At 57.9% G+C, this 65,129-nt stretch overlaps 4 protein-coding genes across 5 annotated transcripts in view; 1 reads left to right on the forward strand and 3 right to left on the reverse strand.

The window, feature by feature from the left end:
- The window catches only part of LOC141734924 (EH domain-containing protein 2-like), a 15,082-nt gene extending 14,575 nt beyond the window's left edge, over positions 1-507 (reverse strand). Inside the window, 1 exon segment of the mRNA XM_074567240.1 lies at positions 423-507. Coding sequence (XP_074423341.1) covers positions 423-507 — 85 coding nt within the window.
- A 4,891-nt stretch (positions 508-5,398) lies between these two features.
- BICRA (BRD4 interacting chromatin remodeling complex associated protein) lies at positions 5,399-34,381 on the reverse strand. Its single transcript, XM_074567311.1, is given in 15 exon segments — positions 5,399-5,595; positions 5,598-5,642; positions 5,645-6,732; positions 7,193-7,295; positions 8,447-8,541; positions 8,850-8,998; positions 9,120-9,178; positions 10,765-10,878; positions 11,392-11,519; positions 14,916-15,108; positions 19,328-21,298; positions 22,488-22,553; positions 22,942-22,984; positions 23,667-23,712; positions 34,163-34,381. Coding segments are annotated over 15 exon segments (4,266 nt in total). The 5' UTR covers positions 34,251-34,381; the 3' UTR covers positions 5,399-5,517.
- An 11,709-nt stretch (positions 34,382-46,090) lies between these two features.
- LOC141734931 (E3 SUMO-protein ligase ZBED1-like) lies at positions 46,091-52,848 on the reverse strand. 2 transcript variants are annotated; one of them, XR_012584617.1, is made up of 4 exons: positions 51,388-52,848; positions 51,100-51,229; positions 47,725-50,960; positions 46,091-46,198 (listed from the first exon to the last, which is right to left on the reverse strand). XR_012584617.1 is itself a non-coding variant. In XM_074567255.1 (3 exons), the coding sequence occupies exons 2-3, from the start codon at positions 51,221-51,223 to the stop codon at positions 48,910-48,912; spliced, it is 2,175 nt and encodes a 724-aa protein (XP_074423356.1). In that variant the 5' UTR covers positions 51,224-51,229; positions 51,388-52,848; the 3' UTR covers positions 47,663-48,909. The 2 variants fall into 2 exon arrangements, 1 of the variants encoding a protein (XP_074423356.1); XM_074567255.1 differs by lacking the exon at positions 46,091-46,198 and having other exon boundaries at positions 47,663-50,960.
- A 69-nt stretch (positions 52,849-52,917) lies between these two features.
- Positions 52,918-65,129, forward strand: part of NAPA (NSF attachment protein alpha) — a 12,616-nt gene continuing 404 nt past the window's right edge. The window contains 9 exon segments of the mRNA XM_074567242.1: positions 52,918-53,090; positions 55,067-55,146; positions 55,279-55,395; positions 58,616-58,662; positions 58,778-58,855; positions 60,368-60,423; positions 62,530-62,570; positions 62,573-62,613; positions 64,606-64,712. Coding sequence (XP_074423343.1) covers positions 52,993-53,090; positions 55,067-55,146; positions 55,279-55,395; positions 58,616-58,662; positions 58,778-58,855; positions 60,368-60,423; positions 62,530-62,570; positions 62,573-62,613; positions 64,606-64,712 — 665 coding nt within the window. The 5' untranslated portion in view covers positions 52,918-52,992.

A 65,129-nucleotide genomic window follows, 5' to 3' on the forward strand; every position in this document is an offset into this window, starting at 1 on the left:
GAAAACGGAGCCCAAAAGTCCCAAAATTGAGGGAAAAACCTAAAAAAAAAAAAAAGAAGCGGCAAAAGCGACAAAAACCGGAGGCAAAAATGAAAAACGACAAAAAACCGGAGCGAAAAATTATAAAAAAAAGAGGCAAAAAATGCAAAATTTAAGGCAAAAAAAAAAAAAAAAAAAAAAAAAAAGTTGTTTTGGGTTTTTTCCGCCGTCCCGGGGCAGCGCCGGGGGGGGGGTTGTGTGTGGATTTTTGCCCCTTTTTCAGCCTTTTTCGCCCCAAAAAAAGAGCGGGGGGGGCCGGGGGGGGGGTCGCCGCCGGCGGCCGAAGCCGTTTGTTGCGGTTTTTTTCTTCCTTTTTCCCCCTTTTTTCGGGTGTTTTTCCGGGAGGGGAAAAAAAAAAAAATAATAATAAAAAAAAATCAAACCCGGCCCGTCCCGGGGCGGTGGCCGGGGGGGCGGGGCGTGGTCCTCATTAGCATTAATTAGCATAAAATTAGCATAACGCCGCATAAATTATCGGCGGGGCGGGGGCTCGGAGCCCTAAAGGCTGAATTTAATTAATTAAAACGTTAATGAAGGGGTTGGGGGGGGCGGTTCTGTGCGTGTGTGTGTCCGTCCCCCCCCCCCCCGCCCCCCCCCCCGATGCCCCACTTGTGGGGCAGGATGTGGGTCGTCCCGTTCCCCGCCCCCCCGATGCCCCCACTTGTGGGGCAGGGACCCCCCAACCCCACTTGTGGGTCGGGATCCGGGTCCCGCGGCTCCTCCCCGAGACCCCCAACCGCCCTTGTGGGGCAGGATGTGTGGGGCAGGTCCTGAGACCCCCCAACCCCACTTGTGGGTCACAGCAGGGTCCCAGGTCACCTCCCCGAGACCCCCCAACCCCACTTGTGGGTCAGGCTCTGTGTCCCCTATCCCCCCCAAACCCCACTTGTGGGTCACAGCAGGGTCCCAGGTCATGGTCCTCCAGACCCCCAACCCCACTTGTGGGTCGGGATGTGGGTCCCATGGCCTCCCTGAGCCTCCCAGCCCCACTTGTGGGTCAGGATGTGGGTCCCGTGTCCTCTATCCCCCTCCAACCCCACTTGTGGGTCAGGCTCCGTGCCCCCTATCCCCCCCCAGCCCCACTTGTGGGTCGGGATGTGGGTCCCGTGGCCCCCCTGAGCCTCCCAGCCCCACTTGTGGGTCAGGATGTGGGTCCCGTGTCCTCTATCCCCCTCCAACCCCACTTGTGGGTCAGGCTCCGTGCCCCCTATCCCCCCTCAGCCCCACTTGTGGGTCGGGATGTGGGTCCCGTGGCCCCCCTGAGCCTCCCAGCCCCACTTGTGGTCAGGATGTGGGTCCCGTGTCCTCTATCCCCCTCCAACCCCACTTGTGGGTCAGGCTCCGTGCCCCCTATCCCCCCTCAGCCCCACTTGTGGGTCGGGATGTGGGTCCCGTGGCCCCCCTGAGCCTCCCAGCCCCACTTGTGGGTCAGGATGTGGGTCCCGTGTCCTCTATCCCCCTCCAACCCCACTTGTGGGTCAGGCTCCGTGCCCCCTATCCCCCCCCAGCCCCACTTGTGGGTCGGGATGTGGGTCCTGTGGCCTCCCTGAGCCTCCCAGCCCCACTTGTGGGTCAGGACGTGGCTCCCGTGTCCTCTATCCCCCCCCAGCCCCACTTGTGGGTCGGGATGTGGGTCCTGTGGCCTCCCTGAGCCTCCCCAGCCCCACTTGTGGGTCAGGACGTGGCTCTGTGTCCTCTATCCCCCCCCAGCCCCACTTGTGGGTCAGGATGTGGGTCCCGTGGCCTCCCTGAGCCTCCCAGCCCCACTTGTGGGTCGGGATGTGGGTCCCGTGGCCCCCCTGAGCCTCCCAGCCCCACTTGTGGGTCGGGATGTGGGTCCCGTGGCCCCCCTGAGCCTCCCAGCCCCACTTGTGGGTCAGGCTCCGTGCCCCCTATCCCCCGCCCCCCCCAGCCCCACCTGTGGGTCGGGCCGTGGGTCCCGGCCCCCCCAGCCCCCACTCACCGGCCGCGCCGTGGGTCCCGGTGCCGGGTGCCGGGGGGGGGGGGCAGGCGGCGGTTGGTTTTTTTTGGCGGTTTTTCCTGCCCCGCGGAATCACGGAAATTACAGAATTCCTGGTTTTTGGTCATTTTTTTTTCTTTTTTTTTTCTTAAAAAATCCGTTATACACAATAAAATACAGTACAAAATTATTTTATAGTACTATATTTCCAACGGCGGGGGGCGAGGGGGGGGGGGAGGAGGGGGGGGGGCAATTTTTTTGGGGGGGGGGCCACCCATATTTTACCTTCCCCCCCCCCCCCCCCCGCCCGCAAAAAATCCAGGATTTAACCAATTTTAACCAATTCCCCCCCAATTCCCCCCCCAAAATACGTACGAAAACGGGGCAGAAAGGGTTAAAAACCCTCCCGCTGGCCAAATCGGGGGGGTTCACCCCAAAATTGGCGGGGGGGGGGGGAGGTGTGTGGAGAACTGACACCCCCCCCCCATCATCATCACTTCCCCCACCCCCCCACCCCCCCCAAGGCCTTTTTTGGGGTGAAAAATTGGGTTTTTGGGAAAAACAAGGAGGGGGGGAAAAGCCCCCGACCGGGCGCTGCTTTTTGTTTTGTTTTTTTTTCCGGGGGGGGAGGGGGGGGTGTGTGTGTTTAAAAACGGCAAAACCCCCCCCAAAAAATCGCTGGTAAATGAAAAAATAAAGTAATAAAAATCCCGACAATTCCGTATCCATTTTTTTTTTTTTTAATATATATTTATATAAACCCCCCCCCCCCCCCGCCCCACCCCCCCCCAAAAAAAAAGGCCCAGGATTTGAGGCCGGGCTTCGCCGTCCCTTCTCGCGCCCCCCCATACCCCCCCCCAAAAAAAAAGGAAATAAAAATCACTGTAAAAATAATAATAATAAAAATAATAATAATAATAATAAAAATAATAATAATAACCCCCCCCGCCATTTTTTGGGGGGGGGCCCCAAAATTGCTCCGTTTGGGAGCAAAAGGGGACTGGGGGGGGGGGGAGGGAGGGGGGGGTTGTGCTATCTTTCCCCCCTTCCTGAAATAAAGAGGGATTTGGGGGGTTTTGGGTTGAAAAAAGCGGGATTTTGGGGGGGGGGGGGGGTGAGGGGGGGGTGTTCCCAGGCCCCCCCCCCCCCAAAAAAACACCCCAAAAAAAAAGGTTTTTCTTGGCAAACCGCTGGCAGCGACGGGGGGGGGGAACTAACGCCAGCGAGTGCCGGGGGGGGGCGGCCAGCCCCGCCCGCCCGATTTGCCCTTTTCCCAAGTTTTTTCACCCAAAAAAAGTCCCAACAGAATAAATCCCACCGGGGGGGGGAGGGGGGGGGGGGGGGGCCTCTGCCTGGCAATGTCAATTTTGCGGCGGTTTTTTTGGGGGGGTTCGGGGGGGTTCGGGGGTTCCCGTCCCTGTTTCTCCTCCCCCTCTCTCAGGCGGCGCTTCCGAAACGGGGGAAAAAAGAGCGAAATGGGGCAAAAGGGGCCAAAATGAGGGTTTTTGGGGCGTCGCGCGGTCCCTGCCCCCCATCGGCGGCGTTTGGCCCCAAAATCGGGGGGGCGGGGGGACGGGGACACCCGCGGGGGAAAAAATGAGTAAAACTAATGAAAAAAAGGGAAAAATAAAAAAAGGAGGGGGGGCAAAAAAGGGGGGAAAAAACCAAAAGAGGGAAAAAAAAAAAACAAAAAAAAGGGAGGAAAAGGGGGAATAAAAAACGGGGGGGGGGTAAAAAAAAGGGGGAATAAAGAAAAAGGGGGAAAAATAAAAAAAAGGAAAAAAAAAAAACCAAAAAGGGGGAAAGGGGGAAAAACTAAAAAAAAAAAGGGGGGAAAAGGGATAAAAAAAGGGGGAAAAAACCAAAAGGGGGTAAAAAACCACCAAAAAGGGAAAAATAAAAGAAGGGGGGAAATAAAAAAAAAAGGAGGAAAATAAAAAAAATGGGGAAAAATAATAAAAAAGAGGGAAAATAAAAAAAAGGGGGGGGGGACAAAAAAGGGGGAAACTAAAAAAAGCGGAAACTAAAAAAAAGGGAAAATAAATAAAAGGGAAAAATAAAAAAGGGGGGGAATAAAAAAGGGGGGGATAAAAAAAGGGGGGGATAAAAAAAGGGGGGGATAAAAAAAGGGGGGGGATAAAAAAAGGGGGGGGATAAAAAAAGGGGGGGGATAAAAAAAGGGGGGGAAAACGGGAAAAGGGGGGGGACAAAAAAGGGGGAAAACACAAAAAAGGGAGGAAAAAACCCCAAGAAAAAGGGGGGAAATAAAAAAAAAGGGGGAAGGGAAAATCCACAAAAAAAAGTGGAGAAAACCAAAAAAAGGGAAAAAAAAGGAGGGAAAAACCGAAAAAAGGGAAGCAAAAAAAGGGGAAAAAATAAAAAAAGGGGAAAAAATAAAAAAAAGGGGAAAAAATAAAAAAAGGGGAAAAAAATTTAAAAAAGGGAAAACATTAAAAAAAAGGAAAAAAAAAAACAACCCAAAAAGGGAAAAACCGCCCCAAAATCCTGATTTCTGGCTTTTTCGGAAGCAAACGCCCCCCCCCCCTTCCCTGCCCCCCCCCCGCCGCCCCCCCTCGGCCCTTTTTACCCTTTTCTTTTGCCTTGCTCTAATTTGGGGTTTTTTTCCCCCGTTTTCGCCGCGGGGGGTGGGGGGGGTGGGGGTGGGGTCTCAATCTGAAATAACTTAAAAAAAAAGCCAAAGATTAATTAAAAAATCCCGGTTTTTTTTGTGGGTTTTTTTCTTTTTTTGGGGGGGTGGAACCGGTGCCTTATAATTTGGGGGGGGGGGGATTTGGGGGGGGGAAGGAGCCAATAACCCAAATATTCGTGTTCTTTGTTACAGAATCGGAACTCACAGGGATGAGAACAGCCTGGGGGGGGGGCCCTCCCCCCCCCCCACCCCCCCCGCGGGGTTTGGGGACACCCCCCCCGCCAACAATTTGGGGACACCCCGCCCCCCCCCCCCCCAGTTGAGGGACAACCCCCCCCCGGGGGTTCAGGGACTGTTTCCCCCCCCCCCCAATTTGGGGACCGCCCCCGGGGGTTTGGGGACAGCCCCCCCCCAATTTGGGGACCCCCCCCGGGGGTTTGGGGACTGCCCCCCCCCCGGATTTGGGGACACACCCCCCCCCGCACAACTCGGGGACTTTCCCTCCTTCGTGGTTCAGGGACCACCCCCCCCAATTTGGGGACACCCCCCCCACACACACAATTTGGGGACAGCCCCCCCCCCCCCCCCCCATTCAGGGTGTGTGTCGGGGGCGGGGGGGGAAGGGGGGGGCACGCGCGTCAAATCCGTCCTCACCGTTCGCCGCTTTTTTCACCCCAAAACCTCTCCGGAATCGACCTCTTTGGGGAAAAGGAAGAGAAGTGGGGGGCGGGGGGGGGGGGAATAAAACCCCCCCTCCCCCTCCCCCCCCGATTTTTCGATACCGCGGTGTGGGGGGGGGGGGGTGGAGGGGAGGGGGGGGGGACACGCACACGCACGCGCAGGGTCTCTGGCGAGCGCGGCGTCGGCGTTATCTGTTCAACGTCCTGGCGCCGAGGCCGCCGTTGTGGTTGGGTCGGCAGGGTTCCGTGGGGGGGGGGGGGGAGGAGGAGGAGGAGGAGGGAAAGGGGAGGAAGAAGAAGAAGATGATGAAGAGGAAGGTGGGGGGGGGGGCGGGGGTTGCCGGGGGAGGCCGGGGGGCCCCCCGGGGGTTGCTGGAGGTTGAGGATGCTGTCGATGGCGCTCTGGAGGTGCTCGGTGAGGGAGTCGTCCTGGGGGCTGTCGCTGGAGAAGCTGGCGTTGTCCATGGCCTCCGAAGATTCCGAGCGCCGACGTTTGGCGGGGGGCAAAGGTACAACCCCCCAAGTCAGTTCCGGCCCCGAGCTTACGTCGGGGGGGTCGGGTTTGATCACCCCCCCGTAAAACTCATCCTCCGCCTCCGCCAGCTCCTTCATCAACCCGCCGGCGGAGTCTTCCTCGGCTTTGGCGGCGAAGAAGAGGAGTTTGGAACCTTCCTCCGGTCGGTTCTTCTCGGCGCCGGGCGCCGGAGGCTCCTCCTGGCCCTTGGGGGCGGCCGCGCCGCCCCGCGCCCCCTCCTCCCCCTTGGCGTTGGGGGGTCTGTCGCACTTGGGGGGGGGGTTTCCCTTGGCTGGGGCGTTTTTCTCCCCCGCCGTCGAGGCCTCCACGTTCTCCCGGTAGGTTTTCCTCAGGGGGAGGCGGCAGTAGGTGACGGGGGGTTTCTTCTCGGGGGGGACGTGGTCGACGGTGCCGTTCATGGTGGCGGCGGCGGCGTGGGGGTCGGAGGCCTTGGGGAGGCGGGAGACGGGGGGCGGCGGGGGGTGGTGGACGGGATCCAGCGCCGTGTTGTGGACCACCTTGCTCAGCCCCGCCTCCTGTTTGATCTTCAGCTTGAGGCCGATGCGGCTCCGGGCCTCGTAGGTCTTGATGGGGGGTTTGCTGCGGGAGGGCAGAGCGTCCTCGTCCCCCTCGGGGACGGGGGGCGCCGCCGCCGCCGTCGTCGTCGTCGCCGCCGCCGCCGCCTTGGCCCAGGTGACCGAGGGGGACCCCCCGCTGTGCTTGATCACCAGCTTGGTGGGGTGGAGGGGGGGAAGCGGAGGAACCGGGGGCGACTTCAGGCTCTCGGGGGCCGGCGGGACGGCCGGGGCCGCCGAGGAGGAGGAGGAGGAGGCGGAGGAGGAAGAGGAGGAGAGGTTCTGCGAGCGGGAGGAAGAGGAGACGTACTCGTCTGGAAGGGAAAGACGGCAGCGTGAGCGCCCAAACCCTCCTTCTTTTGCCCAATTTCACTCCCGTTTCTTCCTCCTCGTCTTCTCGTTACCATCATCGTAACCACCTCAGCTCAAAATAGCTATTTTTCAAAGTTGCCCGTTTGGAGGGAATTTCTCCCTTTATTACCTGCCCCCCTGGGAAAACGCCCCCCTTTCCCTGCCCCCCCCCCCCGCCCCCACCAAGGCCAAACCCCGCCCGCCTTTCGCCAGAAATCCAAGATTTTGGGCCCCCGAGCTCCCCAACGTCAACCTTCGCTCCGATTTTCAACGGGGTTTCCCCCCCCCCGCCCCCGGCAAAATCCCCGCCGGAAGGAGCCGCCCAGGGCAGGGCAGGGTACGGAGAGCTCTAAAACCCTCCAAAAACCCCCAGGACGCGGGTGCAAAAAGGGAGATAAAAAATAGCGATAACTGGTCTCCCACCTGGTTTCTCCTTGGCCAGCTGCTTGTCGAGCGCCAACATGGTCTTCTCCTCCTGGATGAACATGCGGTCGATCATCACCATCTCCGCGGAGGGGCTGACTCGCTGCGGAGGAGGAGGAGGAGGAGGGGGAGGGGGGATGAGGAGGAAGAGCAGCTGCCGTTACACGTCCCCATGGGATTTCTCCCCTCCCCGTCCCTAACGAGCAACTCAACGAGGATTGGAGATGGCTAAACACAAGGAAGACTGAAGATTTCCAACTCAACCCAACCCAACTCGACCCAACTTGACCCAACCCAACCTAACTTGACCCAACCCAACCCAACTCGACCCAACTCGACCCAACCCGACCCAACTCGACCCGACCCATCTCAATGTGACCCAACTGAACATGACCCAACTGAACATGACCCAACTCAACTCAACCCAACCCAACTCAACTGAACATGACCCAACTCGACTCAACCCAACGCAACTCAACGTGACCCAACTTGACTCAACCCAACTCAACGTGACCCAACTTGACTCAACCCAACTCAATGTGACCCAACTTGACTCAACCCAACTCAACTCGACCCAACCTGACCCAACCCAACTCAACCTGACCCAACTGAACATGACCCAACTCGACCTGACCCAACTCAACTCAACCCAACTTGACCTGACTCAACTCAACTGGACCCAACTCAACCCAACTCATCCCAACTCAACCCATCCCATCCCAACTCAACCCCATCCCATCCCAACTCATCCCATCCCATCCCATCCCAACCCATACCAATTCCTCCCAACTCATCCCAACCCAACTCAACCCATCCCAACTCAACCCCATCCCATCCCAACCCAACCCATCCCATCCCAACTCAACCCCTCCCAACCCATCCCGTCCCAACTCAACCCCTCCCAACCCAACCCATCCCATCCCAACCCAACCCAACCCAACCCATCCCATCCCAATCCATCCCATCCCAACTCAACCCCTCCCAACTCATCCCATCCCAACCCAACCCATCCCATCCCAATCCATCCCAACTCAACCCATCCCATCCCAACCCAACCCATCCCATCCCAACCCATCCCATCCCATCCCATCCCATCCCATCCCATCCCATCCCAACCCAACCCAACTCATCCCATCCCATCCCATCCTACCCCAACCCCCAGCCGAGGGCAGGGAGAGAAAAACATCCCCATCTCCACTGACCCCAGGACGGACCCTCGGAGACGGAACCGGGATTGCAGCCCCCGCGACTCACCCGCGACTCCTCCAAGAGCAGCAGCCGGTATTTGTTGAGCATCGCTTGGGTGCGCTTGAGGAGCTGGGTGGACACCGCCTCGAACTCTTCATCCACTGCGAGGAAGAGGAGGGAGAAGAGAAGAGTTTCCGGCTCTTTATTAGGAATTTTGTCAGCCGGGGCGGGGGGAGCCCCTCTTGGGGGGTCATTTTTAAGCGTTGGGATCGTTAGGAACCCGCTAAGGTTCGTTTTAAGCATTTCTCAAAGCTTCGACGGGACTTCGGCCCATCCCGGCAGAAAACCTCCGACAATACGTTGTCTCGGGGCTGATGGGTTTTTTTTTTTGTTTTTTTTTTTTTTTTTTAAAGCGCTAAAAAGCCACTTTTTTTGGTTGAAAAGGCGCCGGCGGGGCGGGAGGACTCACCCTTGCGGTAGTCCTGGGCGGAGGGGAGCACGCCCTGGTAGACGTGGTAGGGCAGGAGGCGCTGCAGGGCGTCGTCGAAGGAGCGGAAGGCGGTTTTGTAGTCGGGGTGCAGCACGGCGCCCTGCTGCTTGTGCAGCTGCTCCAGGAAACTGCACGGAAAGAGGAAAAACGCCGGGAAAAACATCAAGGAAAATAAAACCTGCCCGTTTCCAGCGGGAAACGGGAGCCGGGGGGGCAGGGGGGGGGTTGGGATTTCGGCGCGGGACTCACCAGGCTTCCTTGCTGGGCTGGAGCTGGGGGGCCTTCTTCAGCCCCAGTTTGCCGTCGTACTGGGGGGAGAGGAGAGGAGAGGGGGGGTGAGGGGGGAGGCCGGCCCGCGCCGGGGGGATCCCCCCTCTTTTCAGGGGGATTCCTCCTCTTTTTGGGGGGGGGATGCCTGCTTTTGGGGGGGGATTCCTTCTCTTTTCAGGGGTATTCCTCCTCTTTTGGGGGGAGTCCTCCTCTTTTGGGTGGGATTCCTCCCCTTTTGGGTGCAACTGCTCTTTCAGGGGGGGATTCCTCCTCTTTTGGGGGCGATTTCTCCTCTTTTGGGGGCATTCCTCCTCTTTTGGGGGGGATTCCTCCTCTTTTGGGGGCAATTCTTCCCCTTTTGGGGGGATTCCTCCTCTTTTGGGGGCGATTCCTCCTCTTTCGGGGGGTGATTCCTCCTCTTTTGGGATGATTCCTCCCCTTCTGGGGGCATTCCTCCTCTTTTGGGTGCAACTCCTCCTCTTTTGGGGCGATTCCTCCTCTTTTGGGGGCGATTCTTCCCCCTTTGGGGGGATTCCTCCTCTTTTGGGGGCATTCCTCCTCTTTTGGGTGCAACTCCTCCTTTTTTGGGGCGATTCCTCTTTCGGGGGGGGATTCCTCATCTTTTGGGTGGGATTCTTCCTCTTTTGGGGGGGATTCCTCCTCTTTTGGGGGGGATTCCTCCTCTTTTGGGGGCGATTCTTCCCCTTTTGGGGGGATTCCTCCTCTTTTGGGGGCGATTCCTCCTCTTTCGGGGGGTGATTCCTCCTCTTTTGGGGTGATTCCTCCTCTTTTGGGGGCGATTCTTCCCCTTTTGGGGGGATTCCTCCTCTTTTGGGGGGGATTCCTCCTCTTTTGGGGGCGATTCCTCCCCTTTTGGGGGCGATTCCTCCCCCTTTGGGGGGATTCCTCCCCTTTTGGGGGGATTCCTCCTCTTTTGGGTGGGATTCCTCCTCTTTTGGGGGCGATTCTTCCCCTTTTGGGGGGATTCCTCCTCTTTTGGGGGGGATTCCTCCTCTTTTGGGGGCGATTCTTCCCCTTTTGGGGGGATTCCTCCTCTTTTGGGGGGGATTCCTCCTCTTTTGGGGGGGATTCTTCCCCTTTTGGGGGGATTCCTCCTCTTTTGGGGGTGATTCCTCCTCTTTTGGGGGTGGGGAAGCGGGGAGGCCCAGGGCAGGAGGCAAATGGATCAAACTGGTTTAGAATTGGGGGGGAAAAGGAGAAAGCGGGGACAGCCACGGGCTGTCACCCCGGAGGAAGAGCTCTGCCCGGACAAAGGCGTATTCGAAATCCCCGTCTAGTTCGCCACCATCTATAAATTGACCGATACACACCAGAATCCCCCGTATTTTTCACTTTTCCACACAAATCTCCCAATTAACGTTTAAATTTCGGTGTATTTCGAGTTCCCGCGCGCCAACGAAGGAGGCGGGGGAATCTCGTTTCCTTCACCGGCCGAACCCGACGGCCTCTGGCCCTCGCGCCGTCCCCACGAGACGCTTCCTCCGCCGGGAAAAAATACGCCCCAAAAACCTGGAAAAGCTCCGGGAGGAGGGGGGAAAAAAAAAAAAAGGCATGTTCCCCCCCGGCTTTTTCCCCCCCCTCCCGGGGACGGGGACGAACTCACCAGCTGCTGGCCTTGGCCCGGGAGCGAGGGCACGAGCTGCGGCAGCCCCTTCCCCACCACCTGGATCTGCAGCGGCCCCTTGCCCAGGACGGAACTGATCACACCCGGCTTCGTCTGCGGGAAAAACAAAACCCCCCCGCCCCAAAAAAAATCACAAAACCGGCATTATTTAGTATTCCCGAGCGATTTTATCAAATAACCATGAATCGCCCCGAAAAAGCCGGCCAAGACAACGGCGGTTGAGGGCGGAAAGAGCACGGGGGCGGCTTCCTCGTCGCCCAATTTGAAGGTTTTTTTGCATAAAATTGAAATTGTTCCGGTTTTTACTTCCCGAAATCCCCACGGAATCCCGTTAAATCATCGCTGAGGGATCGATTCTCCGAAAGAGGTGGAAGAAGCGCCCCCCCCCCCCCAAATCATTAATTTTGGTGGGAATGGGTCGTTTTCTACCAGCTTTAGTTTTGCAGCACTTTAAAAATGTGGAAAAAAAACCCCTTTTGGACATTAATTCTTCCTTTTGGATAAAAAAAAGCGGAACGTGGACAGTTTTTTTTCCTCCCAAGGTGGAAAATTTTGGAATAAAATGGGAAACTGGGGGCGGGGGGGGTGGGGAAATGCCTTCCTCACCTGAACGGGCTGCTGTATGGCGAGCGGCGTTCCCGCCTTCCCCGGGGCTGCGGCCCCTTTCCCGGCGGGAATCGGTGTGGAGACACCGGAGAAGGTTTTTGTCTCGGCGGGAACGGGGGCGGTAATACCTGGAAAATGCCAAAACCGACGGGATTTATCCTGAAATTGGAGGCTAAATGAGGAATAACGACTCCCTGGGTTCCCCCAGCACTTCTCAGCCCGAGGGACGGGCTTTAGCCGGAAAAAACGAGTGCACCAGGATCCTTGTGGTTTGGGATCCCCGTGTGCCGGGATCCCCGTGTGCCAGGATCCCTGTGGTTTGGGATCCTCGTGGTTTGGGATCCTCGTGGTTTAGGATGCCTGTGTGCCGGGATCCTCGTGGTTTGGGATCCCCGTGTGCTGGGATCCCCGTGTGCCAGGATCCCTGTGGTTTGGGATCCTCGTGGTTTGGGATCCTCGTGGTTTGGGATCCTCGTGGTTTGGGAGCCCTGTGGTTTGGGAGCCCTGTGTGCTGGGATCCTTGTGGTTTAGGATCCTTGTGGTTTGGGAGCCCTGTGTGCTGGGATCCCTGTGGTTTGGGATCCCCATGTGCCAGGATCCCCGTGGTTTGGGATCCTCGTGGTTTGGGATCCCGGTGTGCCGGGACCTCGTGGTTTGGGATGCCCATGTGCCGGGATCCCCATGGTTTGGGATCCCTGCGTACTGGGATCCCCGTGTGCTGAAGTCCCCGTGGTTTGGGACACCCGTGGCCCGGCATCCCCATGGTTTGGGATCCACATGTACCAGATCTTCCTGGTTTGGGACACCCGTGTTCCAGATCCCCGCAGTTTGGGATCCCTGTGGGTTCAGGATCCCCATGTCCCCGTTCCCTGCGGTTTGGGATCCCTGTGGTTTGGGACACCCGTGTACCAGACCCCCGGGGGTTTGGGGTGCCCATGTACCTGATCCCTGTGCTTCAGGATCCCCGTGTGCCAGATCCCCGCGGGTTTGGGATCCCCGCGGTTTGGGACACCCGTGTACCTGATCCCCACCATTTGGGATCCCCATGGACCAGATCCGTGCGGTTTGGGATCCCCGTGTACCCAATTCCCACGGTTTGGGATCCCTGTGGACCAGATCCCTGCGGTTCGGGATCCCCGTAGTTTGGGATCCCCATGGACCAGATCCCTGTGGGTTTGGGACACCCACGGACCAGATTCCCGTAGGTTTTGATCCCCGTTTACCTGATCCCCACAGTTCGGGATCCCTGTGTACCCAATCCCCGCGGTTCGGGATCCCTGTGTACCCGATCCCCATGGGTTCAGGGATCCCCGTGTACCTGATCCCCATGGGTTTGGGATCCCTGTGGGTTCGGGATCCCCATGTACCCAATCCCCGCGGTTCGGGATCCCTCTGTACCCGATCCCCATGGTCCAGGATCCCTGCGGTCTGGGATCCCCATGTCCCCAGGATCCCCGTGTCCTCGATCCCCGTGTCCCTGATCCCCGCGGTCCAGGATCCCCATATACCCGATCCCCATGAGTTTGGGATCCCCATGTACCTGATCCCTGCAGTCTGGGATCCTCGTGTTCCCGATCCCCGCGGTCCGGGATCCCCATGTCCCCGATCCCCACAGATCAGGATCCCCATGTACCCGATCCCCATGGTCTGGGATCTCCGTGTACCCAATCCCGATGGTCTGGGATCCCCATGTCCCCGATCCCCACGGTTCAGGATCCCCGTGTTCCCAATCCCCGCGGTCCGGGATCCGCATGTATCCAATCCCCGTTGGTTTGGGATCCCCGTGTTCCCGATCCCCACGGTCCGGGATCCCCACGTATCCAATCCCTGTTGGTTTGGGATCCCCATGTCCCCAATCCCCGCGGTCCAGGATCCCCATGTATCCAATCCCCGTTGGTTCGGGATCCCCGGGATCCCCGATCCCTGCGGTCCGGGATCCCCGTGTCCCCGATCCCTGCATCCCCGGGATCCCCGATCCCTGCGGTCCGGGATCCCCGTGTCCCCGATCCCCGATCCCTGCGGTCCAGGATCCCCGTGTCCCCGATCCCTGCATCCCCGGGATCCCCGTGTCCCCGATCCCTGTGGTCTGGGATCCCTCTGTCCCCGATCCCTGCATCCCCGGGATCCCCGTGTCCCCGATCCCTGCGGTCCAGGATCCCTGTGTCCCCGATCCCTGCATCCCCAGGATCCCCGATCCCTGCATCCCCGGGATCCCTGTGTCCCCGATCCCTGCATCCCCAGGATTCCCGATCCCTGCGGTCCGGGATCCCCGTGTCCCCGATCCCTGCATCCCCGGGATCCCAGTGTCCCCAATCCCTGTGGTCCGGGATCCCTATGTCCCCGATCCCTGCATCCCCAGGATCCCCGATCCCTGCAGTCCGGGATCCCCGTGTCCCCGATCCCTGCATCCCCGGGATCCCCGATCCCTGCAGTCCGGGATCCCCGTGTCCCCGATCCCTGCATCCCTGGGATCCCCGATCCCTGCGGTCCAGGATCCCCGTGTCCCCGATCCCTGCATCCCCGGGATCCCCGTGTCCCCGATCCCTGTGGTCTGGGATCCCTCTGTCCCCGATCCCTGCATCCCCGGGATCCCTGTGTCCCCGATCCCTGCGGTCCAGGATCCCTGTGTCCCCGATCCCTGCATCCCCAGGATCCCCGATCCCTGCATCCCCGGGATCCCTGTGTCCCCGATCCCTGCATCCCCAGGATTCCCGATCCCTGCGGTCCGGGATCCCCGTGTCCCCGATCCCTGCATCCCCGGGATCCCCGTGTCCCCAATCCCTGCGGTCTGGGATCCCTCTGTCCCCGATCCCTGCATCCCCGGGATCCCCGTGTCCCCGATCCCTGTGGTCCGGGATCCCCGTGTCCCCGATCCCTGCATCCCCGGGATCCCCGTGTCCCCGATCCCTGCGGTCCAGGATCCCTGTGTCCCCAATCCCTGCATCCCCAGGATCCCCGATCCCTGCGGTCCGGGATCCCCGTGTCCCCGATCCCTGCATCCCCAGGATCCCTGTGTCCCCGATCCCTGCATCCCCAGGATCCCCAATCCCTGCGGTCTGGGATCCCCGTGTCCCCGATCCCTGCATCCCCGGGATCCCAGTGTCCCCCATCCCTGTGGTCCGGGATCCCTATGTCCCCGATCCCTGTGGTCCGGGATCCCCGATCCCTGCGGTCCGGGATCCCCGTGTCCCCGATCCCTGCATCCCCGGGATCCCCGTGTCCCCGATCCCCGCGGTCTGGGATCCCCGTGTCCCCGATCCCTGCATCCCCGGGATCCCCGTGTCCCCAATCCCTGCGGTCTGGGATCCCTCTGTCCCCGATCCCTGCATCCCCGGGATCCCCGTGTCCCCGATCCCTGTGGTCCGGGATCCCCGTGTCCCCGATCCCTGCATACCCAGGATCCCTGTGTCCCCGATCCCTGCGGTCCGGGATCCCCGTGTCCCCGATCCCTGCATCCCCGGGATCCCCGTGTCCCTGGATCCCCGCGGTCCGGGATCCCCTGCCGGGGCTCGGTGGGCACCAACCTGCGGTGGAGGGCGGGATGGCGGCAGGCGCGTGTCCGGGGGCGGCCGTCACCGTCGCCGCCGTCGCCGCCGTCGCCTGCCCGCTGAGCAGGCCGGGGGGGGCCGTGCTGCCGAAGGGGGCGAGGGCGGGGGAGGCCTGGCTGCTGGGGGGGGGCGGCTGCTGCTTGGGCTGCAGGATGATCCCCTGCGGCACCTGCAGGAGAAAGAGAAATAACCCAAAAGGTGAAAACGGGCCCTAAAAGCGTCAGTTTTTCACCCGCGAGCGGCGCCGGTCGGGGAGGGGGGAAGGAAGCGCTCGCTCCACCGCTTCCAGCCTGTCCCAACCCCCCCAGCACCGGGAAAGGGACGCGGGGCCCGGAAAATAGGAGCCCGCCGAGCGCCCCCATCCACCCCCCCGTCCACCCCCCACCTCCGAACCCCGGGAAAGGGCCCCCACGCTCAGGAAAAAAGGCAAATTGTGTCTTTCGTGGGAGTTTGCTTCGAATTAAGACGCAGCGAAATAAACCCAGCGCCTTTTTCACATCCCCCCCCCCCAAAGTGAACAGAAAAGAAATAATTACAGATTAATTTTAGAAATTAATTTTAGTTGGTCGTCGCCCCCCCCCCCCCCCCGAAGTGAAAAGAAGTAATTACAGATTAATTTTAGAAATTAATGTTAGCTGGTCCCCCCCCCTCCCCCCCCCCCCCGTTCTGTTAACGAGCGATTCCGGCAGGATCCCACCCCTTCCCCGGGCAGGATGGGTCCTGGGATGGGGGGGGACACATGTCACAGTGTGGGGGGGCCACGTTTTTATTCCTGTCGCCGCAAACGCTTTCTGATCTTATTATTTCCAAACCGAGATAGAAACGGCGCCGGTGGGAGACGCGACCCCCCCGCTCCACCCCACCGGCAACACCATACTTTAAAGTACGAAACAGGCGGCAAAAACGGACTCTAAACCGTGCCCCCCCCCCGCGGGAAAAAAACCCAAGGGGGCTGCGGGGAGGGAGCGGCACCACAACCCCCCCCATCGTTGCCGGGGGGGGGGGACACGACACACCAGCTGCATTTCGCTTCCCGTTTGGACTTTAATCCCCACGTCGGGAGGTCGGGGGCCGGGGAGGGCTGTGTTTTCCCATGCAAACCCCCCCTCTTTCTTTTTTGTTGTCCCCCCCTCCTCCGCCCCCCCCGGTGAAAACCCTTAACGGTCCTTAAAATTTTACCTGCTGGAACCTGTCCAGTATTTGCTTCTGCTGAGGAGCGGGGCTGGGGAGGGCCGGGGGGGTCGGGAACTGGTTGGGGGCGAGGGGGAAGCCGCGGGGGGGCTCCCCTGTCAGGTGGAGGGCGTGGGTGGGGGTGGGGGGTTTGATCTGCCCTTGAGGGGGGCCAAACTGGAGCTGGAAATGGGGGGACTGGGAATGCTGGACCTCCGCCGGAGCCGGGAGCTGGACCTGAAGCTGGGAGGGGGGGGCGGCTTCGGCCTGTTGGAAAGGCGTTTGGGGCTGGGAGGGGGGGCGCAGGGGGTGCTGCCCCCCCCCGAGAGGGGAGGAAGCCAACTGGTTGGGGACGACGTACAAACCGGGCCCGGGGGGGGCCTGGGGGGTGCAGGAGCGGGAGAGGGGTTCGGAAGGGGGTCGGGAGAGGGTCTGGGGCTGGGAAGGGGGTCGGGAATGGGGCCGGGAAGGGGGTCGGGAGAGGGGCTGGGGTTGGGAAGGGGGGCGGGAAGGGTGCGGGGACTGGATTTGGGAGAGGTGGGCGGCCGGGAGCTGCGGGGCGTCCCCCGGGGCGGGGGGGGGCAGCGAAGGGGACGGGGAGGCTCCAGGGAGCTTCTGCTGCCCCGCGGGTAACTGCAACAGAGAAGGAAAGAGGAAGAAGGTTAGTCCGAGCTCAGGAAGGAAGGGGGGGTTAATTACTACCGATTCATCGATTAATTGATTATTTATCGATCAGCGGCTTCATCCAGCCCTCGGGGAGCTCCTCCGCTAACGAAGCGCCCCCCCTCCCCCCCCCCCCAAAACCATCCGCTGCTCCCCAGGACCCTCCTTCCGGCAGCTCCTGTCCCCAGGGTCGCTTTTAAAAGCATTTTTTTTTGGAGGGGGGGGGAAGAAGGTAAGACTGCGGGGAGGGGGGGAACGGGGCTTCCAAAAGCGGCTCCGGGCCGTGGCCACCTCAGCCGAGGCCGGGTAGCCACAGGCAGAGGGACGGCGAGCCCACGGGAGCCGGGGGAAGAAGCGTTTTCTAGTTTTCTTCCCGAAAAAACGCTGCCTGGAGCGGTGCTGGGACACCCCCTGCCGGTTCCGCTCCCCCCCCCCCCCCCCCCCCCCCCCCCCCCCCGTCCCTCGGGCAGGGGGTCAGTGGCCATCGGCCTCGGGGGGGGGGCTTAATGAGGATGGCCCTAACGAAGCGTCCCCCGTTAATTAAACAGCCGGGGAGAGCTTCACCCGGGGAGCTGCGCTCTCCACATCCCTCGATTATCGGAATTAGGGAAATATAAAGAATTTGGGGGGGCGGGGGGGGGGGACGCAAACGAAGTAGCGAGTGCGAAGGGCGAGGAAGAGGAAGAGGAGGAGGGGGAGGAAGAGGAGGAGGAGGAAGAGGAGGCAGCAGCTCCGGGGGTTAGTGAGCGGGAAGCGAGCGGGAGCAGCCGGAGCTCGGAGCTGGGAGGGACGGATGGAGGAAGGGGCGGTGGGGGGGGTTGTGGTTTTTGGGGCGTAAAGGGCTGAAAATCCACTGGAATTAAAAGCGGGATGAAAATCCAGCCCGGCAGATGGTGCGACGGCCGCCCAGGCCGCTCCGGAGCGGGGTTTTTCCGCCGGCGGATCGGGTTTTTTTCCCCATGAAAACCCCGTTTTCCACCGTTGGGAGAGACGGGGACGGGCCAAGAGCTCTCTCTGGAGGTGGGAAAAGGACTTTGCACCGGGCCCCCCCCTCATCCCGCTAACGAAACCGCGGTACTAATTAGCGCAAAGGCGGATCGAGGGACAATCTGGTGGAAAAGCACCGTTTCGACGCGGATTTAACACCCTCCCCGGCACCAAAACCCGCGAGAAATGGGAAATGGAGAGAAAAAACGACGGAGCTGGGGCGCGTTGCCTTCCCCCGAGGGCCGGAGGGGGGTTCCCGAATTCCAGGAAGGCTTTTCCCTAGTGCCAGGAGGGTTTTCTCATTTCCAGGAAGTTTTCCCCATTTCCAAGAGAGTTTTCCCTGTTTCCAGTAAGCTTTCCCCTATTTCCAGGAGCCTTTCCCCATTTCCAGGAAGGGTTTTCCCCATTTCCAGAAGGATCTTCCCCATTTCCAGGAAGCTCTTCCCTATTTCCAGGAGCCTTTCCCCATTTCCAGGAGGCTTTTCCCCATTTCCAGAAGGATCTTCCCCCTTTCCAGGAAGCTTTTCCCTATTTCCAGGAGCCTTTCTCCATTTCCAGGAAGGGTCTTCCCCATTTCCAGGAGGCTTTTGCCCACTTCCAGGAGGGTTTTCCCCATTTCCAGGAAGGGTTTTCCCTATTTCCAGGGTTTTCCCCATTTCCAGGAGGGTTTTCCCTGTTTCCAGGAAGGTTTTCCCTATTTCCAGGAGCCTTTCTCCATTTCCAGGAAGGGTCTTCCCCATTTCCAGGAAGGGTCTTCCCCATTTCCAGGGTTTTCCCCATTTCCAGGAGGGTTTTCCCCATTTCCAGGAGCCTTTCCCTATTTCCAGGAAGGGTTTTCCCTATTTCCAGGGTTTTCCCCATTTCCAGGAAGGGTTTTCCCCATTTCCAGGAGGCTTTTACCCATTTCCAGGACGGGTTTTCCCTATTTCCAGGATGGCTTTTCCCCACTTCCAGGTGGCTTTTCTCACCTTTCCCTGCTAATTCCGGGACTTTTTGGCTGACGGACCAGTATCCGCCTCCACGAATAGGAATTTCGGAAGGAAGGAAACCCGCCGCACTTCCAAGCCGGCATCCGAAAACGTCACCAAACCCTTTTCCGCCCTAATTCGGAGCGGAAGAGTCGCCCGCAGCCCCCGCCTCCCCCTCCTCGCGCCACCCGGCCCCCGACGCGGACACCCTACAGCCGCCCGATTAATTTTCCAGCCCTAATGAAGGTGGAAAAACCCCGAGTGGGAAAAGACAAGGTCCAACCCAAGCCGTCGCCGAGGAGGTGGCCGCGGTGGTGGCTTTGGTGGCCCAGCTGGACCCGCCACCAGCTTCTTCCAAACCCAAGGTGGTGGCACCCGATCGCGCGCCATCGGCTCGTTGCTCCGGGCAACTTGGAGTTTAAATGTCTACAAGGAATCGCCCCGCGGCGGGGAAAAGAAGGAATTACGGCTCCGCAGGAGCGATTCCAGCGGATACGGGGTGTAGAGCGAGCCCAAAAGCGGCTCTTGGTAGCCCACCGGCCTCCAAACACCCGACGGGCTGCAAAGACAGGGGCCACCAGCCACCGGGGCTCTACTTACCTGCTGGAGGAACATCTGCATGGAGTCCTGGTTGATGACGGCTCCGGCGGCGGCCGCTTGCCCCAGGATGATCTTTTCCGGGCTGGAAGCCAAACTGGGACTGGGCTGGGAAGCGACGGGCTGCTGGGAGGAGGGCGGGGGCGGGACGTTGAGCTGGAGCGGAGCCGGGGGCTGGGAGGCGGTTTGGACGGTGAGGATGGAGGACTGGTCCGTACTGGGCAGCAGGTTGGCCCCCGAGGCGGGCTGGGGCTGGACGAGGCCGGGGCTTTGGCTACTGGTGGCGGCGGAGGCCTGGATGCTGACGGCCTGGCCCAGGTTCTCGGTGGCGTTGAGCATGGCCACCTGGTTAGGCAACGTCACCCCCTGGATGACCGTTTGGCCCGTTTGGCCTAACGAAGCGGCCACGGAAGGTTGGCTCTGGGTGGTCAAGCTGCCGGCTAGCGAAACGGGCATCTGGAAAAGAGCCGGTTGCCCCACTTGGCCGGGTTGGAGCTGGATGGGAGCCGAGAGGATGTGAGCGGTGCCGTGGGCGTTCTGCGAGGTGAGGACCTGGCCCAGGTTCAACTGGCCGGCGATGTTCTGGTTGGTGAGGATCTGGGCCGGCAAAGCTTGGTTGGTTATCAACTGTCCGCCCGGCCCTTGGCTAGTTATGATATGGGCTTGGCCAGCGGGGTGGGAGGTGGTCAAGATCTGCCCTCCCATGTTGGCCTGCAAGGCCGAGAGCTGTTGGGGTATCTGGACGGCGGAGGCGCCGGCCAGTTGCCCGGGGAGGAGGAACTGGTTTTGGCCCTGCAGCATGGCCTGGGGGACGTGCTGAGCGGGGATGACGATGCTGCTGCCCTGGTTGAGCAAGTGGACGCTCATGGGCTTGCTGAGGGCCTGCTGCTGCGGCGGCGGCTGCTTGAAGACGTTGGCCGGGAGGCCCTGGGGGAAGCCCGAGAGGACCACGTTCTGCCCGGGTTTGCCGGCCATGAAGGTGAGGTTCTGCTGGGCCTTCTGCTGCTGCAGGGCGGCTTCGTTCTGGATGGTGAGGGTGGCGTTGTTGGAGGCGAAGGGTTTGGGGGTGATCTGGTAGAGCTTCTGCTGGAGGACGCCGGCGGGTTTGGGTTGGATGGGGGTGGGCGTGCGGTGGATGATGACGTTCTGGGCCTGCACCAAAGGGCTGCTCAAGTTGGAGGTGACGGTGAGGGGTTGGGAGCCTTGAGTGCCGGCCACGCTGCCGAACATGGAGTTGCCGTTGAGCGTGGTGGTGGCCACGGCGGGCAAGTTCTTTTGGATGACGAGACCGGCACTTTGCGGAGAGACCCCCGTGGAGGCCAGGGTGACCTGCTGTTGCTCAGGCGCCGACTGGGTGATGTAGCTGCCGACGGGCATGGTGGCCACCTGGGAGGGCTGAACCTGCTTGGCAATGATCTGCTGCGCCGACTGGTTGATGGCCATCACTTGTTGCCCCACCACCTGGATGGGCCCAATCCCCAGCGTCCCGCCGGGGCTCCCGTTGGGCAAACCCTGCAGGTTGGAGATGGGCTGGATGGTGACGTTCCCCAGCCCGACCTGCTGGAGGAAAGGCTGGACGCTGATGGCCTTGTTGACCACGTCGGCTCCCACCGGCTGCTGCACCAAGGCCTGGTGGGTGAGGACGGCGGGTTGCTGCAGCCCGATGAGGTCGGCCCCGCCGGAGAAGATCTGCGGGGTGCCGTCGGACGCCGTCTGCACCACCGGCTGGAGGGTGGGAAGCTGGAAGGAGCCCAGGTCCAGCTCGGCCTCGGCCTCCAACGTCTGCTCGGTGATGTTGGCCTCCTGCAGGCTCTGCTGGAGGATGTCGCAGGGTTGGTCCGAGTTGGGCAGGTTGGGCCCGCCGCCGGCGGGGGAGCCCAAAATGTCATCTTCTAAAAAGTCCAGGTCCACGCTGGCGGTGGGCTGGCTCTGCTCGCTGCTCAGGTGGTTGCCGGAGGACTCCTGGACGTGCAGCTGGGAGGGAAGGGGGAGGAGAAAGAAGACGACATTGAGCTCCGGTGCGGCGCGGGGTTGGGGGGGACGGGAAAAAGAGCTTCCACTCAACCCCTCCACCGCTTTGGCTAGCCGCTGCCCAGATGTGGTGGCCCAACGCCTCCGCTCCTCCAGCGGCGAGAGGGTTGCGGCGCCTTAACGAAGGCGCGGCGGCGTTTGAGAGCAGGCGGTGCCACCAAACGAGCGGCGGAGCCAATTAACGGTGCCTTGGGCCACCCTGGGCGCCACCGAAGGGAAGAATCCTGAGCACGTCTGACTCCTAAAAGTCGGGATCGGAAGCCTTTTTTTTTTTTTTTTTCTCCTACAAAAAAGCCTAAAAATGCCAGGAAAACCCAGCCCTTTTCTCGCAGGAGCCGCCCCACTGCCCTACAGCGAGGGCAACGCTGCGCCGGGCACAGAATTGGGGAAATAAAGGGAAAAAGCAACGTGCAGCCGAACCTGGGACATTCTCCCTCCCTCCCCCAGCCCCGGCGCTTCTGTAAAACACAAGAAGTTAAAAAATAAACTAATAATTTAAAAAAAAAAAAACCAACCACCAAACTATAAAAGAAGTAAATCTCAAAGCATCAGTGGCTTTACCCGAAGTTTGGGTAAAAAGAATAAAGCGCAACGGAGGGGAAAAAAAATGAAAAAAAAATGAAAAAAAAAAAAAAAAGAAGATTCTTACCACAACGCAACTGGAAATGGCGAAAAAAAAATAATATAATTCATGCTTGAACGTTACCCATGCAGAATAACTCATGCTTTTGGGGGAAAAACCAAAAAAAAAGAAAAAAAAAAGAGGATTTTTTTGACAATCTACTTGGCAATATTTCACCTTCGCTGCGGCAGCGAGGGGAGGGCGCGCTCCGGTCCAAGGAGAGGGAGGGGGGCGGCGGGACGGAAAGGGGTTGGTTTTTTTCCTTCTCACCACCTTTTTTTTTTTTTTTTCAACTTTTCGCCAAATAATTCCCCAAATTCCCCCCCCGCCCCCCCCCCCCCCCCAACCCGTTTTCCGGCCTCAAAGGTTAAAAAGCGGATTTTTTCCATCCGCACGGGAAAAAAAGAAGCAAAAAAAAAAAAAAAAAAAAAAAAAGGGCAAAAAAATAATAAAAAGGGAAGGTTTCTAAGCTGGAATTCCCCGATTATAAATGAAAAATAAAATACCTACCCCAGCACCTTCAAAAAAGGCACTGGCTGCATCTCCTGTGTTGTCCAGGAGATCATCACTGTCAATCTGTAATTAAAAAGATTTTCATTTACTTTCTTTAGATATAATATGGCAAAAAAAAAAAAAAAAGGGAAAATATATATATATATATAAAAAAAAAAAAAGAGCGGTGACGGGCAGCCCCTTGGCCGAGGTCCCTCCCCGTCCCCGTTTCGGCTCAAAACGCCCCAAAACCCCCAGAAATTGTCCCGGTTGCGCTTGGCCGGGGAGGTGAAAAAAAAAATCCTTAAAAACTCAAAATATTCCAAATTTGGGGGTGGGGCTGGGGGTGTGTCTTTGGAAAAACCGGAAAAAAAACCCACCCAAAAAACCCCACTCCACCACCCCCACCCCCCACCGCCTCCCGGAAGTTTGGGTGGAAGTTTTTGGGGAATAAAAAGAAGCCGTCGCTCACCTTTTCGGATCCATGTAAAAAATCGTTCAAGGCCTGAGGGTCGCTGCAAAACAAGAGAGGGAAGCGTTTAGGGCCGGCTGTTAATTAGTCCCGTTCTAATTAACGCGTTGACGCCCCCTTCCAATCGGGCGGGGACCGGTTGATATTCCCACGGTTGCGTTTTAGTAGGGATATAAATTAAGGCGGGGGCGCTCCGAGAAGGTCGATATTCTTCTCCGCCACCTTATTCCCCCCCTTCCCCTCTGAATTCCGCAAAACCCCAATTACCAGCCGTTTCCTAATTGGGATTTTACTGGAAAAGGAGCCTGCTTCGGCTGTGGAAAAAAAAAAATCATCATTTGGGCCACCGGCTAAGGAACATCCCCAGCCCGCTGACGGGTCACAAAACCCCCCCAAAATGCGAGATTTTGGGCAAAAACGGGGAGGGATGGGATTTATCGGCGTTACGGGTGCGAGGAGGACGGTTTTCCTCGTGTAAAATGGTGTAAAATTCCGCCCCAGAGCGCTCCGAGCCGCACGGGAGGAAGCAAAAGCCCACGCGGGGAAGGATTTTGGAGTTCGGAGACCCTCCGGGATGGGTTTTGGCTCTGGGAAGAGCCGGCCCGGCCAGCGGAGAAGCTGCGGTGAATCCACGGGGACGCGGTGACGGATCCAGGGTGGCCCGAAGTCCCTTCCCGTCCCTCCGCTCTTTCCCGGAAAAGGAGGAACCCTCCGGCTTCACTCACCAAATTACATCTAGCAGGCACCGGCCGTCTTCATCATCCATGTCAACTGCAAAGAGCGGAGAGACACCACGTTACCCTCCGGAGCTTCTCCTCCTCCTTCCCTCCATCCCCACCACCGCGCTCCGTTTCGCCTCCCCATCCCCAAGCGAGGAGGAGGAGGAGGAGGAGGAGGAGGAGGAGGAGGAGGAGGAGGAGGAGGAGGAGGAGCAGGGGGAGGATGCCCCGACAGCAAGGGACAGGAGCGGAGGGCAGCCCCCAGAGGAGCGTCCGCCACTCCTGAAGCCCCGTTGTGGTGGTTTTGGCCAAGCTCAAGGTCAAGATTGGGTTGATCCCAACTGGGGCTACCAGCCTAAGCAGCGCCCCAGCTCGATGTTGGCCAACTGAGGCCAGAGGAAGGTGGCCCAGACGGCCTGGAGCGTGGCGCGAGGTTCACGGCCAGCAGTAGGAACACCAGCCCCTCCACCAATATCACCCTGCGCTGGACAAGCCGATGGTGGCCACCCATCACCACTGCTCCTTGAGTGGTGGCTACGGGTGAGACAACTGGGAAGCCAAAAGTGTGGCCAAATGAGCCCGTGACCAGTGGCCGAGGGATCTGCTTGTCCTTCCACCACGCTCATCCCTCCATCGTGGTTGCCCATCCCTCCATCATGGTCACTCGTCCCTCCACCGCAGTCAACCCTCCATCATGGTTGCCCATCCCTCCATCATGGTTGCCCATTCCTCCATCATGCTCATCCTTCCAACACGGTCGCTCAACCCTCCATCGTGGTTGCCCATCCCTCTACCACACTCAACTCTCCATCATGGTTGCCCATCCCTCCATCATGCTCATCCCTCCAACGTGGCCGCTCAACCCTCCATCGTGGTTGCCCACTCCTCCATCACGGTCGCTCGTCCCTCCACTACACTCAACCCTCCATCACGGTTGCCTGTCCCACGCTCATCCCTCCATCGTGGTTACCCATCCCTCCATCGCGGTTGCCCGTCCGTCCACCATGCTCATCTCTCCACCGCGCTCAACCCTCCATCGTGGTTGCCCATCCCTCCACCATGGTTGCCCATCCCTCCACGACACTCAACCCTCCATCATGGTTGCCCATCCCTCCATCGTGGTCACTCATCTCACCACCACACTCAACCCTCCATCGTGGTTGCCCGTCCATCCATCATGCTCATCCCTCCATCGTGGTCCCTCCACCATGGTCAACCCTCCATCATGGTTGCCCATCCCTCCACCATGGTCAACCCTCCATCGTGGTTGCCCATCCCTCCATCGTGGTCACTCATCCCTCCACCACACTCAACCCTCCACCATGGTTGCCTGTCCCTCCACCACACTCATCCCTCCATCGTGGTTGCCCATCCCTCCATTGTGGTTGCCCACCCCTCCGCCACCTCCCCAGGGCGGCGCTCTGAATTCTCACCCCAAATATATGATATTTCTTAAAGATACGCAAGAAACCTCCTGATTTTTATCAGCAGAGGCCAAGCAAAGGGCGCCAGGGAGGAGCTGCGGGCGACGCTCTCAGGGGGAGAACGAGGGTGATGTCACGCCCGGTGAGTGACATCATCACAGCAGGGCTGGGAAGTTGTGATGTCAGCCCATGAAACGTGGGCGAAGCCAACCAAAAGAGAGGACTAACAGATTTCCGAAAGGATGCATTTTGCTGCCGGATTTGTGGCATCTTCCTTATCGTTGGGGTAGAACACCACCAAAAAATGACAGTAACACCGATCGGGGACCCGAAACGACCCGTTTTCCCCCTTTTTAACCCAGAAAACAACACGCCTGGGTTGGTTTCGCTCCTCAGGCGCGGAGCACTGCCCAGCCGCAAACCTGCAAGCCCAGAGAAGCCCTGAAGACTTTAAAAATTAGAAATAAATGTCGCCGTAAGAACTCACGGAGGTTATTTTGCGCCCAAGTCACACTCGTAACGCTACCGTCGGGGCGGGAAGTCGATTCCCGCCACCATGAAACGCGCATAAAACACCCTGGCGCCGTTTTCACTCATCTGAAAACGGCCATCGCCGGAGTTTTTCCCAGTGTTTTCCCAGACCTCGCGCTCCTCTTCCCGAGCCGCCAAACTCCGCCGCGATTCTCTTCCCACATTTGCATCTCCGACGTTCAAAATGACGCCGGCCCCGAAATTAAGGACAGACGGAGACGGATGAGGGGGGGGAAGGCAGCCAGGAATCGGCGCTTTTTGCGGGACGCCGCTGCCAAAAAAGCGGAAAAACCCCAGGGAAAGGCAACGAGGAAAGTTTCTGCTGCCCGGAGATCTTTTACAGCCCTGTTTTGCTTCTGCCTCGATTTTATTCGCCGACGAGGCTCCATCTCAGCCTATTTTTAGCTCGCAACGCCGGGAACGGTGGCGCGATGGAAGGAAAAGCCTTTGGCCGGGAAGGGAAACACCGAACTTTACATCCTGAGCTCTCGAAAAAGAGGGAGAAAAAACCCACTTTGGAGAGTTTAGAAGCAATTAAGAGGGAACAAACCCCTATCCCAAATTCCCAGATTATCCCGGCGAGGAAAAGAAACCCAACCCTTATTGAACACGGAAGAGACGACAGCGCAGCCAAAAAGAGGAAGAGGGTTTAGTTATTTCCCGCCCGCGGGAAAGAAAAAGAACCTCCCTCGTCCCGAAAGCGCAATTTCCTCCTCGGATGTGCCCAAAATTTAGGGTTTTGGTGGTAAAAACCACCCCTGGAGCCGGGTTTCGCTTTCGGTTTGACCAGTAGCCCCAGTTGGGCCGGCTGCTTTCGGAGCGTTACCTGCAGCCTGCTCCTTAATTGTTAATTATTCTTTGTTTTATCATATTTAAGCCGCTCCAATCGTTAGCCCTCGGTGGTTTAAGCTTCCCTTTGCAATTAGAGATAACGATGAGAATATATTTTGGGTTAGGGCAGGAAGGTTTGGGGATAACTCTCCGGACACCCCCCATGGCCCCAAGATGATGATCCAAAGGAAGAGCCGGTAAAACACCGGAGCTGGCACCAAACCCACCTTCCAGCCCCAAATTGCTTCCATAAAAAGTGGGGAAAAGGGGTTTTTCGGCTCAGAAGTGGGTGAGAAAAGGGCTCATCCTCCAGACGAGAAGTTTCTAGAAGCGCATAGAAAGAAGCCTCAAAAGCAGCCGGACACGCGGCGTTTCTCCCGCGAAACGAGTCGAGGGCAGAGTTGTCCAAAGCTGGTCGCTTTTCCCCCAAGGGAAATGTCACTTTGTCCCCAGCGTCGCGGTGTCTGGGGGGAGCAGGGGGCGCCAAGGAGGGGTGGAACCCCCAAACGGGTACGGAATCGCGTTTTATTAATTACCGAGAGTCCTACCAACGCTCCGCTCACGCACCGTCGCCTTGCGGGGCGTTTTACCCTGCCCGCGCTCTTAAACCAAAATAAACAGAATTTTAAAAATACGTGTATTATGACTTAAAAGCCTTAAAAAACGGCTTGCGACAGGGGAGCCGAGAAATCCAATTTTCAGCAGCCGCGGAAAAGCCGCGCGGTCCCTTCGGAAAGTTTTCCTCCCGTCGAGCAAACACTTCTCCCTTCCGGAAAAGAAAAATAAAATCAAATAAATCCCTTTTATTTCAGTTGCGGCGACCGCAGAGCGAGCTCCGGTTACACCTCGACCCCAATTCCCTGTTTTCTTTTGGGGTTTGGAGGTTTTTTTTCTCCGCCGTTTCCTTTTCTCCCTGCGATTTCCCTCAGGTTTCCTCTTCCCGAGGTCATCGATCCAATGGCTCTGCTAAAAACATCAGCCACGCTTGAAAAAAACCTGAAGTTTTTTTCGAGGGAGGAAACCCAAATTTTGCGCAGAATCTATCAAAAAAGCAAAGGTGGGGAAGGAAGTCCCAAATATTCCCTCTTTCACGGCAGCAAGAGTTTATTTATCAGCCTGGATTTATCACCCCGGGCAAGAAAGTGAGCGGGAAAACTTGGGAAAAGCGAGTTTTTCAGTCCCAAAATGGGTTGTTTTGTAAGGTTTTGTGGCCAAATTATCCCCGGGACCCTCGGAAAACCCCTCCGATAATCACCGTTAATTCCAATGGTTCCTGCCGCCGAGGGACGACAGACTCGACTGAACCAAAATCGAGGGATTTCCATTTCTATCAACCCAAAAGGCAAAAGCCGGCAACGACAAAAGCATCTTCCGGAGGGGGAAAAAGCTGGAAATTCTCATTTCCCCCCCCGGGATTTGGGGAGCATCGAGGAAATGTCCGTGTCCACGCGCCGCAGGAACGCGGCGTCCCTCTCCCGACGGCATTTCCCTGGGATTTAAGGAAAGGATTCCTGCAGAAATCCCGTTTCTAAGCAAACAAACCCCCAAAACAGCAACTAAAAACAAGAAAACAAGCATTTTATTTTGGCCGTACTAATAAATATTTGAAATATAAACACTTACGGGTGCGGGGTTTTTTTTTTTCTAGGAGAAACATAAAAGGAAACAGCCCAAATTCCGAACATACCAATGATAAATGTCTATTTTTAACGGAGAAACTCGGAATTAGACACAATTTGCCATTCTCCCGTAGCGTTTCTTCGTTTTATTTTCACCGTTTGGGACAAATCTTCCAGTCGACGCCATAAATCTCATAATTCTGAGGCAGCCGGCACGGCGTTAGAGGAGAAATTAATACCTCAAAATAAGAAAAACTCTTCGGAATCGTTTCGGAGCCGATGCCTAACGAGCAGCTCCAAGGAACGAGGGCAATACTCAACATACACCCCAGCCCAATCAGCGTAATTAGGGCCGGAGACGTAATTACAACACCCTTTTGACCCACTGCGGAAAGAAAATCCACCGCTCCGGGTCGAGATTTTTTTTTATTGTTCCCCAAAATACCAATATCCCAAAAAAACGAACCCCAAATATGCCCCAAACACGGGGCTTTTCGGAGTGATTTTAAGGGCTAAAGAGCACGTTTGAAAAACCAAGATGGAATTTGAGCAGAAATCCCGGCATTCCAGCCAGCGCCGCCGTCCTCAAAACCAACCCGCAAAAACCGAGCATTCCCACATTCGGGAATTCCTTAAAAAAACCCGCATTTCTTTAAATTCCATTTTGCGAGAGGCACGAGTGGATTTTCGCAACACAAATCTTTAAAAAGCACCAAATTCCATGGAAATTTAAAGCATTAAAGGGCCGGTGGCGTTTGAGGTGAATTAAACCCAAATTCCTCCGTACAGCGGGAATATTATGCCCATTTTACAGCTTATAGTACTTTCCCAATTCCAGCTGGAAGGAATTTACGTTCCCCATTTTCACTGAAAACAGGCAAAAACCCCAATTTTTATCACATAAAGGGCGACTCCGGTATTTTTGAACCAGCTCCTGGAGTTCCAATCTCACGGATTTCCAGTAGATACGTCAAATTTAAGGTCATTGAGGTTGAATTTTTTTTTAACGGAAGGAATTCCGGAGACGCTTCCCACCCAAGGAGCGGCGAAATGAGGAGAAAAACGCCCGATTTTGGGTCCCTGGAGGCGGCAGCCACAGGTGGGGGCTGCTCGAGAACAACCTTGGACGTTTTCCTACTGGTAAAAACAACGTAAAACCACTTTTGTACCGTTTCTAGCTTAAATACGGCTCCAAAAACCAATTAAATCCACCAAAAGAAGTTCTCCTCCTATCTCGCCTCGCCATAATTCATTCACTCTTGATTTTCATTTATAATTTTTTTTCCCCAACTCTTCCCTCCGCTGCCCCCTTTTTTGAGGTAAAACGTCCCGTTTTTGGGTTTCCTGGCGGGGACTCACCCTCCCCTCCCCCTGCGCAGGATCGACTGGGAGCTTTTCTCGGGTTGGGTTTGTTTTTTTTTTTTTTTGGCTCAAAATCATTTCCAGACTCACATTCCCTCGACCGCAGCGGGAGGAGGAGGAGGAATACAATGGGAGGCAAAGTGCTCTTTTTTTTGGAGAAAGAGGAGGAAAATTTTCCGGGGGGTGGAGAGGGGGGGGAAAAGAGGAAAACCACCGTTCCCTGTCTGGAAACGCCGCTCCCCGTTTGCCGACCCCAAAAAATGGTGGAAGGGTGTTTCAGCTTCTTTTTTTTGGGGTCAAACTTCCAGATAACGCTCATCCGGTGGATGCGAAAGGTGGTTTTTCCTCGCTCGGGAAAGGTGCGACAGCCTTGGGAATCCGCAGGAAAGGGAAAAGGGGAGAGGGAAGCAGGTCCTCGCCGCCTCCGTGGCGCGGATTTACGAGCCCCAGACACAAAACCAGACAAATTAACGCCGGGGGGTGCTGTGCGGTGGGGGCTTTTTATTCGAGGGGGAGCAAATATCAGCAAGAAATAAGAAAAGAAAAGGAGAAACGCGCTCAATTACGTGCAGTCCTAGAGGTGCGAAGGCCGAGGCCGGCCGAAAAGCCCTGGGTGGCCCCCGCTTTTAACGACGCCCGATAAAAGCAACTAAAACCTCGACGGTTTTCTGAAGTTCTCCCGACAATTTCCCAGCTCCCCCTTCCGAAAATGAGCCAAAAAAGGAGCTTTTTGCAGGTGAACGCCTCCTCGGGCGCGCATCGGCGACCTTTCCGGCCAAAGCCCGGCGAATGTTTCGACTCCTTATGGAAGCAGAAACAACTTCCAAACACGCGCTGAATGTAAACTGAAATATTTTCGGCCTCCGCCGGCAGCCAGCCCGGCCTCCCCTCAGCCCCAGGCGGGGTTTTGCGACCCGTTTTCAGTTTTCTCCGGAGAAAAATGACCAAAAATGGGGTCAATCCGCCAACGGAGAAGGAGCAAAGGGGGGAACAGAGGAGGCAGGGCTCAAAGAAAACACCTTGGGAAGTCGACAGGGAGTTTTGGATTCACCGTAACGTTATTAAACTCCAGTTTTTAGATCACCGTGGGGAGGGAAAAGGTTTCTTTTGCCCAAATAAGCTCGGGAAAGAGGTAACCGAATTTTTCCAGCTTTGTCAACTCCCGGGAGGATAAAAAAAAAGCAAGCGATCGCTCCGGCTTTAACTCCCTTTTTGAGGGTTTTCAACTATTTCAGCGATATTCCAGACAAATCCGCACCCAAACGCAGCCCGACGGCTCCCCGCTACGTAGCAAAAGCCAAGCGCGATTAAGGAATTTCGGCTCATGGCAACCTGCGGCTGTCAGGCGTCGAGTATTATCAGAAAAAATTCAAAAAAAAAAAAAAAATAAAATCAAATCACATTTCTGTTAGCCGGACAGTTTGTCGCGTTTGGGGTCTGCTTACGCCGGGACGGGCGAGAGCAGCTCCTCTGGGCGCCGTTTATTTTACGGAACAGGTAGAAAAAGGGGTAAAAAGAACAAGGAAATCTTGGCCAACGGGAAGAAGCACCTCAAGAGATGAAACGATGGCTCGGTCGCCATAGCAATCCCCAGCTCCGCCGGTGTCACCGACACAGGGACGGCTCCAGCCAGGCTCGCACCGGAGGGTTTTGGCACGAGGGAGCTATTTTCCTGGTGAATTCTGGCAAAAAAAGGGCAAAAACCTCCCCTTCCTCCGTGCCTGGAGCAGGTCTGAAGCCGTTTCTCACCCCGCTGAGAACGGGCAGGGCACTAATTCTTATTATTCCTACTTATTCTTCTTATTATTCTTATTTATTACTCTTATTATTCATATTCATTCTTATTATTCTTACTATCCTACGCTAACTTTTAGCGCCAGGGGGCCGTTAATGAAGAAGCAGCGCTGGTCAACTCAACGACAGCCACGCAATTAGCCGGCCGAGGTCTCACAGCTCGTCTCCCCCAGCCATTAAGGGACAAGTTTCCAGTTTTAATACCCAAATTCCGGCCAAAAGAGGGAAAAGGGCCCCGCGAAAAGACTGGGACCGAACATGAAGCCGTTGACGGGCGATTTCAAATCCAGCTGGATTTTAACGGCGCATGTTTTGACGTTAATACACCGATTCTGGTGAGAACGAAGGAAAAACCTTCAAGCCAAAATTCCACTCTACGACAGGACGAAGTTTTGAGAAAAACCCTCCTCTGTTCCTGCCAGGATTTGGAACGTTTCTCTGTCCTATCGAGGCTTTAAATTTAGCCTTCGGTCTCTCGCACGGCGAAAAAGAAATACCGAGTCACAAACCGGTTTAAAAAAAAAGAAAACTTGGGAAAGAAAAAGTGGTCCCAAAGTCCAGCTTCATCCCCACGACGGGAAACACAAGATAAAGCCCGCGAAAAAGGTCACGTAAAACGCTGCCGCTCCCTCTGTGTCCTCCAGAACGTACAGAAATAGGCTCTTTCTCCTCAAAAAAAAAAAAACAAAACCAAAGGTATTTTGGGGAGAAGCGTGAATCTGCACAAATAGTGGGTTTTAGGGGAAAAACTCCGGCTCTGTAAAAAACATACGCACCTCAAGCAGACTCTACCCCCAGCCAGGCAGGGACCGGACAAGCTCATCGCTTCAAATTCCATGTATTTATACTCCGAACTAAAGAGCGGGTTTGGCTTTAAAGCCGGGGACGCCGCCATAATTAAGACCCCAATAAATTAATGAGGCTACCGTGTTTTAGGGGTGATCCGGCCAAGCGTTGCCAGAGAGGAGAAATCGGTGGCCGAGAGTAAAAAGCAGCGGCGAACTTCCAGCTCGCGGCCGGGGGATCGGCACTGAAGCACCACATAACGAGAATATTTGGTAAAAGGGATGGAGTCGTCTCCTCCTTCCACCCTCCTCATCCTCCTGCTAAAATAAAAAGAATGGGAAGAAACCGAGGACGGAGAGACGGCAACTTGACGGCCACAAGTCCCCGCACGGGTCTGGGTTGTACTGGGAGGAGCAGCGCAGAAACCGGCGGGGGAAGTTGATAATAAAGGAGTTTTTTTGGTAAAAATCAAGAGGTTTCTTCCTGCAAAACACCGGCCACGTTTTGAGAGGGATCATTCACCTGCCCCTCGTCTTGTAATTAAACACCAAAAGGTGTTGGATAACGATCAGGGTAAAGGTGCCCCTATTGCCTTGTCCCCTCATTCTAGAAATAAATCCTAGTAATCATCATAATCACCATAATAATCATCATAATATCAAAGAGCAGCACAATTAGTTTACTCGGCGAAGAACCGACAGTGAAAAAAGTGGAATATTTTATAGCCTTCAGATGTAAACAGAAAAGTGTCCCCCCACAGACGGCAGGGGACGAGGAAAAGGCACAAAAAAATGACATCGTTACGTCAAATCCTCATCCCGAGGCCAGCACAGCCCATGGGTGCCCCTGGACACGGCACCGACGGGTGCCATGGCCACAGGAATCCCGCTAGAAAGCAGGATTTTGGCACACGAGTCGGCGCTCGGTATCCAGTCCTGCTGCACCTGAACTTGGGGCGGGGGGGCAGGGGGGGAAGACAAACCCCGAAGCCTCAGTTTCCCTTTGGGTCAAAATACATCTTCCACCAGAAAAAGTTACGCCGGCGAACGGGACGTCCGGGCATCCAGAGCCTGAAACGGTACCAGAAATCCACCAGAAACGAGGAATTAACCCCAAAAAATAAAGATGCATGGGGGGAAAACCCACCCGGCGAGGAGAGCCCGGTGCGCTGTGTTTCGAGTACGGAGCAAACTACGGAGCCCGCAGAAACCAAAACCGCACGCCCGGAATCGGTCACGCAAAAAAAATTAAAAAAAAAAATAAACAAAGCCAAAACACTTCATAAACGGTAAATACATCTGGAAATGAAGCTGTGAGCGGCAGGCGAATGAAAACTAGAAGAGAACCTGAAGAGCAGCGCACCGTAGTTTTTATTCAGCTGATGTGTTTTTAGGTGTTTTTCACGCACTGAGGACAAACTTGGGAGCTGGAAGGCGTCGCGGGGCACCCATTTGATCCCAAAAGCGGCCTCTAGTTACTTTTACCAGCAGAACATCCCCCCCCGCAGGGTGTTTTCCCCTCAAAAAGGGCTGAACCGGGGGAGCGGGGGGTCGCAGCCGCCCGAGTTTGTGTTGCCGGCGGGTCCGGAGGTTTTTAATCCCGACATTGCAAACCCTTCGCTTCCAGGGCCATCCCTGCCTCTTCCAGGGAGGAGGAGGAAGAGGAAGGAGGGGGGACACACACATACAGAGAGCAGCTCCGCCACCGAGACAGCCCCACAGAACCGGCGGCCTCTCCCCGAGCCCCCCCCCGCCTCGCCCGGGAGGAGGTGGGGACGAGCAGGGCGCTTCCCGGAGGCAACGGAGGGGGGTGTGTGTGTGTGGGGCGGCCTGGCCGCCGGCGCCCCCTCTTTTGGGCCTGGGGTGTGTGTGTGTGGGGGGGGGTCCGGGGGGTGGCGACCGTGGAAGGCGACGTCTCCTTTTTGGAGAGGTACATTGTATTCCGGAGACGTGACCCGCAGCCGCCGCACCGGGAGGGCTGTCCGGGGGCGGCGGGGCCGGGCCTCGGGGAACGGAGAGGAGGGGTGGTGGGGTGGAGGGAGAGAAGGAGCGGCCGGGCCGGTGTCCGGGGAGGGGGCAGCCCCCCCCAGCCCCGCCGCCGCAGGTAGCGGAGTTAAGCGATTTAAAGCGAAATTGCTGCATTGTAAGAAACTCACCGTGATGTTTGAGCAGCAGTCGGCGCGGGGTCTCCCAGACATCCCCGCACGGGCTCCGGAGGCAGGACCCCGCCAGGCACCGACACATAGGGGTTCAGCGCGGTGCCTGATCGCCGCCCGCACCCCCCCCGCTCCCCGACACCGGGGCGGGGGGAAACACACCGAAAGGCAGGGGGCGAACGGGAGGGAGGGGGGAACGCCCCGGCCCGGTGCGGGCGAAAAATAACGCACCCCCCCACCCGGTCTGCCCTTCCCCCCCCGCAACCAACAGGCCCTCATTTGCATAGACCACGCCCCGCGCTAACCCTGTACGGTAGATTTGCATACGTCACGCCTCAACGTAGGTATTTGCATGCGCCACGCCCCTACCGCTATCTATTTGCATACGCTGATCCACGGCCGAGTATTTACATAGACCACGCCCCCTCTCGATACATTTGCATACTCCACGCCCCCACCAGCCACTCACATTGCGTATTTGCGTACGACACGCCCCATCACCCAATATTTACATAGGCCACGCCCATTCCTTGTGTTTATACACCACGCCCCGTCTCGCTGTATTTGCATAGACCACGCCCCAAAACGTATTTACATACGCTACGTGCCCCCCCCCCCCCCCCCCCCCCCCCCGCGGCTCGCAGAGGCGAGTCGGCCCCGGGGCTCGGAACGGGGCTAGCAAAAGCCGGCAGCGGGCTAGTGAAAACCATAGCGGGCCCGAGGAAGGCAGGACCGGCCCCCCAGGAAGGGCCAGGCCGCCGGTTCCTCCCGGCTGGGGCCCGGGAAGGCGGCGGGTTCGGGGGAGGCCTCGTCGACGTGCCCTGGACCGACCCGTTTTTGCATGAAACGGCACCAAAATTTGGGGGTTCACGGGGTGGTGTTTTTTTGGGTCCCCCCCGCAACAGGGTGTCACCTGCTGGGGGAGAGGAGGTCACCCCCTTGCCTCTGTCGCGGGATGGGGCCCTGCGGGGAGGGAAAAAATGGGGGTTTAAAGGCAATTTTGGGGATGGAATCCACCCAGAAGTCTGGAAATATTTTATTTTTAGGGTGTTTTTAGAGGGATTTGTGGAAAAAGCTCAGAATCGGCACCGATATGGAGCTGGTGGGGATGAAAACACACCAAATCAGACCCTCTGCGGCCTAATTTTTTATTAATTACAGCTCCCCGAGTTATTTTATAGACAAATAAAGCCATAAAATCCCTATTAATGCGCTGGGGACTGCGTCGCCCGGGCAAAAAACACCACGGGACCCCAAAAATATTATTAACGAAATATTGTCATCCAGCAATTAACGGCTTTCTGCCCCCAAAAATCACTCAGATTCCCTACGCCTTCCTCAAATAAATGCCTCTGAATCCTGGCTGGAAAAAAAATAAATAAAATAAAATTAAATAACTGGGGAATAAAAGCAGGAAGGGAGGAGCGCGTTCGCCTCCTTCTAGTTGGCTGAAAGCGGTGGTTTTAAGCCCAAAAATAAGCAGCGCTGCAGGGATTTAACGCTTATGAAGATGCTAGGAAAAATATCTGTATTTATTCGGTTACAAGGAGGAAAATTGTATTCAAGGAAGGGTAAAAACCGCCCCAAAGAGGGGTAAAAAAAACCCACAAAGAGGGGTAAAAAAACTACTCCAGGAAAGGTTAAAAAAAAAAAAACAACCAAAGAGGGGTAAAAACTGCCCCCAAAAGGGGCAAAAACCCCCAAATAAGGGGTAAAATGCCCCAAAGAGGGGTAAAAATCTACTCTGAGAAGGGTTAAAGAAAAAAAAACAAAACAAAGAAGGGTAAAAAAGGGCTCTAAGAAGGGTTAACCCCCCCCAAAGAGGGGTAAAAATGTGCCCCCAAAGAAGGGCTAAAAACTGCTTTAAAAGGGGTTAAAAAACCTGCTTTAAAAAGGGCTAAAAACTGCTTTCAAGGGGCTAAAAAACCTGCTTTAAAAAGGGTTAAAAACCTGCTTTCAAGGGGTTAAAATCTGCTTTTTCTCCAGGGATCCGTGAAAAAAAAAACCCAAACATTTCCCCTATTTAAAACCAGCTTTTTTTTTTTTTTTCCCCCCCTCCAAAACCCCGTGTAAAATTTGCCCAAATTTGCCCGTATTTTTTTTGGGGGGGTGGTTGGGGGGGAAAAGGCTGGATTTTGTCGGTGACCGGCGCTACCGGGCAGCCCAACGGCCGGGCCCAGCCCAGGGTCCTCCAAATCCCAGTTCCAAACTGGTGGCGATTGGTGAGATGTGGGCGGGGGGGAGGGGGAGGGGGGGCAGGGCCTGGCACCCCAATTAGGCGGGTTAAATATGATTGACCAGCGCCGCTAATTAATCCGCGAGAGGCCGGGCTTGGGGCTTTGTTTATACCCCTGGATTGGCTGGATTTGAATCGCGATTTACCTTTTTTTTTTTTTTTTCCATGCCGTTGGGTGGGACCAAATGGGTTTATTTTGGGGGCGTTAACGCCGTAAAAACGCTGCTCGTCGCCGTCATCTTCGTCTTCTACGGCGCCGGGACTCCAGGCTGTTCTATCGGGGGGAGAAAAAGGAGATTAACCCTCAAAAAAACCCATTTATGCCACGCGACGCACCCTCCTGCTCGATTATTGCCTTTATTTCTAAATAATTTCCGATTTCTAAATGCCGGTGTTTCACCCCAAACCCCATTTAAGCCACGCGACGCGCCCTCCTGCTCAATTATTCTGTATTTCCAAACAATTTCTAAACACCTACCTTTCACCCAAAAACCCATTTAAGACACACGACACGCCCTCCCACTTGATTATTTTTATTTCTAAATAATTTCTGATTTCTAAACACCTATTTTTCACCCAAAAACCCATTTAAGCCACACAACGCACCCTCCCACCCAAGTATTACCTTTATTTCTAACCATTTCTAATTCCTAAATGCCTATTTTTCACCCAAAAGACCATTTAAGCCACCCAACGTGCCCTCCCGCTCGATTATTGCCTTTATTTCTAAGTAATTGCCAATTCCTAAATGCCTGTTTTTCACTTGATCCCACCACGCCTAAAAAAACCACCCGCTTTCTAGCAATAATTCCGCTAAAAGACACTATTTCCCTCAAAATGTGTTGCCATCACCTACAATTTCCACCTGGGAAGCGTTAATGACATCATCACAAGGATGATTTTTCTCTCCAGCAACTTTATAATGGATAAAGCAAAAAAATAATTAACTCTGAGTGTGGCTAAACGAGGGGAAAACACAAGGCGTTTGGCCACGGACGCGTTTCAGCCCTGGAAAAAAACAGCCTTTAACAGGCAAAATCCTTCCCTGGAGCGAAATGACCCGCTCGAAGCAAGCAAAGTTGGGTAAAAATCCCATTTTCTTAAGAAATAAAGAAATAACAAGTGCAAAACCCGTGTGGATGGGAATATTCAGTGAGAGGAACCGGGCGTAGCAGCGCAAAAAGAAATAAAAACCCCCGAACGCCGCTATTTTTAGCTTTGCTTAAAACACCCAGCCGATGACTCAGAGAATGACATACCCTTTTTTTTATGTAATTATACCCCAAAAACCACTCACGGGTTTGCTCAGCTCCTCGCAGGCGATTCCTGCTCTTGCCACCAGACTGCAGTAGCTTTCCCATTCCAAAAAACAGAACTTTATTTACTTCCAGGCGAGGGTTTTTTTCCCCCCCAAAAATTGCTTTCCTGGCATCCAGGTGTCTGCGTCATCAGCCAGCCCAAGAGCAGAACATTAATGAGCTTTTTAACCGCTACAATTAAAGCATTATTACAATTAAGGATGCAGCGTGGGCCTGACAGTTCTGCGACAGAAGGCTGTCCTGCCTTATGTAATTTCCTTAAAATCCTAACATTAAAGAATTAAGTTGTGGAGGAAAACAACCCAAAATGTACTAAAACCAGCTTGAGCTACAAGACCCTGCCTTTATTCATTTTAAACACAAGTTTTTTTGGTGGTTTACAGGCACCGGTTATGGAGAGGTACCAGCCATCCCGGGGAAGCGAGATTCCCATTCCGCGTGGGAACGACCCAGTCGGGTAAATTAAATTATTATTACCTAAAACCAGCCCGCAAAACAGCCAGGGCAAGGGGCACGTCTGGCCGCCGCGCGCTTGAAGATCCGCTAAAACAGTACGCTCAGATTATCCCTTTCCTGCGCCCTTTCCCAGGGTTTTGCCCCCAAATCGGTGCTTTCCAGCCCTTTCCCCAAGCCCCCACCCCTCTGTCCCCTGGCTTTCTCCCTTTATTTCACACAAAAACCCCTTTAAACTCACCTCCCGCCGGGGCAACCTCTCACCGGCACCTCCGGGCCCTGAAACCGCCTCCCCCCCACATAACACCCATTTTCCCCCCACATAACACCCATTATCCTCCCTTTCCCCTCAGTAACACCCGTTATCCTCACTTTCTCCTCACATAACACCCATATCCCCCCTCACGTAACACCCGTTTCCCTCACTCCCCCCTCAATAACACCCGTCCCCCCCACGTAACACCTATTATCCTCACTTTCCCCCCCAATAACACCCATTCCCCTCACGTAACGCCCATTACCCTCGCTTTCCCCTCAATAGCACCCATTCCTCCCACTACCACCTATTCCCCCCTCAGTAAAACCCATTTCCCCCCTTGCACAACGCCCATTTCCCTCACTTCCTCCTCACATAACGCCCATTTCCCTCACTCCCCACTCACTATCACCCGTTATCCTCCTTCTTCCCCCTCACACAACGCCCATTTCCCTCACTTCCCCCCACACAACGCCCATTTCCCTCACTTTCCCCCCACACAACGCCCATTTCCCTCACTTTCCCCCCACACAACGCCCATTTCCCTCACTTTCCCCTCACATAACGCCCATTTCCCTCACTTTCCCCTCACATAATGCCCATTTCCCTCACTCCCCACTCACTATCACCCGTTATCCTCCTTCTTCCCCCTCACATAATGCCCATTTCCCTTACTCCCCCTCACTGACACCCATTTCCCTCACTTTTCCCTCACATAACGCCCATTTCCCTCCCTCTCCCCCCTCACAGACACCCCACTCCCCTCCCAGCCCCGCCATTCCCCCTCCACCCACCTCGTCTCTCCCCGGCTCTCCCGCCTCGGGCCCGCGCGACTCTCGCCCCTCGCCCTCTCCCTCCCCTCCACAAAATGGCGCCGCCCCTCCCTCCCGCCTTCGCCCGCCACGAGGGGAGGCGGCGCCGGGGACGGCGCCCCCCCGCTCTTCCCGCCGGTCTCCTCAGGCTGCGGGTGAGGAGATCTCCTCCGCACGGCCGGCTGGAGACCACCCCCTTCCTCTCCAGGAGGGGCCCCGGGCTTGGGGCAGCCCCCGCCTCCCGCAACCCCCGGCCCGGCCCTCTGCAGCCTCCTGCCGGGTGGGCAGCAGCGCTTCCCGCAGGGAAGGAGCCCCCCGAACTCCCCCAAACCCAGCCCCGGGGTGGCCCCACGGCCTCCTGCAAGGCCGGGAGCTGCCTTTTCCTCATGAGGAACCCCCAAATCCATCCCTAGGGTGGCCCCACAGCCCCCTGCGAGGCCCGGAACAGCCTTTCCTTCATGGAGAGGCCCCAAACTCATCCCTAGGGAGGACCCAGAGCCTCCTGCAAGGCTGTGAGCAGCGTTTCCCTCAGGGATTGAGCTCCCTTCACCCCAAAATCCATCCCTAGGGTGGACCCAGAGCCTCCTGCAAGGCCCGGAACAGCTTTTTCCTCATGGAGAACCCCCAAAATCCACCCCTAGGATGGACCCAGCGCCTCCTGCAAGGCCCGGAACAGCTTTTTCCTCATGGAGAACCCCCAAAATCCACCCCTAGGATGGACCCAGAGCCTCCTGCAAGGCCCAGAACAGCCTTTTCCTCATGGAGACCCCCAAAATCCACCCCTAGGATGGACCCAGAGCCTCCTGCAAGGCCCGGAACAGCTTTTTCCTCATGGAGAACCCCCAAAATCCACCCCTAGGATGGACCCAGAGCCTCCTGCAAGGCCCGGAACAGCTTTTTCCTCATGGAGAACCCCCAAAATCCACCCCTAGGATGGACCCAGAGCCTCCTGCAAGGCCCAGAACAGCCTTTTCCTCATGGAGAACCCCCAAAATCCACCCCTAGGATGGACCCAGAGCCTCCTGCAAGGCCCGGAACAGCTTTTTCCTCATGGAGAACCCCCAAAATCCACCCCTAGGATGGACCCAGAGCCTCCTGCAAGGCCCGGAACAGCTTTTTCCTCATGGAGAACCCCAAAATCCATCCTTAGGATGTACCCAGAGCCTCCTGCAAGGCCCGGAACAGCTTTTTCCTCATGGAGAACCCCCAAAATCCACCCCTAGGATGGACCCAGAGCCTCCTGCAAGGCCCGGAACAGCTTTTTCCTCATGGAGAACCCCAAAATCCATCCTTAGGATGTACCCAGAGCCTCCTGCAAGGCCCGGAACAGCTTTTTCCTCATGGAGAACCCCCAAAATCCACCCCTAGGATGGACCCAGAGCCTCCTGCAAGGCCCGGAACAGCTTTTTCCTCATGGAGAACCCCCAAAATCCACCCCTAGGATGGACCCAGAGCCTCCTGCAAGGCCCGGAACAGCTTTTTCCTCATGGAGAACCCCAAAATCCACCCCTAGGATGGACCCAGAGCCTCCTGCAAGGCCCGGAACAGCTTTTTCCTCATGGAGAACCCCCAAAATCCACCCCTAGGATGGACCCAGCGCCTCCTGCAAGGCCCGGAACAGCTTTTTCCTCATGGAGAACCCCAAAATCCATCCTTAGGATGGATCCAGAGCCTCCTGCAAGGCCCGGAACAGCTTTTTCCTCATGGAGAACCCCCAAAATCCACCCCTAGGATGGACCCAGAGCCTCCTGCAAGGCCCGGAACAGCCTTTTCCTCATGGATGGAGCCCCCAAACTCCCCTTAAACCCACTTTCTAAGAATCGGGATTTCTTCTCCCATCAGGTAAGAGTAACGCCAAATCTTACTTAATTTTCCCCTTTTTCACGTTCGGTTTCAGGAGGCTCGTTGGCCTCGCGCCCTCGGGGTCAAATTAAGCCCTGTTTAATTGGGGGGCGATGAAAAAAACATTTATTTTGAGATGAATCTCCCTGGGTTTTTTTCCAAAAATTGGGGGGGGGGGGGGGCAGGTCTGTAGCGAGGCCCTCAACCCCGATTGTTGGCTTTTACCTGTAAAATGAGGCAAAAAAAGTAAAATAGGCTGTCAAAAATGTCCGTAATTATAAGACCTCTCTTTCACAGGAGTTTCGCTTCTGCCCTATTTTCATAAAATTGTACCGTAGACAAGAATGTATTTTGTTGCTTGCTTTATTTTTTTATTATTATTATAAGAGTCCTGGCAACCTGCTCTCCAGCCGGAAAACGCGCAGGCATTAAAATGATAAATTTGCTAAATGCGTTGCAAACCGCTCCCCGCAGCGGGGGAAAGACGTTCGGTTTAATTCTTTTTGCGTTTCTAATTCTCTGCGAAATGGATTTTTATTTTTGTTTTTTATAGGCTTACCCACCCCCCCCCCCAGGTCTGGCGTGGAAAGGAGAGCGTCTTTCGGAAAAGGCTCTTCTGAATGGAGAAATTAATCGCTAATAATATTGTCTGATTAATAATGGCTCGTTAAGGGCTCGTTCCTTACCCAAAGTTCGAGGGGAACCTCGAATTGCCTCCCCAAAGCCAACCCAGTGCCCGCGTTATCACCCGCTCTGATTGCTGTAGGGAAAATAGCCATGAGCAAAGCGGTTTGGAGTTGTCCCTTTCCCCAAGAAAAAAGGGGGGAAACGGTAAAATTCGTTACGAGGAAGTTGAAAATGGCCAAGAGCGTAATTTGGGTGGGGGCGGGACGTGAGTGAAGGTGGTGGTGGAGACCCCAGAAATCAATTTGGAAGAGATGGAGCAAATTTGCGGGGCTTTTGTGCTTGTTTTTGTGCGGGTGTTTAGTTGCTTGAGGGCCGGAGCCCTCCAAGAGAAGCGTTATTACAAAAAAGGTATTTTTATTAATCCTAAAGCGAGAAGTGTAGAGTAACGCGAGTAATTAAGCGCATGCTTTTTATTAGCGTCCACGGCTCTAGGTTCGCCACTAACAGCACTTCAGAAGCGCTCGCGTCCAGAGCGCTCTGTAAACCATTAACTAATTAATCCAGCGCCAAAGGTTGAGAAATTATTTCAGGAGCTCAAGTCTTGGGATGTTTAATAACATGAGACGGAGCCTTTCGCTTGGCTTCTGGGCCGGGCTGGCGCCCGGGTCAGTGATAATCCGAAGGGGAACCGCTCGCTCCGGTGGAAATAATTGGTGTGAGTGGAAATAATTAGTGTCTCGTCGCCCATGGGAGGGAGAAGGGAGATCAAGAGTCCGCCTAAACGAACCTCGCGTCGTTAAGAGATCGTTCTCCGGGGGGTGACCGCCAAAATTATGTTTCGGGGAAGCTCGTCTTACCAAGCAACGTGCTACGGCCGGTTTGGGGACTCAATATCCCCAAAGTTTGGGGTTGGTTAAGTGCTTTTTTGGTTATTTGTTGGATAGCTTGGGGTTCTTTTATTTTCCCTATTTACCACCTTTTACCGCTAAACGAACCACAAAGATTTCCCAACTCGGCCCGAAACGGCGGATCGAACGCTGAGGGTGACGAAATGATATTCTTAAAAAAAAAAAAAAACAAAAAAAAAACGGTTCAACTTCCTCCCGTTAATTTTCCACCCCTTTATCTCCATTGTTTTTTTTTTTTCTTGTCCACTTTTCCGCTTTCCCCCAAGAACTGCCTCGGGGGGGGTGGTTTTGTAGCGAAAAAGGTCGCCGCCGGGTGTTTTCGCGGGGAGCGATGGCGCAAAGCAAGGAGGGAGCGGCAGGGAAAGGGAAGCGGAATCCTTGAGCGCTTGTTATTTAAGGGCAATTCTTCTTATTTTCTTCAACGGAGAAACAGTTTGGAAGGGACTTGGGATGTGAAAGACTTGGAGGCCAGAAAATACCCCCCGTGCCCTCGTTGGTGCCCAGAAACCATCGCCGGAGAATGCAAGAGATGGAAACCGTCCCTCCAAAGCTGGGGTGCCTTCAGGGGGACGTCGCGGTGGCTCCACCGGCTGATTCCCGTCTCGGTACCGGCCACAGCCATGAACTCGCCGGCAGGGAACGAGGCAGGTGACGATTCTAGTGATTTATTTTATTTTTTTTTTTAGTGTATTTAGCAAAAATCCCGCGCTGGAATGGCTTGTGTGAGCCACTGGTCACCAGTTTAGGAGCTCAGCGTCACGGCTCCCTTAAATCCCCCCAATTCTATTCAAATAACACGGCAGGAATGGGCTTGGTGGTAATTAACGCTATTGGTAACGGACTTGGTAAAGGTTCCAGGGGCCCTTTGGCGGAATTTATGGGAAATACGTAACCCGTTAATCACTTTGGAGTTGCGATTTGAGTTCCTCCTCAATCCACGACCTGATTTGATTGTGCGAGTTCGGGGTAAAAATTTAATCCGAGCATTAAAAACACGCAATTAAAAATACGTGAGGATGGCGAGGAAGGCTAAAGGATGGTCTTGGCGGAATGATTTTTCTCTTGAGCATTTTTTTTCATGCCTTCCGGGCAGAATGGCCAGGGATTTTGGGGGTTTTGGCTGATGAAACAGTAAAATGCGCGCCCAGCCGTTGGAAGAAGAGCAAACTCTGGGAAAAGGGGGGACGAGGGAACCGCCGTGGGGGAGTTGGCGCGTGGTTGGTGCAAGGCTCAGGACTGCGCAGGCCCTCGCCGTTGACATTGACCTTCTTCCAGTGGCTCGGCCGGTCCTCAACGGCGGGTTTTTTCACCCGAAGTTGGCCAGAAATGTGTCGAAATGCCCGGCCAAGCGCTGTCGTGGAGCGTTGTTGGCCTCCCGCGTCCTACACGACATTCCGAAGCACTTGGTGCTCGGCGGTGGCGGCTCTCGCAGCTGGCGGCTCTTCTCGGAGCGAACCTCACCACTTGGGACAGGTTTTGAGGAGGAAAAAATCCCCAATTTTCTTGCCCGATGGGGCCCGAGAGGCCTCGGGAGGCAGAACGGTACCGTGGTGGTGCTGGAGAAGTTGTTAGAGGAGAGCGATTTGCGCTTTCCTGGGAAATAGGGGCCGTATTTATTGCAGCTCCTCACGTATCCGCGCGTTTTTCTTGCCGGAGCTGTTCCCCGCTCGCCTTCCTCACCTCCTCTTCCTCACGCTTTCAGGCGCGTCAACGCCGGCAGCCAATTCCAAGCGGAGCTTCCCGACCTCCAGGACCCGGCCCGTTTGGAAGAGGAAGAAGAGGGAGCGTCGCTGGTCTGGAAACCCTGGGGCGATGTGGAAACCAACCCAGAGACACAGGAGAAATGTGAGGTTTTTCTTTTTGTTTTTATTTCCTAACGCTTTTCTTCCACTTTCACCCCACTCTGGGATACGACGGGTGGAAAATTCCACCTTTTTGGGCTTCTCTCCCTCCTTTTCTTCACGTTCGAGGGAAGGGAGATGGCTGGGTTTTGGTGGGAGAGGGAATAAATAATAACGGGCGGCGCTCCCGGCAGCGTCTTCCGTGAAAAACGGGCGTTTGGAGCCGTCCCACCTCATCTGCGGCGCCCTCGGGAGAGGGGAGGTTTCTCGCTGAGCTTTTAAAGTAGAGATATTTGGGATATCGGACTTTTTTCTCTGCCTTTTCCTCGCCTCCGGCCTCTGCTGCCCTCGTCCTGTTTTCCCGCCCTCTCCTATCGCCCCTTTTCTCGAGGAAAACTTGCCTTTTTTCTAGGTTTTTGTTGCGCTTGTTGTTACAAACCTGCTCCGTTTGGCTTCTCCCAACGCCGGGCTGGGGTGGACGGGTCAACCCGGAGCTGGCTCTGCATTGCCTGCGCGAGGCTCGAGGCGACGCGCTGGTAAGAAGCGGCAGTTTCTAATTAAGAACGGGCTTCATTACTGGTTTGAGCTGGGAGTCGCTCCGAGTTTTCTATTGCGCCGGCTGGAATCTCTTTGCCGAAGGCGCCGGGAGGTTCTTGGGTGCCGCCTGTCGCCGCGTTAACGTCTCTTGGGCTTCCCGAGCCCTCTCCTGGTGCGTCACAAAGAGTTTGGTTTGATTCTGGGAGGATTTGGAGAATAGAATTATGCCCGAATGAAAGGGATGTTAGAGAAAAGCCGAGGTGTGCCCTCGGTGAGCCCCGAGCGGGTCCGCTTTGCTCCCCCTTCTTCGAAGACGGGACTTAACACCCCTCGGCGCCTGCTGCGTCGCCACGAGGAGCGAGAATTTCCCTTTTGGCTCCTCCTCCGGAGGAATTTACGTCTTTTTTTCCCTATGAAATCTGGCAGGAGGCGGCGGAGATGCCGCGTGCTGGGCTGCCTCGGAGACCCGAATCCCGTCCCCTGGCTCATTATCGTTACCCAGGTAGAGGAGGAGAACGGATCCCGCCGTTCCCTTTGCTCTGATGGAACTGAGTCTTAAAAATGTTCTTTTTGGGTGGGGAAAAGTGTAGTTTTAATCCCTTTCTGGGGCTTTTGGAGGCGGGGGATGCCGATTCTAATAGTTTGCGTGTCGCTGGCTCGGATGCTTGGATGCCGTTGGAGGAGCAGCCGTTCAAAGAGGCTTTTTACACCCGTAAGAAGAATTTTCGCCTCATCCAGAAGCAGGTAAAGCCGTTAGAGCGAGGCGCAGCTCGTTAGCGCGGGCAGTTTTAACCCAGAAAGTCGTATTTTGAGTTGCGTGTTGGAATCCTGCTCTTAGGACACTTCTTGCTAAAAAAACCCCACGGGTACAAGGCGTGGTTTTGCCCGAATGCGTGATTACAACGGAATATTTAATATCTCTGGGAGAAAATACCAGAGATATTAAAAGAAGAGCGATGGTTTATGGCGTGAAACGGAGAATTCTGCCCTGAAAGCGCTTCTTGACGTCTTTTTTCAGCAGGTGAAGGTTTATTTTCTGTCCGACGTCGCCCGGACGTTGCGTTGCGAGAACCGGAGGAGAGAGTCCTCCTCCATCTGCCCCTTCGCTATTTTACTGCCGCCTTTCCCTTATTAAACGGCTCCTGGTTTTCCTCCCGGCGGATCCAGACTGAAACCATGTCTCGATGCCTCGAATATTATTACGCCTGGAAGGGAAAAAAAAAAGAAGTGTTTCGGTTGCGCTCGGCCTCGCCTGACGCAGAAAAAGCGCCCGAGACGCCCGAGGAGGAGGAAAAGGCTGAAGACGAGGTAGAAAAACTGCTGGGGGAGGGATTTTTGTGCCGGATTCCGCTCCTCCATGAACCCGTCTGCGAAAACATTCCTTAAAAAAACAGCGGATTTGGTTCACAGAAATACTGGTGATTTTTTTTGGTGGTAGAAACGGGGCCGCCGTGTCGCTTCGGTGCTTCGGAATTCCATGGTTTCATCCCGTTGGGATAGATTTTTGCGGAGGAAAGCGCTATTCCGCTTAAAATAGAGCAATAATACGGTTTTTCTTTCAAGGTCTGGGCCTCCCAGTTGAATTCAAGTGGGTTTTTTCCGCCTGTTTCGTGTCCAGAGTCCACCCGGGCGGGGTTGGGCTGATAAAACGCGGTGCCTCCGGCGCAAAAAAATCTAATTCCTTGGCCGCCCGCAGCTGTTTCGAGCTATTTTTTTACCCGATTTACAGCACAAAGAAGAGGCGCCGCGTCGTCCCCAAGGAAAATCCGAAGCCGGGGAATCGGGAAGAGAAGTCCCGACGGTGACGGCAGCTCCTCCGTCGATCCCGGTCCTTCCTGGTGCTGGGACGGCGCCGCTGGCGATCCGTTTTTTTTTTTTTTTTCCCCCTGCGGCGAGCTTGGAAGGTCAGCTCTTCATTTTCGTCTCAAAACCCACTGTTTTGGGGCTCAAAAACCACCCGGGGGGGCAGAGGGGGAGGGCAGCTCCAGGATTCCCCTTGCCCCGGGGCTGCTTGGCGGTTTTATTTGACTTTCAACCCAAAAAATCCGTGTTTTTGGAGTCCGGGAGACTCCCAACCGAGCCCTGAGGTTCAGACTGGCCCCTCCTCGCGCCGGAATCCCGGCGTTTCTCCTTTTTGACCAAAAAAAAAAAACCCCCCTCAAGTTCTGTGAGGATTTGCGGCCTGAGGCTTCCCCGCTCCGCTCGCCCGCGCCGAGCACGATCCCTCGCGTTTCGATTCAACCTCATTTTAAGCGATCGCACAATGAATCCTAATCTCTTTAATCCCCCACGATCCGCCCTGGCGAACCGCCGACGTCGGAAACTCTGTCGTTACCGCGCGGCGAAACACGGGAATTTAAAAAAAAACAAACAAACAAACAAAAAACCAAAACAAAACCAAAAAACAAAACCCAAAAAATTTAACGAAATTAAAAAAAAAAAACAAAAAAACAAAAACAGGCTTAAAAAAAAATCCCTTTCTTTCCTAACTTTCAGGGTGTTTGGGGAGAAACGCTCGCGTGAGACTCCACCGCCCAAAAGATGCTTCGAAGGTCCCCGGGAGCGTTTTTAAAGGGCGGCGAAGCCGCAAAAAAAAACCCAAAACCCCCCGGATTGGGCTGATCTCCTCCCGGGACACCTGGGAAGTGACACCAAACCAACCACGAGGCCAGTTTTTACCATTTTTATTGGAAAAAAAAAACAAAACCAAACCAAAAAACCCCAAACCCACCTTTTTCTCCGCGCCCGGCTGGGCTTTGAGGATTCAAGAACGACGGGGTCGCTCTAAAAAGGGACGGAATAGGGGAAATGGCCCCAAAACAGTCGTCGCGTTTCACCCGTCGGTTTTCCCTGACGGTGGCGCGCGGCGTTTACGGTCTGGACTGCGGCGGCCTTTCGAGAAGAGGGCAGGTTAGTTTTTGTGTGTGTGTTTTTCGGTTTCCGTATGAAATTTGGTGAATTTTTAAAATTCTTGCCCCGCTCTTGCTCTTTGCGCCCCTAACGAAACGATTTCGAACTCGTTCCGCTGGTTCCGGGGCAGCGGAATCGGGTTGGTTAAAGGTGGTGGGTGGCCGTGGGGCGGCCGGGTCATATTTAAAGCGCCCCTTGCGTGTTTATTTTATTAATCGGTGCTTATTTGCATAAATTAACGCGGCGTTTGGGGAGGGAGCGGGGAGGGTTTGGTTAGTTGAAGGAAGGGAATGGAAAGAAAGGCGTCTTGTCTCTACCGACAGTATAAAAAAGGCTGATTTATTTTTTTCTTTTTTGTTGCCGGGCCACCAGATTTTCGTGATTTTTCTTTAATTTTTCTGACTATTAATGCCCAGTAGAAAAAAAATAAAAAAAAAATTCTATATTTTGGTTCTGTTTTTCTCTTTAAAGGCCCAATCCTCAGGTCTGGGCCGCCGTAAACTCCCCAAAGCAGGAGGCCGGGGAGGGAACGTTCTCCTTTTGGCTTCTCAAGGCTCGTATTTTTAAAAATAAACCTCAAAGTGACGTTTTTCTCTAGCCCTTAACGATTCCAAAGGGAAACCGGCTGCCTTCCGAAATCGAAGACGGGCCTCCCAGTAAGGCCGGAGTCGGCGGCAGCCCTGCCAGCTGGGAGGACTGGGAGTTTTTAACCAAAAAAAAAAAACCCTGGGGGCTGTTTCCTTTTAAAAAAAAAAAGAAAAAAAAGAGGTGGGATGTTGCAGCGCTGAGTGACTTTTTTTTTTTTTTTTTTTTTTTTTTTTTTTTTAATTCCATGGAAAGGGATGAGTTTTGAGCAGTTTGGCTCCGGAGGCGGGGTGAGAACGCGAGTGCCGGGAGGCGGCGGCAGCGGCGGCGCGTTCACGCCTCCTCGCCGCCGAAGCCGCGCCGAAACCGCAGGAATTTGGCAAAATACTCGGCGTCCCCAAGCCCCGCCGCGGGTCTGGATTTAAACCCCCGCCGCCCCCCGGAAAGGCTCGGCATGGGGATTCCTGCTCCGCGCCTCGTTGCTGTTCCTGATGGATTCTAAAAAATCGAAGTTTTGGTGCAAGAAGAGAATCTGGTCCAGGTTCTCCGGCGCCAGGACGGCTCGCCGATGCTCCAGGCCGCTCTCGTCGGCGGCGAAGGCCTGCTCGGGCGAGACGGCGGTGGCCGGGATGGCCAGGTACTGCCGGCTCAGCCGCGCCACGGCCGGGAAACGGTGCTCGTTGCTCTTCCACCAGTCCAAGGGGTCGGTGCTGCGCTTGCAGAGAGGCTCCACGATGTAATTTTCCAGCTGCTGGTGGATCTCCGGCATGTTCTCCGTCGGGTCCTTCCCCAAAAGGACGTCGTAGATGCTCTGCGAGGCGGCGCCGGAGCAACAGGACTTGTGAGCGGGCAGCTGGTTGCCCCCCTGGCCGCTTTCGGCTTTATAATCTGAGTTGGGCGCCCAAAACTGGGCGGCGGGGGGGGACTGGGGGCTGCAGACCTGCGACAGCATGTTCTTCACGCGCTGGTGGAGCTCGTTTCTCAGGCCGGGGCTGAGGAACCGCATCTCCTTGAAACGCGGGTCCAAAAACGAGGCGATAACGGCCGGGCTTTCCAGAACCTTCTCCTCCTCCGCCAACCCCCAGCGCCGCCTCAGCTCCGTCCTGATGTTGGCGACGACCGTCTTGATGACGGCGCCGGCTTCTTCCGCCTGTTGGCCGATGGCGGCGACGACGCCGTGGACGCACGGCAGCAGGGAGGAGACGGAGGCGTTCTGCTCCTCCCGCAGGAAGGCGGTGGCCAACTTGACGGTCCTCATGACGGGCAGCAGGTCCTGCAGGAGCTTCCACTGGTGGTCGGCCAAGTTCTGGACGCCCGTCGCGCCTTTGGGGTGCTCCTCCAGCACCGACATGATGGCCCACTTCAGCTCTAAGAGCCTCTCGCACATCTCGATGGTGGTGAGCCAGCGCGAGCCCGCGTCCATCACCAGCTTCAGCTTGGATTTGTTGATGGCTTCCAGCTTGCCGTTCAAGGAGCGGGCGGCTTTGGCGTCCTGCTGGAAGTACCTAACGATGCCGCGGGCGATATCCAGGGCTTCTCCCACCTGCTGGACCTCCAGCCCGGCTTTGACGCAGAGGTGGAGGCTGCGCGCGGCGCAAAAGACGTTGCTCCAGCCCTGCGGCGCCAGCTGCGGCGCGGCGGCGCCGTCGTGCATCACGCAGAAGACGGATTTGCCGGCTAAGCCGAATTCGGCCAAGAGGGCCACCAGCTTCTCCCCTAAACCCTCCTCCGCTTTGGCTCGTCGCGTCTCCAGCAGGCACCGCGCTCGCCGCCACTCCCCGTCGATGAAGTTGGCCGTGACGCTCAAGTAGGTCTGGTCGAACTGGGAGACCCACGGCTCCGCGCAGAGCACGATGGCCTGCGCCGTCTGCAGGTAGCGCTCCAGGTGTTGCTTGACCGTGTTGTAGCGGTGCCACAACATGCCGGAGAGCTGGACGGGCGACGGCAGGGTGAAATTGGGCTCTAAGTAGCCCAGGAGGAGCCCGAACCCTTTGTCCTTCACCATGGAGAGAGGGTGCAGGTCGCGGAAGATCATCTCCAACACCAACTCCATGATGACCTCGCTCCTGGGCTCCGAGCAGGATGCCGGGTGGTAGAAACCGCTTTCCGGCGTCATCTGCCGGCACCGTTTGCCGGCATTTTCCGGCGTCGCGTAGTCGCCTTCGGCAACTTGGTCGTCCTTGAGGTGGGACAACAAGGTGTCGCGGATGCCGTGCTTCCTCACCAGGTGCTCCCGCATGGTGGTGGTGCTGTTGTGGAAGGAGAGCTGCTTCTTGCAGATGTTGCACTCCACGTAGGCGTCCCCCAGTTTGGCGTAATAATTCCACACCTTGGATTTGCGGCGGTCGACGTAGAGCGCGGTGGTGGTGCCGCTGCCGCTGCCGCCGCCGTCCTGGCCCCCGCCGCCTTTCTCCCGCTTCCTCCGTGCCGCCGGCGCCGTGTTGTAGGTGTTGAAGACCATGGGGATTTCCTCTGGGGGAGGGGACAAACGCGACACAACGCGGCCTCAATTTTTAATTTGCAACCTCTTGGTGGCTGCCGAGTGCCGCGTTTTGACGTATTTATGGGGGGTTTTTTTTGGGGGGAAAAAAGGCCTAAACGGCACACGTACCTTGCACCGTCGGCGGGAGGAGGGGGAGAGGCGGCTCCTCCGTCACCTCCTCCTTCGGCTGCGTCTCTCCACCCGTCTCCGGCTTGAGGCGTTTCGGCAGGAGCTGGGGGTTTCCCTCGGCCATCGCCGCCTGGGCGGCAGTTTGGGGAGAGAAAACGAGGACAGTTACGGTAATTGCCGACCGGCTCGGTGTTTCGGCAAGGTGTTGCCAAAACAAACCGGATCGGGCGCGAGGAGGAAACTTCCCGCCGGACACCACGGAACGGGGGGTTCTGGGCCGTGACTCACCTCCTCGCCGCGGTGCTGCCGGGCCCGGAGATCAACCAGGAGCTCAGCGAGGCGCCGCCGGCCGCGCCAGGGAGCGGAACGGGTGGTGGTGGACCAGTGAAGGTGACCCTGGTGATGGTGAACCCAGTGGAGATGAACTGGTGAAGGTGAAGCCGGCAACGGTGACCCAGCGAAGATGAACCCGATGACGGTGAAGCCGGCAAAGGTGACCTGGTGACGGTGAATCTGGTGAAGGCGAACTGGTCAAGATGGCCTGGCGATGGTGAACTGGTCAAGACGAACCCGATGAAGATGACCCAGCGATGGTGAATCCGGTGATGGTGAACTGGTCAAGATGAACCCAATGAAGATGACCCGGCGATGGTGAATCCGGTGATGGTGAACTGGTCAAGATGAACCCAATGAAGATGACCCGGCGATGGTGAATCCGGTGATGGTGAACTGCGCAAGATGACCCAGTGATGGTCAACCCAGCGACGGTGAAGCGGTGACGGTGAACCCGGTGAAGAGGATCCCGCTGAAGACGATCCCGGTGATGGTGTTTCTGCTGAAGATGGTCCCGGTGACGGTGACACAGTGACGGTGCCCCTGGCACAGACAATCCCGGGGAGGAGGATCCTGGTGATGGTGACCTGGTGACGGTGATCCCGGCACAGACAACCCCGGTGAAGACAATCCCGGTCACCCAGTCATGGTGAGCCAGCGATGGTGAGCCCGGCACAAACGATCCCGGTGACGGGGATCCTGGTGACGGTGACCCTGGCACAGACGATCCTGGTGACAGTGACCCGGTGATGGTGACGCCGGTGAATCCCGGTAACGGGGATCCCGGTGAAGAGGATCCCGGTGACAGTAACCCAGTGACGGTGATCCCGGCACAGACGACCCCGGTGACGGTGACGCCGGTGACGGTGACACCCCGGCGCTGCCCCCTCGGTTCCAACCGTCACCGGTCAGGGCCACGTGGCCGGCGCCGGGGTGGCCGGTGGGGCGCCTTTCGGGGGGACACCATCACCTCCGTCCCAGTGCCGCGGAGGCGGAGGTCGCCGCGCCGCTGAGGTCACCTTTTGGCCCCTTTTTCAGGGGGTTTCACCTCAAAAACGGTTTCTGCCTCTACCCATCGGCCTTCGGCCTCACCGGCTCCCAGCCGCCGCCGTTGCGTCCGCCGCGTTCCCCGCCAGAGCTCGGATGGGGAAATGAGCTCGTTAACGAGCGGCGGCTCGTTAAATACTCACGCCTTCGTCAGCGAGGCCGCGGGAGCCGGAGTGCGACCCTTTCCCCCGGGAAGTAATTGATGGAGGGTTCCCTGTTCCGGCTCGGGAAGCGCCGACCTGCGGGTTTCACCCCCCCACGTCACCGGAACGCGTCAAAACGCCCGAAAAAAGCCGAAACCGGCCCATTTTGGGGGCTGCGGGTTTACTGGCGCCCGCTCCTCCCGCCCGCCAGGGGGCGCTATGGCGAGCTGACGAGGGGCTGACGAGGCGCCTCCCCGCGCCCGCCTCACGTGGGCGCCGCTCGGCCAATGGGACGTGGCGCCGGCGTCACGTGAGGGGGGCGCAGGGCGGCGTCGCTGCGGCGGCGGCGGGGGGGGGAGAAGGAGCCGCCATGGACCAGGCCGGGAAGGAGAAGGAAGCGCTGCAGCTGCTGGCCGAGGCCGACAAGAAGGTCCGCGGCTCCCAGTCCTTCTTCGCCGGCCTCTTCGGGTGAGCCCGGCCCCGGATCGGCACCCCCGCACCTTCCCCGGGGGGAATGTCATGGCGGAGGGGAGGCTCTGAGGGGGTGTCATGGCGGAGGGGGAGGCTCTGAGGGGGTGTCATGGCGGGGGGGGAGACTCTGAGGGGGTGTCATGGCGGAGGGGAGGCTCTGAGGGGGTGTCATGGCGGAGGGGGAGGCTCTGAGGGGGTGTCATGGCGGGGGGGGAGACTCTGAGGGGGTGTCGTGGCGGAGGGGAGGCTCTGAGGGGGTGTCATGGCGGGGGGGAGGCTCTAAAGGGGTGTCATGGCGGGGGAGGGGGAGCTGAGGGGGTGTCATGGCGGGGGGGGTTGGAGATGGGGGTGCTGGGCCCTGGGGGGGATTTGGGGTGCTGGGGGGCGGGTGTTAGGAACTCCGAGGGGGGTTGTGGGATGAGGGTGCTGGGCCCTGGGGGGGGTGGATTGGGGGGAAGGGGGGTGCTGGGGGGTGTGTGTGTGTAAAGAGCTTCTGGGGGGGTTTAGGATGAAGGTGCTGGGTCCGGGGGGGGCTTTGGGGTGCTGGGGGGGGGTGTAAAGAGCTTCTGGGGGCTTTGGGCTGGGGATGCTGGGCCCCGGGGGGGCTTTGGGGTGAATGGGGGGTGCTGGGGGGGCTTTAAAGAGCTTTTGGGGGGGCTTTGAAGAGCTTCTGGGGGGCTTTGGGATGGGGGTGCTGGGCCCTGGGGGGGCTTTGGGGTGAAGGGGTTGGCCTGGGGGGGGGGGGGGGCGCAGAAAAGGGGATTCAGGAGCTTCTCGGGGGGGGGGGTTGTGGTGAGGGGGACACACACACACACTTCGATTTGCCCCCCCTGGTGCCGGGGCATTTTCCTGCCGGCCCCTTGGTCTCCACCCGCGGGGTTTTTGGTGGGACAGAGAGAAAATGAGCCAAAAAGGTTTAAATTTGTGCTTTTGTTTTGGTTTTTTTGTTTTCTTTTGTTTTGTTTTTAAGCTCAAAAGCCCCCAAAGGTGCCTGTAATAAGCTCCCTTGAGTCCCGGGCCGGGATTCCCGCTCGGAACGGGCCAGCGGGGAAACACGCTCCTCCAGTCAGCTGGCTCCCCTCGGGTGGGGGTTTTGGGGCCAGGAAAGTGGTTTTTTTGGGGGGACCATGAGAGCATTTTTTGGGGGGCCAGGAGTGTGTTTTTTGGGGCCAGGGGCGTGTTTTTAGGGCCCAGAGTATGTTTCTGGGGCCGGGAGTGCATTGTTTTGGGGCCAAGAGTGTGTTTTTGGGACCAGGAAGATGTTTTTTGGGGCCAGGAAGGTGCGTTTTTTGGGGCCAGGAGGGTGTTTTTAGGGCCGGGAGTGCGTTATTTGGGACCAGGAGGACGTTTTGTGGAGCCCAGAGGGTGCTTTTTGGGGCCGAGAGTGTTTGTTTCGGGGCAGGAGGATGTTTTTAGAGCCCAGAGTATGGTTTTTGGGGCCAAGAGTGTGTTTTTTGGGAGCAGGAGGGTGTTTTGTGGAGCCCAGAAGGTGTTTTTTGGGGCCAGGGGGGTGTGGTTTTGGGCTGAGAGAGTGTGTTTTTTTGGGGCCCCGGAGTGCGTTTTTTGGGGTCAGGAGGGTTGTATTTGGGGCCAGAAGGGTTATTTTTGGGGCCAAGAGTGTGGTTTTTTGGACCAGGAGGGTGTTTTTGGGGGTTGAGAGCGCGTCTTTTGGGGTCAGGAAGGTGGGTTTTGGGGCCGAGAGTGTATTCTCGGAGCCCAGAGGGTGTTTTGTAGAGCCCAGAGGGCGTTTTTTGGGGCCGAGGGTGTACTTTTGGAGCCCAGAGGGTGTGTTTTGGGGGCCAGGAGGCTGTTTTTTGGGGCCGAGTGTGTGTTTTTGGGGCCAGGAGGGTGTGTTTTGGGGCCAGGAGCGCTCTCCTCATTATTTCTCCTCGGACGCAGGTTTTGCCCTTTCCAGCGGTTGGGTTTGTTTGTTTTTTTTTTTAATTTAATTCCCGTCTTGTCTTTGCTTCCAGGGGCTCCTCGAGGATCGAGGAAGCATGCGACATCTACGCCCGAGCAGCAAATATGTTCAAAATGGCCAAAAACTGGAGCGGTACGTAAAAAAAACCCGGCCGGTTCTCGCCTCGGGCTCCATTTTTTCAGGAGGGAAACCTGCCTGCGCCCCGTTTCCCCTCATTTTGAGCTTGCTTCCTCCCTCCTCCTCCTCCTCCTCCTCCTCTTCCAGCCGCCGGGAATGCCTTTTGCCAGGCGGCCCAGCTCCACCTCCAGCTGCAGAGCAAACACGACGCGGCCACCAACTTCGTGGACGCCGGCAACGCTTTCAAGAAAGCTGATCCGCAAGGTGAGGGCTGCCTTTCCCTCCGCTTTTCCAGAGCCGGGGATCGTTCGGCCCCCCAAACACACCTCAAACACCCCGATTTCGGTTCCCGCGGGCGGGCGCGTCCCCTGCTTTCCTGCCCCTTACGCCGGGGGGTGCGTTATCCCGTCCTCCCCGCGCAAACTGGGATGCTGCGGGCTGGATTTGCCGTGTTTTCCGAGCCGCCGGGCGCTGCTGGAAAGCAAAGTTCACCTCCGCAGCCGGCTGACGTCGGATTTTTTTCCTTCCTTCTCATCCCTCTGCGGGAATCCCGGTGCCGCCCGCCGAGCCTGACTCCGAGCAGATGGTCGGGGCTGAAGGTGCGGAAAAGCTTTGGCGGCCATTCACGCCGCCAGGCGAGGATCTGCTCCAGCATTTGAGGGAGGAAAACCCTTCCTCCTCTTCCTCCTCTCCGGATGGCGTTCCGGTGGAATTTGGGTTCCTTGCTCCCAGCTGTGGGCCACCGGCGCCGGCAGGGGGTTGGTGCCGGGACCAGTTTGACGCCTTTGTGGGTGCCGTGGTGGCATCGAGGGCGCCCTCAGGGAGTTTGGTGACGCCGAGACGGGCGGTGACGCCAGTAGATGCCATCCAGAGGGACCCGGATGCGTGGAAGCCACCGGCAACCTGGGCCACGTGGCCAGTGGGGCGAGAACGGGGCGGATTCTGCCCCTCGGCTCCTCTCTGGGGCCATCGGAGGGACACGGAGCTCTCGGAGAGTTGGGGGTCTTCAGCCTGGGGAGACCTTCCAGCCCCTTCCAGTCCCTAAAGGGGGCTCCGGAAAAGCCGGGAAGGGCAAAAATGGGAATAAAGCGGTGGAATCCGCTGAGCGCGGAGCGTCGGGTTGAGGATCCGGCCAGGGGAAGGGTTGGTTTCTCCCTCCTCGCGTCTCCCCGCGCCGTTTTACTCTTCTCGGCGAAGCCTCTCGCTGCCCCGGCTCGATGCGGGTGATTTCGGAGAAGATAACGGAGTGAAAGAGGAGGAGAAAACAGATTTAATCTCCCGGCGGATTTGCTTAATCTCCCGGAGATTTATGTTGTTCCCATTATCCTCCCGACCTGTGCGCGGGGGTGGTTTTTTTCTCTGCTGCGTTTGGGGCCTTTGGGAGATGGGGGGTGGAAAAAGGCTGAAGCTGAACCTGCCTTTTCCTAATGGGGGTAAAAAAAACCCAAAAAAACCCTTCCCGAATTCCCGGACGGAGCTGTCGGGGGCAGGGGGGTGAGGTGTTAATGGAGAGGGGGGGAAAAAAACCGCGGTGGAAGGTGTCCTCGGTGAAGGGATTGGGGCCTCGGAGCCGGTTGTGGGTCTCGCAGCAGGACAGTTTGGTCCCCGGGGTCCGCCGGGATACGGGATTTGGGGGGTCCAGCCCCATTCCCTGTTTTTTTTTCCCTCCCGCCTCGTTTCTCCTCCCACGATGCCGGGAGCTCTCGCCAGCTGGGAGAAGGCAGGAAAAACGCCGCGTCTCCCGCAGCCCGGCAGTTGGCTGCGGCAGAATTCCTCCCACGCCACGCCGGAGCCGGTCGGTGGCGGGGAAGCGGAGGGGGGGAGGCGGCGGCTCCTCAAAATCCGGCGAAAAGCTGCCGATTCGGCTTCCCCCAACCCCCCCTGCCTTCCCGTCCTGCGCCGCTGCCAACGGCGAGAGGGGGGGGACCCCCAGATCTGAGCTTTGGCTGGGGAAAGACCCCCCCCCCCCCCAGATCAGAGCCGGGAGCTTCTGAGACCCCAAATCGGAGCCGGGAGCTTTTGGGGGGGAAAGACCCCCAGATCTGAGCTTTTCTGGGGGGGAAAGACCCCCAGATCTGAGCTTTTTGGGGGGAAAGACCCCCCCCCCCCAGATCAGAGCCGGGAGCTTCTGAGACCCCAAATGGGAGCCGTGAGGTTTTGGGGTGCAAGACCCCCAGATTGGAGCTGTGAGGTTTTTGGGGTGAAAGACCCCTGGATCTGAGCCTGGGGCTTTTGGGGGGGAAAGACCCCCAGATCTGAGCTTTTTGGGGGGAAAGACCCCCAGATCTGAGCTTTTTTGGGGGGAAAGACCCCCAGATCTGAGCTTTGGCTGGGGAAAGACGCCCCCCAGATCTGAGCCGGGAGCTTCTGAGACCCCAAATTCGAGCCGGGAGGTTTTGGGGGGGAAAGATTCCCAAATCTGAGCTTTTTTTGGGGGGAAAGACCCCCAGATCTGAGCTTTGGCTGGGGAAAGACCCCCCCCAGATCTGAGCCGGGAGCTTCTGAGACCCCAAATCGGAGCCGGGAGCTTTTTGGCGGGGGAAAGACCCCCAGATCTGAGCTTTTTTGGGGGGAAAGACCCCCAGATCTGAGCTTTTTTGGGGGGAAAGACCCCCAAATCTGAGCTTTTCTGGGGGGGAAAGACCCCCAGATCTGAGCTTTTTGGGGGGAAAGACCCCCCCAAGATCAGAGCCGGGAGCTTCTGAGACCCCAAATGGGAGCCGTGAGGTTTTGGGGTGCAAGACCCCCAGATCGGAGCTGTGAGGTTTTTGGGGTGAAAGACCCCCGGATCTGAGCCTGGGGGTTTTGGGGGGAAAAGACCCCCAGATCTGAGCTTTGGCTGGGGAAAGACCCCCCCCCAGATCAGAGCCGGCAGCTTCTGAGGCCCCAAATCGGAGCTGGGAGCTTTTTGGGGGGGAAAGACCCCCACAGATCTGAGCAGGGGGCTTTTGAGATCCCAGATCGGAGCCAGGGGCTTTTGGGGTGCAAGACCCCCAGATCGGAGCTGTGAGGTTTTGAGGGGAAAGACCCCCAGATTGGAGCTGTGAGGTTTTTGGGGTGAAAGACCCCCCCCAGATCGGAGCCGGGAGCTTCTGAGACCCCAAATCGGAGCTGGGAGCTTTTTGGGGGGGAAAGACCCCCAGATCTGAGCTTTTTGGGGGGGAAAGACCCCCAGATCGGAGCTGGGAGCTTTTTTTGGGGGGTGAAAGACCCCCAGATCTGTGCCAGGAGCTTTGGGGGGGAAAGACCCCCCCAGTTTGGAGCCATGAGGTTTTGGGGTGAAAGACCCCCAGATTGGAACCATGAGCTTCCGAGACCCCCAAATCTGAGGCGTGAACTTTTGGGGTGAAAGACCCCCAGATGGGAGCCACGAACTTTTGACCCCCCCCCGCACATCTGAGCCTCGAGCTTTTTTTGGGGTGAAAGACCCCGGATCGGGGCCACGAAAATGTCCCCCGCAACCTTCTTCTTTTTCCCTTCGCAGAGGCCATCAACTGCTTGATCCGGGCTATCGAGATCTACACGGACATGGTGAGCGAGCCCAGCCGGCGGGAGGGCGGGCGGCGAGGCCGAAGGCTCTGTCCCCCCCCTCCCCGCCCCTCTCCCTGCCCTCCCGGAGCTCTTCCCAGCCTTGGTCTCCTTCCAGGGTCGCTTCACCATCGCCGCCAAGCACCACATCTCCATAGCGGAGATCTACGAGACGGAGCTGGTGGACATCGAGAAGGTAAAAGGCCGAGGGAGGAGGCGGCGGCGGCGAGGCCCGGACACGCCGGGGAGTTGGGCGGGAGAAGAACCTTCTGGAGGTTCAACCTGGGGCCTGCACCCGGGGAGGGACAACCCCACGGACCAGGCCGGGCTGGGGGTTGACCTGCCGAGAGGGACCTGGGAGTCCTGGTGGGCACCCGTCTTGGTCAAGTTGACCAGTGGGTCGCGTTGACCAGTGGATCGCGTTGGCCGCGGGTCACGTTGACCAGTGGGTCAAGTTGACCAGTGGGTTGCCCTGGTTGTGGGTCACGTTGACCAGTGGGTTGCGTTGGCTGCGGGTCGCGTTGGCCGCGGGTCACATTGACCAGCGGGTCAAGTTGACCAGTGGGTTGCCTTGGTTGTGGGTCACGTTGACCAGTGGGCCGCCTTGGCTGCGGGTCGCGTTGACCAGTGGGTCGCGTTGGCCGCAGCTGAGTTGACCAGTGGGTCACATTGACCAGTGGGTCGCGTTGGCCGCAGCTGAGTTGACCAGTGGGTCACATTGACCAGTGGGTCGCGTTGGCCGCAGCTGAGTTGACCAGTGGGTCGCATTGACCAGTGGGTCGCGTTGGCCGCAGCTGAGTTGACCAGTGGGTCACATTGACCAGTGGGTCGCGTTGGCCGCGGGTCAAGTTGAGCAGTGGGTCACGTTGGCTGTGGGTCAAGTTGACCAGTGGGTCGCGCTGGCTGTGGCCAGGTCGACCAGTGGGTCGCGTTGGCCAGTGGGTCGCCTTGAACGCGGCCAAGTCGACCAGTGGGTCGCGTTGGCCAGTGGGTCGCCTTGGCCGCGGCCAAGTCGACCGGTGGGTCGCGTTGACCAGTGGGTCGCGTTGACCAGTGGTCACATTGGCTGTGGTCACGTTGACCAGTGGGTCACGTTGGCCGTGGGTCAAGTTGACCAGTGGGTCGCGCTGGCTGTGGCCAAATTGACCAGTGGGTCGTGTTGACCAGTGGGTTGCCTTGGCCGCGGCCAAGTTGACCAGTGGGTCGCGTTGACCAGTGGGTCGCCTTGGCTGCGGGTTGAGTTGACCAGTGGGCCGCGTTGACCAGTGGTCGCGCTGGCTGTGGCCAAGTTGACCAGTGGGTCGCGTTGGCCGTGGCCAAGTTGACCAGTGGGTCGCGTTGACCAGTGGGTCGCGTTGGCCGCAGCCGTGTTGACCAGTGGGTCGCTTCTCTTTTGCCGGGGGGGGGAACTCCTTTTTTCCTCAGTTTGGGTTTTTTTGGCCCAACCAGCATCTCCTCCCCCAACCCCCGCCTCCAAAGGCCCTTCTCTCTCCGGGGAACCGGGGCCGGTTGCCACCTTGGGCCGGGAGCCGGCCGCTGCGGCCAGCGCAGATGGCAACGGAAGAGCTGCGTGGGCGGCTCAGAGCCGGCGGGGGTGGGGGGGGAAGCTCCGTAATTCCCATATTTGCCTATTTTTGTAGAAAAATATGTATTTTTGTTTTTTTTTTTTTTTTTTTAATTCTTTGCTGCTCGTTTGCCCCCCTCCCAGGCCATAGCCCACTACGAGCAGGCCGCCGACTACTACAAAGGGGAAGAGTCCAACAGGTAGGTAAAAGTCTCATCGTTGCCCCCCCCAGGACGGGGTAGTTGCCCCCCCAGGTGGGGTAGTTGCCCCCTGGGGCAGGTTCATGGCCCCTGGGGTGGGATCGTTGCCACCCCGGTGGGATCGTTGCTCCCCAGGAAGGGATCGTTGCCCCCCCCAGGTGGGGTAGTTGCCCCCCGGGGCAGGTTCATGGCCCCTGGGGTGGGATCGTTGCCACCCCGGTGGGGATCGTTGCTCCCCAGGATGGGATCATTGCCCCCCAGGTGGGGTAGTTGCCCCCCCAGGTGGGGTAGTTGCCCCCTGGGGCAGGTTCATGGCCCCTGGGGTGGGATCGTTGCCACCCCGGTGGGATTGTTGCCCCTCCAGGTGGGGTAGTTGCCCCCCAGGATGGGATCGTTGCCCCCCCAGGTGGGGTAGTTGCCCCCCAGGGTAAGTTTGTTGCCCCCCTCCGACTCGATGGGATTGTTGCCCCCCAGGGCAGGTTTGTTGCCCCCCAGGTGGGATCGTTGCCCCCCCCCAGAGCGGGTCGTTGCCCTGCTGTGGCCAACAGGGGCATGGGGGATCACATCCGTGGGGTGATGCTCAGCCGTGGGGCTGGGGGACCACATCTATGGGGCTGGATGGAGCCGTGGGGCTGGGGACCGCATCTGTGGGGTTGATGCTCAGCCGTGGGGGTGATGCTCAGCCGTGGGGCTGGGATGGAGCCGTGGGGCTGGGGACCGCATCTGTGGGGTTGATGCTCAGCCGTGGGGCTGGGATGGAGCCGTGGGGCTGGGGACGGCATCGGTGGGGCGATGCTCAGCCGTGGGGCTGGGGACCACATCCGTGGGGCTGGGATGGAGCCGTGGGGCTGGGGACCGCATCTGTGGGGTTGATGCTCAGCCGTGGGGCTGGGATGGAGCTGTGGGGCTGGCGACCGCATCCGTGGGGCGATGCTCAGCCGTGGGGCTGGGATGGAGCCGTGGGGCTGGGGACCGCATCTGTGGGGTTGATGCTCAGCCGTGGGGCTGGGATGGAGCCGTGGGGCTGGCGACTGCATCCGTGGGGCTGGGATGGAGCCGTGGGGCTGGGGACGGCATCCGTGGGGCGATGCTCAGCTGTGGGGCTGCGATGGAGCCATGGGGCTGGGGATGGCCTCTGTGGGGCGATGCTCAGCCGTGGGGCTGGGATGGAGCTGTGGGGCTGGGGACGGCATCCGTGGGGCGATGCTCAGCCGTGGGGCTGGGATGGAGCCGTGGGGCTGGGGACCGCATCTGTGGGGTTGATGCTCAGCCGTGGGGCTGGGGACGGCATCCGTGGGGCTGGGATGGAGCTGTGGGGCTGGGGATGGCATCCGTGGGGCTGGGATGGAGCCATGGGGCTGGGGACGGCATCCGTGGGCAGGGCGATGCTCAGCCGTGGGGCTGGGATGGAGCCGTGGGGCTGGGGACGGCATCCGTGGGGCGATGCTCAGCTGTGGGGCTGCGATGGAGCCGTGGGGCTGGGGATGGCCTCTGTGGGGCGATGCTCAGCCGTGGGGCTGGGATGGAGCCGTGGGGCTGGGGACGGCATCCGTGGGGTGATGCTGCTGGGATGGAGCCGTGGGGCTGGCGACTGCATCCGTGGGGCTGGGATGGAGCCGTGGGGCTGGGGACGGCATCCGTGGGGCGATGCTCAGCTGTGGGGCTGCGATGGAGCCGTGGGGCTGGGGATGGCCTCTGTGGGGCGATGCTCAGCCGTGGGGCTGGGATGGAGCCGTGGGGCTGGGGACGGCATCCGTGGGGCGATGCTCAGCCGTGGGGCTGGGATGGAGCCGTGGGGCTGGGGACGGCATCCGTGGGGCGATGCTCAGCCGTGGGGCTGGGATGGAGCCGTGGGGCTGGGGACGGCATCTGTGGGGTTGATGCTCAGCCGTGGGGCTGGGGACGGCATCCGTGGGGCTGGGATGGAGCCGTGGGGCTGGGGACCGCATCTGTGGGGTTGATGCTCAGCCGTGGGGCTGGGATGGAGCCGTGGGGCTGGCGACCGCATCCGTGGGGCTGGGATGGAGGTGGGGGGGATGTTTGGGGGGGGGGGGGCCCATCCCTGACACCCCCCCCGCCCCCCCCCCGGCTCTCGCTTGCCCGCAGCTCGGCTAACAAGTGTCTGCTGAAGGTGGCCACCTACGCGCCCAGCTGGAGCAGTACCAGAAGGCCCTGGAGATCTACGAGCAGGTCCGGCCCCCCCGCTCCCCCCCACCCCGCACGATGGCCGTGTCCCCGTCCCCGTCCCGGCCCCCCCCCGACCCCTGTCATCCCCCCCCCCCCCAAGGGCCGTGTCCCCCCCCCCCGAACACCATGTTGTGTGTCTCCTCCCCTCCCCGATAGCCATGTCCCCCCCCCCCACGAAACACTGTGTCCCCCCCCCCATGGCCGTGTCCCCCCAACCCCTGTCTGTCCCCCCCATCAAGGCCATGTGTCGCCCCCCAAGGCCGTGTCATCCCCCCCCCTCCCCCCAAACACTGTGTCCCCCCCCCCCAATGTCTGTGTGTCCCCCCCCCCCATGGCCGTGTCCCCCTCCAACCCCTCTCCATCCCCCCCCATGAAGGCCATATCCCCCCCCCCCAAAAGGCCATTTCCCCCCCCATGGCCGTGTCCCCCCCCAACCCCTCTCCATCCCCCCCCTCCATGGCCGTGTGCCCCCTCCCCAAGGCCACGTCCCCCCCCCCCTCCCCAAACACCACGTCCCCCCCAAAGGCCATTTCCCCCCCATAGCCGTGTCCCCCCCAACCCCTCTCCATCCCCCCCCATGAAGGCCATGTCCCCCCCCCCCAAAAAGGCCGTTTCCCCCCCATAGCCATGTCCCCCCAACCCCTCTCCATCCCCCCCCATGAAGGCCATGTCCCCCCCCCCAAAAGGCCATTTCCCCCCCCATAGCTATGTCCCCCCCAATCCCTCTCCATCCCCCCCATGAAGGCCATGTCCCCCCCCCCAAAAGGCCATTTCCCCCCCCCATAGCCGTGTCCCCCCCAACCCCTCTCCATCCCCCCCCATGAAGGCCATGTCCCCCCCCCCCCCAAAAAGGCCATTTCCCCCCTCCATGGCCGTGTGCCCCCTCCCCAAGGCCACGTCCCATCCCCCCCTCCCCCAAACACCATGTCCCCCCCCCAAAGGCCATTTCCCCCCCCATAGCCGTATCCCCCCCCATGAAGGCCATGTCCCGTCCCCCCCCCCAAAAGGCCATTTCCCCCCCCCATAGCCGTGTCCCCCCCCAACCCCTCTCCATCCCTCCCCCTCCCCCAAACACCACGTCCCCCCCCCAAAGGCCGTTTCCCCCCCCATAGCCGTGTCCCCCCCCAACCCCTCTCCATTCCCCCCCTCCATGGCCGTGTGCCCCCTCCCCAAGGCCACGTCCCATCCCCCCCTCCCCCAAACACCACGTCCCCCCCCAAAGGCCATTTCCCCCCCCATAGCCGTGTCTCCCCCAATCCCTCTCCGTCCCCCCCCATGAAGGCCATGTCCCGTCCCCCCCCCCCCCAAAGGCCATTTCCCCCCCCCATAGCCGTGTCCCCCCCCAATCCCTCTCCGTCCCCCCCGCCATGGCCATGTGCCCCCTCCCCAAGGCCACGTTTCCCCCCCCCCCAAACACCACGTCCCCCCCCAAAGGCCGTTTCCCCCCCATAGCCGTGTCCCCCCCAACCCCTCTCCGTCCCCCCCCATGAAGGCCATGTCCCCCCCCAAAAGGCCATTTCCCCCCCCCATAGCCGTGTCCCCCCCCAACCCCTCTCCATCCCCCCCCCTCCATGGCCGTGTGCCCCCTCCCCAAGGCCACGTCCCATCCCCCCCTCCCCAAACACCACGTTCCCCCCCCCAAAGGCCATTTCCCCCCCCATAGCCGTGTCCCCCCCAACCCCTCTCCATCCCCCCCATGAAGGCCATGTCCCCCCCCCCCCAAAAAGGCCAATTCCCCCCCCCATAGCCGTGTCCCCCCCAACCCCTCTCCATCCCCCCCCATGAAGGCCATGTCCCCCCCCCAAAAGGCCATTTCCCCCCCCCATAGCCATGTCCCCCCCAACCCCTCTCCATCCCCCCGCCTCCATGGCCGTGTGCCCCCTCCCCAAGGCCATGTCCCATCCCCCCCTCCCCCAAACGCCACGTCCCCCCCCCAAAGGCCGTTTCCCCCCCCATAGCGTGTCCCCCCCCCGTGACGGCGTGTGCCCCCCCCAGGTGGGGGCGAGCGCCATGGACAGCCCCCTGCTGAAGTACAGCGCCAAGGAGTATTTCTTCAAGGCCGCCCTCTGCCACTTCTGCATCGACATGCTCAACGCCAAGGTGTGGGGCTGGGGGGGGCAGGGGGGCGGGGGGGGGGCGGGGAGCATGGCCCCAGGGCCCCCCCCGGCCCCCCCCCTCCCCTCCCCCCCGGATGGGGGGGACAGCGGGGTTTGGGGTGGGGGGGGGGGTGAGTGGAAACGTGGCCCCACGGCACCTGGGGGGAAACGGGCTGGGGGGGGGGGGTGGAAAATGTGCCCCCCCCCCCCCCAGGGGGCAACGGGCTGGGGGTGGGCTTCATCCTCCCATCATCATCCTCATCCTCTATCTTCCCTCCATCTTCCTCCGTCCTCCTCCTCCATCCTCCTCCTCCGTCTTCTTCCTCCGTCTTCCTCCATCCTCCTCCCCCATCATCATCCTCTTCCTCCTCCTCGTCCTTCTCCTTCCTCCTCCTCCTCCTTCCTCCTCCTCCATCTTCCTCC

This window comes from Larus michahellis, chromosome 26 (genome assembly GCF_964199755.1).
Source record: "Larus michahellis chromosome 26, bLarMic1.1, whole genome shotgun sequence".
Taxonomy (NCBI): domain Eukaryota; kingdom Metazoa; phylum Chordata; class Aves; order Charadriiformes; family Laridae; genus Larus; species Larus michahellis.

Bases quoted from the DNA above. Each gene is read 5' to 3' on its own strand.
- LOC141734931 (XM_074567255.1), bottom strand. From the start codon at position 51,223: ATGGCCGAGGGAAACCCCCAGCTCCTGCCGAAACGCCTCAAGCCGGAG. The intron at 50,961-51,099 runs GTACGTGTGCCG...CCCCTCCCCCAG, and splicing joins CCTCCCGCCGACGGTGCAAG to AGGAAATCCCCATGGTCTTC.